At 32.6% G+C, this 69,178-nt stretch overlaps 9 protein-coding genes and 1 long non-coding RNA gene across 17 annotated transcripts; 3 read left to right on the forward strand and 7 right to left on the reverse strand.

The window, feature by feature from the left end:
- Positions 1–17,191: 17,191 nt before the first annotated feature.
- LOC107936803 (GPI mannosyltransferase 1) lies at positions 17,192–21,540 on the forward strand. Its single transcript, XM_016869570.2, has 4 exons — positions 17,192–18,539; positions 18,646–18,828; positions 20,280–20,821; positions 20,933–21,540. The coding sequence occupies exons 1-4, from the start codon at positions 18,269–18,271 to the stop codon at positions 21,236–21,238; spliced, it is 1,302 nt and encodes a 433-aa protein (XP_016725059.2). The 5' UTR covers positions 17,192–18,268; the 3' UTR covers positions 21,239–21,540.
- Positions 21,541–21,708: 168 nt separating this feature from the next.
- On the reverse strand, positions 21,709–22,402 carry LOC121219360 (CST complex subunit STN1). The gene has a single exon (XM_041097401.1). The coding sequence runs from the start codon at positions 22,303–22,305 to the stop codon at positions 21,826–21,828; it is 480 nt and encodes a 159-aa protein (XP_040953335.1). The 5' UTR covers positions 22,306–22,402; the 3' UTR covers positions 21,709–21,825.
- Positions 22,403–23,030: 628 nt separating this feature from the next.
- Positions 23,031–28,161, forward strand: LOC107936809 (protein TIC 40, chloroplastic). 3 transcript variants are annotated; one of them, XM_016869577.2, is made up of 14 exons: positions 23,031–23,350; positions 23,429–23,543; positions 23,884–23,941; positions 24,074–24,091; positions 24,589–24,859; positions 25,097–25,194; positions 25,303–25,366; positions 26,292–26,370; positions 26,479–26,519; positions 26,626–26,671; positions 26,806–26,900; positions 27,397–27,500; positions 27,598–27,645; positions 27,819–28,161. In XM_016869577.2, the coding sequence occupies exons 1-14, from the start codon at positions 23,161–23,163 to the stop codon at positions 27,876–27,878; spliced, it is 1,287 nt and encodes a 428-aa protein (XP_016725066.2). In that variant the 5' UTR covers positions 23,031–23,160; the 3' UTR covers positions 27,879–28,161. The 3 variants fall into 3 exon arrangements, with proteins under 3 accessions (XP_016725066.2, XP_040953337.1, XP_040953336.1); XM_041097403.1 differs by lacking the exon at positions 23,031–23,350 and having other exon boundaries at positions 23,441–23,543; positions 24,074–24,114; XM_041097402.1 differs by lacking the exons at positions 23,031–23,350; positions 23,429–23,543; positions 23,884–23,941; positions 24,074–24,091 and adding an exon at positions 24,121–24,273.
- A 354-nt stretch (positions 28,162–28,515) lies between these two features.
- Positions 28,516–29,389, reverse strand: LOC121219361 (psbQ-like protein 3, chloroplastic). Of its 2 annotated transcripts, none has more exons than XM_041097405.1 (2): positions 29,052–29,389; positions 28,516–28,652 (listed from the first exon to the last, which is right to left on the reverse strand). In XM_041097405.1, the coding sequence occupies exons 1-2, from the start codon at positions 29,193–29,195 to the stop codon at positions 28,557–28,559; spliced, it is 240 nt and encodes a 79-aa protein (XP_040953339.1). In that variant the 5' UTR covers positions 29,196–29,389; the 3' UTR covers positions 28,516–28,556. The 2 variants fall into 2 exon arrangements, with proteins under 2 accessions (XP_040953339.1, XP_040953338.1); XM_041097404.1 differs by having other exon boundaries at positions 28,743–29,353.
- A 1,080-nt stretch (positions 29,390–30,469) lies between these two features.
- LOC121219362 (DNA repair protein RAD4) lies at positions 30,470–35,497 on the forward strand. The gene is made up of 12 exons (XM_041097406.1): positions 30,470–30,624; positions 31,194–31,744; positions 31,823–31,915; positions 32,006–32,098; positions 32,185–32,286; positions 32,594–32,643; positions 32,790–33,539; positions 33,650–33,968; positions 34,041–34,235; positions 34,333–34,482; positions 34,590–34,799; positions 34,875–35,497. Exons 1-12 carry the CDS (start codon positions 30,582–30,584, stop codon positions 35,268–35,270), a joined length of 2,952 nt encoding a protein of 983 aa, XP_040953340.1. The 5' UTR covers positions 30,470–30,581; the 3' UTR covers positions 35,271–35,497.
- A 217-nt stretch (positions 35,498–35,714) lies between these two features.
- Positions 35,715–37,149, reverse strand: LOC121219363 (HMG-Y-related protein A). Its single transcript, XM_041097407.1, has 2 exons — positions 36,995–37,149; positions 35,715–36,519 (listed from the first exon to the last, which is right to left on the reverse strand). The coding sequence occupies exons 1-2, from the start codon at positions 37,043–37,045 to the stop codon at positions 36,031–36,033; spliced, it is 540 nt and encodes a 179-aa protein (XP_040953341.1). The 5' UTR covers positions 37,046–37,149; the 3' UTR covers positions 35,715–36,030.
- Positions 37,150–38,396: 1,247 nt separating this feature from the next.
- LOC121219364 (senescence-associated protein AAF, chlorolplastic) lies at positions 38,397–42,455 on the reverse strand. Its single transcript, XM_041097408.1, has 13 exons — positions 42,277–42,455; positions 41,163–41,522; positions 40,924–41,076; positions 40,735–40,808; positions 40,585–40,661; positions 40,414–40,485; positions 40,259–40,327; positions 40,114–40,160; positions 39,915–40,032; positions 39,757–39,825; positions 39,558–39,661; positions 39,398–39,473; positions 38,397–38,772 (listed from the first exon to the last, which is right to left on the reverse strand). The coding sequence occupies exons 2-13, from the start codon at positions 41,438–41,440 to the stop codon at positions 38,614–38,616; spliced, it is 1,296 nt and encodes a 431-aa protein (XP_040953342.1). The 5' UTR covers positions 41,441–41,522; positions 42,277–42,455; the 3' UTR covers positions 38,397–38,613.
- Positions 42,456–49,581: 7,126 nt separating this feature from the next.
- On the reverse strand, positions 49,582–50,377 carry LOC121219365 (uncharacterized). Its single transcript, XR_005916094.1, has 2 exons — positions 50,059–50,377; positions 49,582–49,791 (listed from the first exon to the last, which is right to left on the reverse strand). It is a non-coding gene; the product is annotated as an uncharacterized lncRNA (long non-coding RNA).
- A 3,150-nt stretch (positions 50,378–53,527) lies between these two features.
- On the reverse strand, positions 53,528–58,224 carry LOC107929780 (two-component response regulator-like APRR1). 5 transcript variants are annotated; one of them, XM_041097412.1, is made up of 10 exons: positions 57,926–58,224; positions 57,435–57,629; positions 57,153–57,270; positions 56,870–56,983; positions 56,399–56,462; positions 56,283–56,316; positions 55,972–56,064; positions 54,273–54,434; positions 54,027–54,160; positions 53,528–53,791 (listed from the first exon to the last, which is right to left on the reverse strand). In XM_041097412.1, the coding sequence occupies exons 4-10, from the start codon at positions 56,893–56,895 to the stop codon at positions 53,786–53,788; spliced, it is 519 nt and encodes a 172-aa protein (XP_040953346.1). In that variant the 5' UTR covers positions 56,896–56,983; positions 57,153–57,270; positions 57,435–57,629; positions 57,926–58,224; the 3' UTR covers positions 53,528–53,785. The 5 variants fall into 5 exon arrangements, with proteins under 5 accessions (XP_040953346.1, XP_040953343.1, XP_040953347.1 ...); XM_041097409.1 differs by having other exon boundaries at positions 55,972–56,097; XM_041097413.1 differs by having other exon boundaries at positions 53,528–53,794; positions 56,399–56,983.
- A 2,533-nt stretch (positions 58,225–60,757) lies between these two features.
- On the reverse strand, positions 60,758–62,537 carry LOC121219366 (gibberellin-regulated protein 5). Its single transcript, XM_041097414.1, has 3 exons — positions 62,380–62,537; positions 62,243–62,273; positions 60,758–61,149 (listed from the first exon to the last, which is right to left on the reverse strand). The coding sequence occupies exons 1-3, from the start codon at positions 62,455–62,457 to the stop codon at positions 60,968–60,970; spliced, it is 291 nt and encodes a 96-aa protein (XP_040953348.1). The 5' UTR covers positions 62,458–62,537; the 3' UTR covers positions 60,758–60,967.
- Between the last annotated feature and the right edge of the window lie 6,641 nt (positions 62,538–69,178).

A 69,178-nucleotide genomic window follows, 5' to 3' on the forward strand; every position in this document is an offset into this window, starting at 1 on the left:
TCTTATTTAAAGTAATTATCATGTAAAAATAATTTGTTTCAAATTTGTAGATATCCGAATTTCAAACATAGTAATGCAGCACATTGTATCTATTATTATATTTAAGTATTTTATTGAATTGATGTTACACTCAATCGATTCACAAATTTAGTAATGAATTTACCAAAAGTTTATTAGATATGATTTGGAAGGTAATTTTGTCTTTTCATGTAAAATTTAAAAAAATAATTGCGCATAATGAAATTTAGACCCAAAACATTATTATTAATATGATCTTTAATCTATTAATTTTACCATTTCAACCCAAGTCATTTTTTATTAAAATCTATTTTAGAATTGGTTACGTACACCTTTGGAATCATATAAAAATTATTTTAGTTCATAAATTTTTGCTTTAAATTGGGCTTTAATAAGCATTTTAGAAGGTACACTGTTTCACAAATAGGTTCTTGTCTAATTGTGGATCACTAGAGACAAACATCAATTCCTAATTAATAGAAAAAATTGTTATTGTTATTTTAAATTCTAATAGAAGTTTTATATTTAAATAAAAAATTGAAATTTAGTTTATATATTTAAAAAAATAGAAATTATTTTTTACCTTTTAAATTTAAAAATCTTAATTCAATTGTTGATATTATTGGTATTTCCAGAAACGAATCATTATAAACTTAATAAATTTTCATATAATAAATAAATTCGATAAAAAAATACTAATAGTGTCATCAACTAAACTAGAATTTTTAAATTTTAAAAATAACATTTAGAGAAAATACCCTAATGTAAATGGTGACTTGAAGTTGAAGGCATAGGGTTGGCAAGGTACGTGGGATTTTGATCACCAGCCATAATCACAACAATCCTCGACGCCATTTCCATTTGTTGGCCACCTTTTTTTGTTTTATCTTCTTCCCCACTTGAATGGGATGGAGATTTTTTATACGAACAAGCTATAATAACTATTGCCATGACAATGAGTCCTAGGACCACCGCTACACCGCCGAAAAGGGCCGGGTTCCAGTGCCAGAATCCAGTTCCGGTAGCTTTTACCACTGTCGCCGTGGAGTTGCTTGATGACCTCATGTATGTATATATCTCTATTTTGATAGGCAAAGTGTGTAATGGAGGGTAATGGGGAGAGAGGTTTTTGGATTTATAGAACCAATTGAGTCCCACAGTGATTTGATTAGGACAAAGGGAAATGTGGATCTCTTTAAGTAAAGTACTAAATTTTGTCCCTAATTTTTTAAAAGAGATGCTTCCTTGGGGTTTACTAATACTAGGGTGGGGGTATCACTTTAAATTTACATTTATTCTAATGATTCCTAACTTAATTAATTGTTTTAATGTATATTAATTAAGTGACATATGTTTTTTTCGGATAAAGTATTTTACGAATTATCATTTTTTTAACCCCTAAAAAACTATTAATTAACCTTATGATGTAAAACGTTTAACCCAATTTGATTTTATGTTTTATTCATCAATTAAATATAACAGTCAAGTTAAGTACTTAGACATGTCACTTCACTTATAATGTATTTTAAATTAATACCATATTATTTAATTAAGTACGTATTATAAAATTAACTGTTTCTATTTCAACTGATTACAAAAATTATGATTTTATCCAATTTTTTTAACCTACAAATCACATTATTTGTGTCATTCTCTCACATTTATTGCATAGTCCCCCACCCATCACTCCATAAGATGAGTTTGCTAAGCAACATCTTCCTAATCCCTTTCAACATTGAAAATGGGACAAATTTTTAATATGCCTTAAAATACAACAATAGGCCAAAAAATACTTGACCTCCTTCACAAGAAACCTCCCTTTTATAGATTCACAATGTCTTTTAATTGTTGCTAATTCAAGTGATATTTTCCCATTGCAAATTTGATCAAACTTTTCAACTTTTTATAGCCATACAATTAGACCCTTTTCGTATCCAATTAGGCTATTTTATGAGGTTAAGTCCCTTAAAAAAAAACCCTTACTACAAATAGTTAAAATTTTTACCTTAGTAAACTAAACTTGGTAATAAAGGTAGCATTACTTTGTTTGCAAAAATCCCAAAAATACCAAAGGAAAACATGTTTTAATTACTTCTTTTTAAGGTTTCAATTTTGAGTGAACATAATTAAAGACATTGACACTCACCTAAAGAGTATTACTCTTATGCTTCATTTGAATGACGGATACGTTTTTATAATTGACTTTTTGCAATCATTGAAATGAAGTCTTGTTTGATAAGAGACATTCGCTTGTGTCTGATGGTGAAAAAGAACAAAGGTTCCATTGCACCTCTCTCTTTGTCTCTCTAACTTTAGTCTTTAATTTTAGATATATTTTATTTTAATTATAGATGTTTAGGTTTATATTATTTTATTAATTAAAAATTTAAAATTCGTAATTATTTAATTATTTTAATATTTGTGACAAATATTATAATTGGGTATAAATTATTTATTTAGTTCTTGTTGTGTGTATTGAGGCAAGTTTCCAAGTGACCTTCGAAGTGTCAATGTTTATCGCCACTATAACTAAATCTGTAATAGACTTATAGTAACTTACTATGTTTAGAGTTGATAATTTTGGAAACAAAATCTTTAAACTTCGAAAGATGCTGATATTATGAAAATATGAAAGTTGGTCTATGAAGATCAATTCATTTGAAGCAACGTATCTTGAATATTAGATTGGATAGATCAAACAATCAGTTTTCTTGAATTATGGATCAGGATAGCACAAATCTCCAACAATCCATTCACTACACCAAAACAGGCTTTTAGCGGCACTTTTTTAGGCCTTTAGTGGCGCTTTTTAGCGCCGCAAATACTTTTAACGGCGCTTTGATAAGCACCGCTAAAGATAGCGCCGCTACCTTTAGTGGCGTTTTCACAAAAAAACGCCGCTAAAGGTGTTGGTCTATAGCGGCGCTTCTATCACAAACGCCGCTGAAGACTAAGAGCTTTAGCGGCGTTTTTAATATAACCGCCGCTATAGATTGGTGTCTTTAGCGGCGTTTTTGTTGAAAGCGCCGCTATAGATCAGGGTCTTTAGCGGCTTTTTTTATATAAGCGCCGCTATAGATCATGGCCTTTAGCGGCGCTTTTCCCAAAAACGCCGCAATAGACCCTGATCTATAGCGGCATTTTTCCCACAAGCGCCGCAATAGACCCTGATCTATAGCGGCGCTTATCCAGAAAACGCCGCTAAATACCCTTTGTCTATATAGCGGCGCTTTTACCAAAAACGCCGCTAAATTTGACAGATTTGTAAATTTTTTTTATATTTTCTGCCATCTTGTAAAAAACAAATCAAAAGAAATCATATCTAAACCAGCCAAAAGTAACAAATCTATGGATTAAACAAATAATATAATAAATATCAATACATATAAACAAATTCGTATTATTCTTACAAAAATGTTAAAAGTTAAAATGATAATTGAAAGTCAAAATTGAAGTATATTTACACGATAGTCTAAGACGGCGGCTGTTGCGACTGCTGAAACATCTTCATCATACTCTGGAGCTGCTGCTGGAGTTCATCGAACTTTTGACGCTGCTCTGCTTCCCTCGCTGCAGCCTCTCCTTCCCTCGCTTTAGCCTCTGCTTCCCTTGCTGTAGCCTGTTCTTCTCTCGCTGCCGCCTCTGCTTCTCTTGCTGCTGCATCTGCTCTAAGCTGCTGCTGGAGTTCTTCATACTTTCGTTGAACCTCAGCTTCTCTCGCTGCTGCATCTGCTTTAAGTTGTAGCTGGAGTTCTTCATATCTTTTTTGAACATCAGCTTCTCTCGATGTTGCCTCCGCTTTAAGTTGTGTAATTTGCTCAGTTGTTGTCGCTTGCATCAGAGCAATCTGGTCTCTTAACCTCTGAACTTCAGCTTCAGCTCGACTCCCCGAAGGCATATACTGTTGCGAGCTAGATCCAAAATATTGGGACGAGTTAACAAAAGATCCTTGGAATCGAACCCGACCATACCTTTCAGGACCCAAAACTTCAGTGATAATCCGGTTATCAATGTCGTCAATATGAACAGAACTATCACTGGATGCAATCGCGTCATACTCTGCCTTTTTATTCTTTAATTTTTCCTAAAAAATAAATCACACATAGATAGGAACGCAATATATATTAATAATAAGAATGCAACATAACTTAACAATATTTACATTATAATAAATGAAATAAATCATTAGAAAGTAAACACTATATAAATAATTAAAACAAGTGAAATTGTATTAAGCAAACGTACCATAATTTCTGCAGCTTCAGGAGTCATAGGGTTTCCATCTTTCTTCCTATGTGTAATGTCAAAAAGTTGAAGTCGTCCAACTTTTTGACCGGACGACAGTTCCTACAATACAATAGTAAAAATATTAATTGATAGAAAGTAATAAATATCTGCCAATATTAAAAGCATTTCAAAATACCTCTGCATGAGCTACACACGCAAAACTTTTCGACCCAGCTGTGTGAGTGAATTTTTGTTGCTGCCTACTCTGTTTTCCAACTTGTTCGCAATCCTACATTATGAAATTATTAGTACGTTAATTAGGAAATACTATACACCAAAATAATTACAAAATTTTATAAGTTACACATACCTCTCCTTTCTTCGAAGTCTAAAATCTAACGACCTCTTCCCACTGGTACCTCAGCATTCCCGGCGGGACATTTTGTAATCTCTCGTCGAGTGTTGTTTTTGTTTTAAAATATTCTTTCTTTAAAGTGCTCTTATGGTCTCTCCATCTTTTTCCCAATGCCTTCTTTACATAAGCATCGGAGACCTCTAGAGCAAATCTCGCCTACAAAAAATACAACTTAAGAAAGTAAATGTAAACGAAACTTAAACCCAAGTATTATAAATGACATACACGTTTTGTTACCTTAATGTTATCGAGAGCTTGGTTCTTGTTACTCTCGGGCACTTTATGCCATGACTCGAAGTTAATTGGTAACATATTTGCATTCCGTGCTAGAATGCCCATGTATCCTGCTAAAAGGCGGGCTTCTGATCCAACAGGCTGACCAAAGCTATTACTGGATACTTGGACACGCTCGACTGGATCTAGGTCGTATAAATCGCTCAGTACTGTACGTCCGCGAACTCTCCGCGTCTCACCAATTTCATCTGAAAAATAAAAGTATTGTAATATACGAAATTTAAAAAAAATAAACAAGAAGTTAGCACACATGAAAATTAAATGTTAAATTACTTTGAACTTCTATATGTTCCTCAGGTGTAACCGGAACATTCGAAGATCCAATTGCAATCTGTTGTTCAGTGCTGTTTGTTTCCGCCGAGTTTGGAGTACCTTGAACAATGCGGTGCGATCACACTTTTCTTCTAGGCATTTTATCTGCAATACAAATAAATTAGTTGAAAACTTAGTATACAATTACAACAATAACATCATTCGTAAATATAATTAGATAATCGTAAAAGCTGACTACATTATAATTCGTAAATATCTTCATCCGTATCCTGGCGGACCCATTGAAATTGTGTACTAGTACTAGGGATGTTTTCGTTTAAGTTCTGTTCTGGAAATGGTAAAGTTTGTGTTCTGTCGTCAATGTCATCTCTACTTCCACTGCCCATGTCAAACAAGTCTCTAGGGATGTTACGGAGTACAACGTACCAACCCTCATCAGTTGGATCTTTTGAGTAAAAAACTTGTTTGACTTGAGAAGGAAATACATACGGCTCATCAATCAATTGTTGTCCTGTGTGAATCAATCGAGCGAAGTTTACCATTGTGAAACTAAATTGATCTTGCTTGATTCCACGTGCAGTATTAACATCGGCCTAATCACTTCGAAATAAGACAACTTTCCATTTGCCGTAGTAATCCAACTCAATTATGTCAGTAAGAAGTCCAAAATATTCCACATTTCCCTCCACAGGATTATTGTCCCTAGCAGTAGCATAACTTGTAATTGAGGAATTAACAACTATTCCACAATTTTGCGTTCTCCTCAATCTCTCGCGATATTTTGTATGAAATCTGAATCCGTTTATGAGAAATGCACTATATCTTTTAACCACCCGATTTGGACCTTGGGAAAGCCATTTAACTTCGTCGGTGACGTTCTTCCCATTCCAAACCTATTGAATGGAAAGTAAACTGAGTAATTAAAAATGTTTTGAACAAATATTATTATTTGTCGGTGAAAGCTCCAATTACATACCGTTTGACTTAACCATTCATGAAAAGATTCTGTAAACAACTTATTGATATCTCGATGTTGTGTTCTTCGGGAGCGCGAACGAGATCTCAATATTTGTTTGTACTCACTATGTTACAAATATGTTAAGTTTGTTAGACTATAAACAATTTTGAAATGATAAATATTTATCAAATTTCTAGAACTTACTTGCGTAAAGGTTCCATTGATTCGGGGTGAAACAGAACATATCGATGTGCTTGTACCCACGATAAATCATCTAATTCTGCAATTTCAACTTTACCGATTGGTTCTCCAAAACTTTGGAACAAATAATCGTCGGCAAAGTTACGATCTGTGAGTCCAGCATTTCTATTTGGTCTGTTCAACCTTGTTTCAACATATTCCAAATATCTTGAACAGAAGGTCATACATTCCTCTGCCAAGTAGCCTTCAGCAATCGATCCTTCTGGATAACGCTTGTTGCGGCAATAAGACTTTAATTTTGATAGGAACCTAAACACAATATACAACATTGTCAAAAGTTGTAACTAAAGGCACATGGGTGAATGAAGGAAAATTTACAAAATTATAATTAACACATTTCTATGGGATACATCCATCGATAGAAAACGGGTCCGCCAAGAATTGCTTCATGCGGGAGATGGATTATTAAGTGACCCATAATAGTGAAGAAGGAAGGTGGGAAGATTTTCTCCATGTTACATAGAGTTAAAGAGGCTCGATCCTGTACCTTCTGAAGTTCTTGAACATCCAAAACTTTGCCACAAATGGCTTTCATTATATTGGATAGTTCAATTATACAAGACGTCACCTTCTTCGCAATACAACATCGTAGAGCAACTGGCAGTAAATCTTGCATCAAGATGTGATAGTCATGTGACTTTAGCGAATATAGTCTTCGATCTTTAACACTAACACATCGAGATATATTTGATGCATACGCATCTGGAACCTTTATATCCTTCAACACCATGCAGAACACTTCTTTCTTTGTCTTCGACATTGAGAAAATTGAAGGCGGCAACCGATATTTACCATTCGAAAGTGGATTCGGATGAAGATCAGGTCGAATTCCCATCTGAACTAAATCAAGTCGACTCTGAAGATTGTCTTTTAATTTTTCGTCTACATTCAAAATTGTACAGACAATGTTCTCGCAGACATTTTTCTCAATATGCATAACATCAAGATTGTGTCGTAAAAGGTGGTGCTCCCAATAAGGTAACTCAAAAAAAATACTTCTTTTTTTCCACAAGTCCGCCTCATTAGGATCGTCCTCTTCATCGGAGTTATCATCAGCTTCATCATTTGATCTTCTATTTCTTTGCGTGTTTGCCGGTTGATTCATCTTCCCATAATTGAAATTCATATCTTCCAACATTAACAAGATTTCAGATCCACTTGTCTGCGAAGGAGCTTCTCTGAACTCTTCAGTACCGTCAAATGCCGAACTCTGAAATCTAAATCTATGATTTTCGGTAACCACCGACGATGCCCCATGTAAGAGAACTTCTTCCCATTGTATAACTATTGCGAACATGTTTGTGCAGCACAACAGGGGCACGCATAACGACCCTTGGTACTCCAACTGGATAAATTGGCATAAGCGGGGAAGTCATTAATGGTCCACATCAAAGCTGCACGTAAATTAAAGTTCTCCTTTCTCAGCACATCGTATGTCTCGACACCAGCCCATAATTGTTTTAGCTCTTCAATAAGTGGCTGTAAATAAATGTCGATATCATTCCCGGGCCCTTTCTCTCCAGGGATAATCATAGATAAGATAAGGGAAGATTGCTTCATGCAAATCCACGGAGGCAGATTGTAAGGAACAAGCACTACTGGCCATGTACTGTATGCAGTACTCATGATCTTGTAAGGATTAAATCCATCAGATGCTAGGCCAAGCCTGACACTCCTCGGATCGCTTGCAAAGCTTGGAAATTTATTGTCAAATGATTTTCAAGCTAAAGAATCTGCCGGATGCCTTAATAGTCAATCATCGGTTCGTCCTTCATGGTGCCACGTCATTGACTCCGCTGTCTTCGACGACATGAAAAGCCTTTGAAGCCTTGGTATCAGCGGAAAATACCGTAAAATCTTGACCGGCTTCTTTCTTGGCTATGCATCATTTTCATCGTCGTTCTCATCTTCTGTGTTTCTATTCATCCAACGGGATTCGCCGCATACATGACAGCACTGTTGGTTTCCCCGATCGCCCCAGTACAACATGCAATCATTCGGGCAACTATGGATTTTGTTGTACCCAAGACCTAAGTCTTTTATCATTTTCTTCATATATTTGTATGACTGAGGGATTTTTGCAAACGGAAATATTTCTCTCAAAAACTCTAACAGCATTGTCAATGAGTTCCCGGTCCACCCTCCCAAACATTTTAACTGGAAAAGACGAATGCAGAACGACATTTTTGAAAATTTCGATCCCTCATATAGTTCTTCGTTCATCTCATTAAGTAGCGCGTGGAACTTTGCCGCTTCTCTATTCGGCTCTTCATGATGTTGGTTTCTTCCGGGTTCGGTAAAAGCATTTCCACCGAGATTACAATCATCAGATGGCACAAAGTCGGGTAGGAACGACTGTAAACCATGATTGTGAATATTAAATGCTTCCCGCAACATCCCTTCCATGTCATCCCCTCTAACAGACTGATGGTAGGCAGTACTATCATAAGATACATCCATCCTTGAAGAGGAAGTACTAGGCGGGCATTCTCCATGAAAAAAACCATTGTTTATAACCACGAACAAACCCATCAACAATTAGATGATCGTATACAACTTCACGATAATGCCAGTTTATGTTGACACACTTCTTACACGGGCAAAGAATCATGTTCTCTTGGCTTGCATATTGAAATGCAAAATTTAGAAAAGTTTGTACTCCATTTCGGTAACCGTCGCTTACCCTTGACAAATTCATCCAAGACCGGTCAATTTCTTATTTCTTGAAGCCTAATCTTCACAATAAATTGCACGGGTTTAGGATTTAGGAATAAGTATAGTTAAGCTATGTAAGTTATGTATTATGTAAGTTATTTATTACCCAAATTATGTAAGTTGTGTATTATGAAAATTATGCTATGTAAGTTATGTAAGAAGTTATTTATGTAAGTTATTTATTATGAAAATTAAGTAAGTTATGTAATTTACGAATAATTAAAAATATGTAAGTTATGTAAGTTGTAAGTTATGTATAATATTAATTAACTAAGTTATGTCATTTATGTATCATATTAATGTAAGTTATGTAATTTATGTATATTAACTAATTAATTTATGTAAGTTATGTATAATATTAATTAATTAAGTTATGTCATTTATGTATAATATTAATGTAAGTTATGTATAATATTAATTAATTAAGTTATGTCATCTATGTATAATATTAATGTAAGTTATGTATAATATTAATTAATTAAGTTATGTCCCTTACAATAAGAGACAAATATTGATTTTATAATATAAACATTGGATAAACAATTTTGTTTAAAAAAAAGATTGGATAAACATTATTTTATAATATAATATTAATTTTAGATACAAATATAATATTAATTTTAGTTACAAATATAATACAAATAGTATTTTATAAGGTAAATAAGCATTTTGCATGCAACTTGACTAAGAAATTAGTAGCAAATAGGGAATTGAGTTTGTATAAAAAACGTGGACCGTCTCTCTATTAGGTAGTTGTCAATGGCATTTTAACTCCAACCATCTCACATTCTTACAGAATTGAATGTTTGTTTTAAATTCTCAACCCATCAAAATAAAAATTAAAGAGAAATTTTGAATTGAACTTTATATACAAAATAGAATACAATATATTACCTCCTTTTCTTTCTACCATTTAATCAAATGAAAGTTATGGTTAATCTCTTCTTTTCCTTATCTTTCCTCATTTTAGATAATCTAATAAAAGAATATAGTTTAATCCAAACGTAAAATTAAAAATTAAACATTATTGGGAGGAACAGTAACAAACCTTAAAATAATTAATTTTCATGGATAATCAAATAGACATAAAAGCATAAATTGATTTCAAAGAATATGAAATGTAAATATCCAATAGTAAAAAATAACTTCATAATTATTAAATGTCAATATAGTCTACTTACAAAGAAAAATAACTCAAGATAATTTAATATATAACATTATTTCTTAAAATTGATCATCCTAATTGAGTTATACTCTTCAATTTTTTATTAAACCGAAGCCATCAATAAGAGAATTGGTTGAAAATTGTTGAGCTGTATCCTTATCAATTTTTTATACTGGCTTTGGTAGTTTCGATTAAGGGTTGTATTTGCTCTCCCTCCTCCTTTTTACTTGCGATCTGGTGTGTTTTTTTTACTGAGGTTGCTGGTAGTGGATTTGGTTATGATGATGTTCGGGTTGACTGGGGTTTTGGGTGTGAGGTTGACGGTAGCTGCAAGCTGAAGTAGTGATCTGGACTCTGATTTAGTGAATAGTGTGATGGTAGGGCTGGAGTAGAGGTTGCAGCAGTTGGCGCTGGTGAAGATGGGAGAAGGAGTTGTCCTTGGCAGTGGTGGTTGGCGACTTTGACTCCATCAACAGGCTCAAGGTCATATGGACCAAATATTGTAAAATATATTTTCAGAATTATATAAATCTAACATTAATGGTCAAAGCCAAAAAAATATATATGTATTTAGCATAAAAAATAAAAGGATCATACATTACCCAAATAGTGAAAATGGATCCAAATTCAATCAAAGTCCTCTAATTAATTTGTCCAAATCAACATTGATTCAGAATTTAGAATTTTCTTTTCATTTGAAAAATTAAACTCAATAATTGGTAGACTTAAATAAAATTCAGTGTCTACACTACTCAATAATTATCAGCTAACAAAGTGATGAATTCAACTACAGTAATTTTGGTTAACATCAGTTTTGGATTTCATTCATGGACTCATTAAGTTAATAATAATCATAATAATTAAAGTAAGAAAGTGATGAACATTTGCTTTAACTAATAAATTTAGCAAATTAAATATACATACCTCTTAAAGTTCACAATGAAGTAAAGGCTGCAAGGAAGTAGAGGCTGCAAGTTCCTGGGATTGCTTCACGATTGAATTTCCAGCAGTTTATCAATTGATCAAAAAGTCTACTTTCTGCTGCAGTTGACTAAGAAAACATTATACAGGGTCATCTATACAGAGATGAGCCAAGCAACAATAAGGGAAATAACATATATAAAGAGAAAGCAGCAGTTTAAAATATACAATATGCATATAATTTTTTATGACAAAACATGCAGACATAAATTTTAAATTTCAAAATATACATATATTCATACCTAACACTAATCTCATTTAACTCGAATTCATACCCAACACTCATCTCATTTAACTCGAATAACATAGATGGCAAATACGTCAGTAAGACTAACCAAAACCAAAACATGTAAAGGGATAGTGAAAGTGAATCTATTGAGCTCTCCCCTAAGCCAATGTTACAAAAATGAATTGCCATTGATCCAAACCCAAAATGCACAAAAAAATACGGGAAAGGGGAAGTCCATCGATACCAGAAAATAATGTTGTTCGGCTATCAAAAAGGGATTGAGCAATTGGGAAATTGGGGAAAATACTTTGGGGAAGAATAACTTGGGGGAAATTGGGGGAAAAGAAGTTGGGAAATTGGGGAAATGAAATCGTGGAAATTTGACTTGGGGGAACACTAAAGGAAATTCCCAAATTCCCAAACCCTTGACACACAAAAACGCCGAAATTCCCCGAATTCCCAAACAAACAGGCCAAAGGTTGGTGATTGAATTTATTATTTAAACCCCAGTTTCCCAAATTACACTTAACCTAAACCTTAAATCAAGATACAACGATTTAAAAGACAAAAAGCTTACCTTTTTCACCACAAATTCTGCAACTTTGATAGTATCCTGTCAAGATTGGCTCAACTGTTGCTTCGTTTCACCCGATTTATGAGTTCTCCTCTCCCTTTTTTCCTTTGTATTTTCTCTTTCGATATTATAGCTTTCGTTTTCTCCTCTCTGATTCTGTTTCTGTTTGTGTTCTGCCTTACAGAAAATGATAAGTAAAAACACGCGGAACAGAAACGGCGTCGTTTTGCCAAAATTTTAAGACACCATTCCGGCGTTTGTTAGGAAAACGCCACTATTTCTTGTATATTTCCGGCGTTTCCAAAAAACGCCACTACAAATTGAAGTTATACTCTGAAACGGCGCCGTTTAATAAAGCTTTAATGCATATTTCAAACTATTTTTTAACTTATTAAACTTAATTCTATTTAAAATAATATTTAAATGACAAAAACATTAATATAATTGATATCAATTGGTACTTTAATTTGATTTTTTAAAACATTATTTAAAGAAATTAATCTAAACTAACCTAATTAAAATCCTTATCCGACCCCCTAAAACCCTAAACCATTAATTCTAAACCACTAACCCTTAACCCGTAACTCGTAAAACTTAAACCCCTAACCCTATATCCCAAACCTTAAATCCATATATACCCCCTAATCCTTAAAATAGCACGGCCATCAGAAATAATCCCTAAATCTTTAATAATCATATATAAAATAGTTATAATTGATTAAACAATAATTAATAGTAATAAAAACTTTTAATAATTTGTAATATTACCTTTATAATATTTATTTTTTGTATAAAGTTTGAAATTTATAATATTTAATTTTATTGATAAATAAATAAATTTAAACTATATACTCATAATTTCAATATATTAAATTTATTATATATTATATATTTTAGAAATATATATATAAGAACATATTTGATAAAACTAAATTAATCTAATAACTTAAACTCTAACATAACCGTTGAAACCCTAAACCCGGTCCAAATCCATAACCCCATAACCCCTTACCCCTAAATCCCCTAACCCCTAAAGCATAACCCTTAAACCCTAAATCCCCCTAACACCTAAACCTTAAAATTTTCAATTCCACAAACAAACGGTGACGGGATAACAAAATTGTAGACATATTGATAATTATCGATTAATCGCCATGCATAAAGTGATCATGATCTACCTATTATAATATTCAATATATTAAATTTATTATTGAATATCTATTTTACAAATATATAAGAACGTATATATTGATCACCATAAAAAATAATAAAAAAACAAATCTAATTAATTAAACCCTAACACATGACCGTTGAAATTAACCCTAAATCTCAAACCCCAAAACCTCTAACCCCTAAATTAATCTTAAATCCCCAATTACCTTAAATCTATACCCCGTACTCATTAAAATACCGTCCATAAAAAATTCCCTAAATCTTTAATATATATAATCATAATTAAATTAAATATAGACAATAATTATTGTTAAAATATATATAAATTAGTCGAACAATATATACGTACTACCAAAATTAATTTATTACTCTTATAAAAAGTTAATTCTATTTTTAATTTACTCTTTACATTAATACAACAATTTAAGTTTTACTATATTTTATTTTATTCATAATTTAATATATTTTCTCTCGTAAAGTAGTTTAAATCAACTGTTATAAATAGTTAGCTGTTACATATATACGACTTCTCTTTAATAAAAACTTTTTTTATTAATCAATATTATTTGTTAATTATAATTTAAATGTAAATTGTCCCACTATATATATAATAAATAGAACAAAATATTAATTATTTCAACTTATAATATTTTTGTTACTATTAGCGGCGCTTCGGCAAAAACACCGCTAAAGGTTAATACATTCGCGGCGCTTAGATACAAACGCCGCTGAATACAGGAGAATTAGCGGCGCATATATAAAAACGCCGCTAAAGACCCGAGCATTAGCGGCGCATAGGCGAAAACGCCGCTATAGACCCGGAGCATTAGCGGCGCTTAGACGAAAACGCCGCTAAAGACTCGGAGCATTACCGGCTTAGACGAAAGCGCCGCTAAAGACTCGGAGCATTAGCGGCGCTTAGACGAAAACACCGCTATAGACAAAAACGCCGCTATAGACCCGAGCATTAGTGGCGCTTAGACAAAAACGCCGCTATAGACCCGAGCATTAGCGGCGCTTAGACAAAAACGCCGCTAAATGTTTAAAAAATCGCAAAAACGACGCCGTTCGTCTTAGGTTTTTTGTGGCGCTTTATATAAAACGCCGTTAATTCCTATTTTTAGCGGCGCTTCCGTATAAACGCCGCTGATGCTCTACCTTTAGCGGCGCTTTGGCTAAATCGCCGCTAATGCTCTATTTTTTGTGGCGCTTTTGTTCCAACGCCGCAAAAAGTGCCGCTAAAAGCATATTCTGGTGTAGTGATTTAATATTGGTCTAAAATCTTATTTATGATATTTATTTAGAAAGTTTTAATTTTTAATTTCAAACCCTCCTTCTATTTTTACTTTAAATAAAAAAATTATCTATCAATGTTTGTGAATTCGACCATACTTGCTACTATAAATAAAAATTATATTTTTTAGTTGGACACCCATCAATATATCTTTCCATGTACACTTCCTTTTCTTCTTCTTTTTTGGGTAATAAAGTTGGGATGAAACCTCCACCATTGTTTTCTTTGACCTCTAGCCATCGGGATGATTTTTTAATTAATGTCAATTTCCCATATATGTTTCTCTTTATTCCTTGGACCACGACACCAAAGGTGTGCTGCCACAGAGCATACGGCCGAGAGATGAAGTAATCCGAGCTCGAGGGGGTAAGTTGAAGGTCTTTAGTGAAAATTGTACGTGGGAAAAACCGCCGATGGAGTGGTACAGAGTTGATACGGATCGAACCATGTTTGATTTATAACTACTTTTACTAATAATTTAGAGTTAAATATAAAATTAGTATCTAAATTTATCCACTTTTCTCATATTGATATTTATAGTTTTTCTTATCCCAAATTAATGCTTGAACATTTTTTTTCGTCAACTAAATCGATACATGAGTTTAACGCTATTAAAATTAGGACACATGACACGTGACGTAAATCACATCACGATGCCATAATCTAAAAAAATTTTAAAATCACTAAAAAAATATTTTTAAAATTATTTCTTTTTTTTCTCTTTCTTTTTCCAGGTAATGTTTCTCTTTCCCTATTTCCTTTTTGTTTTCTTTCTTTTTCATGGTGATGTTTCTTCTTCCCAATTTCCTTTTCTCTTCTTTTCCCTGTGACCTTTCTTTTTCCCAATTTCATTTTCTTTTTTTCTCTGCTAAACATGTTTGCTTTCAATAGTTTCTTTTTAGCTTCTAGCTTATGGGTTTTTTTTATATATATTTTTTGAGTATTGGGTTCATTTTTTTTTGGATTTTCACGTTCAATTTTTTTCTCTTTTTTTAAATTTTCTCTTTTGTTTTCTGAGAAAATATGAGAAAGAAAGAAAAAAAAATGATAATTAGATTAGGGTTTGTAAACTATTAAGACATAACCAAGTTCTCTACACACATTTTTGAATACATTAAGCTCTTTAGCCGCTTTTGTTATTGGCATATGAAAATATTGTGAAATAATTTTTGCATTATTGAAATGTTTAGCCTTCTTCTCCTTCATTAATCTTTGGTCTTCACAGTGTCTGCCATTGTTAACTTTCAAAAGCTTTTGATTTTCTGGTTTAAATAATGTTTCCACTTCATTCCAAAAACCATTCTCTACAAAAAAAAAGATTTATATATAAACATATATAATTTTTTTCAAAAAGAAACATATAAATTATAAAGTAAACTAAAATATTATTCATCAACGGAATAGTATTGTAAGAGCTCATGTCTTGCACGAGAAACTCATCGTCCACCATTAAATTATAAAATAAACCAAAAAAATTAAATCGAAAGTTAAATCATGATTGAGGATATAACAAAAATGAAGTTAAAATTTAAGAGGTGAGGGTTGGTTGATTGTGGTGATTGGATGACGTGAAAGTGAGGAAAAAATTGGGAGGGGGTTGACAAAAGAAAGATGAAAGAAGGGTAAAAGCAGGCCCAGGAAAAAAAATAAAAAAAAAAAAGAAAAATAAGTATAAGAGGACATCACATGGCGACGCACGATTGGCTAACACTGCCACGTTAGCAAAAAATTAACGGCGTTAGATTTGGGTGCTAATTTAATTGACAGGAAAAAAGTTCGAGTATCAATCTAAACAAAAAAAAACCATAAATATCAATTTAGGAGAAATGAACAAATTTGAATATTAATTTTATATTTAACCTAATAATTTATTAACTTAATAAGTATATTATAATTTTTTATATACAAATTTTAATCTTTTTCTCATTTTACTATGTGCTTCACTTCATTATTATAATTTTATTATAATTTTTAATTTAATTATAGATTTGATAATTTATGTATTCATATTTTATTTATATATTTTATTGTATCATAATTACATTTGCGATATTTTTATTTATATATTTTTTTCGATCGTATTTTAATCCTTATTTGAGTAAATTATATTTAAGGTCATTAAATTATTAGTAAGTTTATGTTTTGGTCACTCAACTTTAAAAAGTTATAAAATGATCACTGAACTATTTCAATAATTGAGTGACAATTTTGTAACTTTTTAAAGCTGAGTAACCAAAACATAAACTTATTAATCGTCAGTGACCTTGGGTGTAGTTTACCCTTGTTATTCTTTGTTCCATCTAAAATTTGTGGCTAATGTAATAAAAAGCCCTTAAACTATTACACTTCATTTAAACAAGCTCTTATGCAATTTTTGTAATTAAATAAGCCCTAAACTATATTTTTACTCGTGAAAAACCTTAATTTTAATATTAAAATAAAAATATTTTGAAATTTTAAACTAATTTTCATTTTATGTGGATGTGAATTTGATAGAATAACTTATTAAATAAAAATAAAATAATACTCTTCGAAAGAAAAACAAAATAATATTTCAAAATTTCTTAAAAGTGCATGTATATATAAAACACTTAATCACGTATTTGAAAATTTTGATTACTCTTTTAAATTTTATGTTGATGTTAAAAATGCATAGAATTTCTATTGAATCAACAACAAAATTTTGATTACTCTTAATCAAAGTCGAGAGCTTTTCTTCGTCGTATCTGGCCAAATGCACCATCTCATCTCTTCTCAAGTCATCTCTATTTCTTCTTCTTCTTCTTCTTCTTCTACTGTTAACTAGTCACGTCAATAGCTCGAATCGTAAAGTATTCGTATCAGATGCTTTGGACGTAGAATCTACCATGGTTTAGTGATAAAACAATGCGATTGTTGCTCTTGTAGTCGAGTTCGAACCGATGGTCGTTGCATTTGGGAGGTTGGGTTGACAATTGAAAATGGTAGTTCATTGTGACATTTCCACAAACAGTTGGGTTGCAATATTTGTTTCTAGTTTTGGGGACATAAGATTAGAAGCTGCAATTTGGCGACACAACAATGGCAGCCATGAGGACATAGATTAGAAGCTGTGGTTTGGATTTTGGCAAGGTAAAATCTAGTTGGGGAGAGATTGAAAGGTAGGGAATGAGACAAAAGAGGTTGATGGTAGAATGAAACAAATCACTATCTTTAAAAACAAAGATGGTTGGGATGGAAAAAAAGAAGTAAAAACATATTGGGCTATTTACACAAAATGTAAAAATATTGGGCCATTTATTAAAAAATAGATAAGGAAGGATGAAAAGAAAAAGTCACACAATTTTCATTTTTCAATCATGTCAATGACTGATTTGTTATTTTCTAAAAATCGAGTGACTGAATTAAAATTAGAGTGACTATTTTATTAAGTGTATCAAAGTTAAGTGAGTGTTGATCTAATTTTCCTAAATATTCTAAATATTATTGATTTTGAAGATTAGCAAGTAGTACGATCGCCATAACCATCCTGGTTATCCCTTTCTCACTCTCCCTATTGAAATGGATCTAAAATTTTTCACTTCATTCCCTTTGTTCTCCATTGATTCATAGCTAGTTTACTCCCCCAATTAAACTATTTTTTTTCTCTTTTCTTTTCTTTTTTTACTTTGATTTGGGTCTACTTTTCCTCTCAAATTCCTCATTTTCAGCCATGATTTCACTTAAACCTCGTTCGATTCTTCTCATATCAGCCATTTTCCGTGTGGGTTTAATCCTATTTGGTGAATGGCAAGATACCCATGTGGAAGTTCGATACACAGATGTGGATTATCTCGTCTTCTCCGATGCTGCTTCTTTAATGGCTTCCGGTCAATCTCCTTATAAAAGAACCACTTATCGTTATTCACCTTTACTTGCTTTCTTATTAATCCCCAATTCTTTTACTTCTCGTTGTTGGGGCAAATTTCTCTTCTCAGCTTCAGGTATTTTTTATTATTAATTTTCAGTTTAAATTTTTACCCATTTTTTAGAATTAAGTTTCCGCTAAAACCCATGGTCTTGATCCTCATTTTGTTCCTCAATTTGCAGATTTGTTCGTTGGTTTGTTTATTCGTATCATATTGAAGCAACGCAAGGTGCCTGATGATCTATGCACGTATTCCATGTTGATTTGGCTTTTCAATCCATTTACCTTCACAATTGGAACTCGAGGAAACTGTGAACCTATTGTTTGTGCTATGATTTTGTGGATTATTATCTGTCTTAATAATGGTATATTTATTTTGCTTTTGATGCTTTATGTATTAGTTTCCTATAAAATGCTTCTAAAAATTGGGTCCTGTCATCAATGGTGCCTTTGCATTGTAGAAAAGATAGCTCTTAGGTAAAAGACTTTACCTTTATTGGTTGCTTGTTAGTGTATTTGGGATAGCTATACTCAGGTTAGTCCGACTTCGAGCTCTTTGGGAAGTTTGGTGTTTGAAAAAGATGATATTTTTATTTGAATTATGTGTCTCTACTGGGTAAAGTACCACAAAACCCCCTGATGAGTATAATGCTCAAAGTATATACAAGGCAGGCTGGAGCCTAAGAAAGAAGAGAAGGTTGGCCTACCAGAAGCCATAACCAGTAGCATTCTTTCAACTGGTAGGTTTGTATACTGCTAATTTAGCATGTTCGAATAGGCTATAATTCAATTCCAATCTAACTTATTACCTTTGTTCAATTGACAGGTAGCTTTCTGCAATTTAACATTTGTGTCTTGGAAAGGCAGAGCTGTAAGTCATCTCCCATCCTTTTTCTTCTTCCATGTTTGGGTTTCTTTTGTTTTTGGTACAATGTAAATGCATTTGTTCATTGAATTTGCTTATACAATATCTTCATAAGGGTGAGTTTTTAAAAATTTACTTCGATAAGTACCGGACTGGAATTACTGTTTTTATAAGTAACTACTGTCAGAGACTAGGTTAAATGTTGACATCAGGTGAAGCTAAAGCAGATGTCTGAAAATGCATAATATGTATAAAGTGGAATTCTTCTTTTACAAAGTGAGATTGAGTGGTTTAATCAGTCCGTATGTGTGCTTTTGTATCGAGTGGAATTCTTCTTCTACCATTGTTGATAAATGAGATAGTGGAAGGTGCTTTTGTATGTGTGCACTGTGCAGTAAGGTTCTGTCCACTCTGTACTTTATATCAGTAATGCTCCATTGTTTAGTTTACAGCCTTTATACCAGTTCCTTCTTGTGTTATCTTTAGCAATTCTAGATTAAGGTTACTTCAAATGTTTGCTTATACCATGATTATTATTACAGATCTTTGGAGTCCTAGATTTTGGTCGGGATGCTTGGGTACATCGAGAGGACTGGATCCGCAATGGAATGATATTTTTTTTGAATTATGTCTCTAAAATGCAATCCAGGGTATAGTACAGGGGGTTTTGTGGTACTTTTACTGTCTCCAATGCAACCTACTCTGTAATTTCAGTTGTGGGAAGAATTTACTGAGATAATATTTGTATTGGACTGCCTGCTTGATTTCAATTGAGAAAGTTTCGAGTTGGGGTATTGAAAGGGAAAGCTTTTATTTTGGTAGTTTTCTTATATGTTGTTTCTTTATATGAAATGCAAGTACTATGTTTGATTGTTGATGATTCAGCACTATGTTAAGACAACTTGCTTTATATCTGTCGGATTTATTGATTTTCATCTTTGTTTTTCCTAGGTAATGTAGTACAAGCTGCGTTTTGGTACGGTCTTATAGTTCACTTCAGAATTTATCCTATAATCTATGCGCTTCCTATCATCATTTTTCTCGATCCATGCTTTTTTCGATCTGGAACAAAACCATTGCTTAGTGATTGGACTTCCGATCAAGGGAAAGCTCGTCAAATCAATTCAGAATTGACTGATAAATGCGTTGTGAGTGATGCATTGAAAAGCACATTCACGAGGTCAAGGATTTTGTTTGGTCTCATTTCCGGGACTGTTTTCCTCTTATGTACTGGTTTCTTCTTCCGGTTATACGGATGGGAATTTCTACATGAGGCATTGCTATACCATCTTACTCGCACGGATCCAAGACATAATTTTTCCATCTATTTCTACCATATCTATCTTAACTATGAACGCGAGCTTTCGGTTCTTGAAAAGCTCATCTCCTTTTTGCCTCAGTTTATAGTGCAGCTAGTCCTCATTTTATGCTTCGCAAAGGATCTTGTATTCTGCTTCTTTGTACAGACAGTGGCATTTGTAGCATTCAATAAGGTACGGTACGCGAATTTAACTTCCCTAACTTCATTTTATTGACATTGTCGTTTTTTTTTGTCGATTTGAATCTGCATTTGTGTATTTGTTCTCGATTTACTTCTTGAACAGGTAATCACGGCACAGTACTTCGTCTGGTTCTTTTGTCTCTTGCCTCTTATTTTGCCATGGAGCAATATGAAGCTTAAATGGAAAGGCCTATGTTGCATTCTTTTGTGGATGGGAGCTCAAACCCATTGGTTATTATGGGGTTACCTGCTCGAGTTTAAAGGCAAAAACGTCTTTCTACAGCTCTGGATGGCGAGTTTATTGTTCCTGGCTGCTAATACTTTCATATTGATCGTGCTTATTCGGCACCATAACTACGGTCCTGTATTTAGACAACATACAGACTTGAAGACAACAAAGACAACATGAAAAAAGTGCGAGTGACTGGAGAGCTTAGATTTCATAACTTTCTTGTAGCATAGCTTGTAAAAACCATCACTGGAGCATCAAATTGAACCATCACTGGAGTATCAAATTGAACATATCCCAATTCCATTTTTTGCATATTTTTGGTGTTTTGAAGGGTTTTCATGTACTATTTTCCTTAACAGAAATTGTTGATCAAGTTCTTGCTTAATTAGTAGTACATTTGCTTACTAATAACACTATGCTAAATTTTGTATTATACTTTTATTTCAAGGAATACATACAATTATGCAAATTTTGGATGACATGGTGAAATGCTGGTTGAGCCAATTGAAATGGATCAGATTTGCTGGGTTAAGAACTTGTTGGGTTGGATGAAAAGTTATATTGAATTTGATTTAGATGTTTTAAAGTTTTGATTTTTTTAATCTTGCAGATAGAGAACACAATATCACATTATTGGAAGATATCTATCAAATACAGAAATATTGACTGTAATAATAAGATTCATCAAAATCAAATCGACCAGTCTAATTCACTGTCTACAAAACTGCCTAATTCAATTAATTTGCTTTTAATCTTGGCCGGAGCTAACCGAAGTAACACCGGCGACCCAAACTAATACAATCAAGGCGATGCAAAGTCTCAGCATCAGGATCCCTTTCAATAACAACATCAGAAACAGTGACCTGCAAATCACCTCTATAGCTACTAACCCTCCCACGAACTCTAGCCACTTTCCCAAACTGGATATCATCGGCGAAGCATTTAGCCAAATCAGAAATAACCCGAAGCGTAGCGGGTTGACGGGAAGCGAAGAAAGGGGAAGTGAGGTGGTTAAGCCAGAGAATGCAAGTAATAGAATGGGTGCCGTCGTCGAGGGTGAATCTAAGGAATTTGTTGGGTCTATAGTCACGGGAAGTGACTACACCGAGGATTTCGATGCGTGAGATTCGTTTGCCGTTGAGGTAGAAAATGGAGGGGTTATTGGGCCAAGGAGTGATGGAGTGGAGGCTGAAACCTAGGAGCTTTACATGGATGTGTAGCAGTGATGGTGGTTGTTGATCCATGGCAAGAAAAAATAAAAGGGATTTTTGTGGATTGTGGAATATATTTTCAGCAGGGTTTAATTATAGGGTTAAAAGTTGGGAGTGAGGTTACGTTTGTAAATTGATTTTTTTAATTTTATTGTTTTTATTAAATAGTTATATTGAATGATGGATTTTTATCAACTTTATACTTTTTTGAGCTTTTGAATTTTTAAATACTTAATCTTAAATTTAAATACAATAAAAAGATTATAAATATAATTTGATCTAAAATAATTTAGATGAAATATTAAAACACCAATTTGTCATTAAAAAGTGATATGTTTATACATATAAATTGTTTTTAATTAAATTGGTCTCAATAATTATTTATTTTTTCGAAATGTCAATCTAATAAAATAATAATTAGATGTTTAGAATTATACTAATCAATTGAATTGAATTGATTGGGAATGAAAATTAATTAAGGTTTTGGTGTAAAATTAGGATTGGATTGATTGTCTCATGAATCGGTTGAATACACTGAATCAATTGGATTGACGATTGATCTATTTTTTTTTACATTTTTAATAATTTATTCAATTGAATTAGATATATCGATCTGACTGAAAATTAACAATCTAACTCATTTGATCATCGATTCAATTTTGAAACTGTGGCCACTCGAAGCTAGGGATAGCAAGATCCCACTCCGAGACCAGTTATCCAAACAAACAAACACCACCTAAAGTAACAAAATTTGAGTTTAGGGTATGAATATAAAACATATAACATTTTCCGGCGTCGTTTATCCCATTGTGTTCTTCGTCCCCCCTTTCTCACTCTCCTCACACTCTCCAGCTCCCATTTATTTCAATTGGGGTTTTGTTAAATTCAATGGAAAATATGAATATGGCATTAGTTTCATCCTCTTCTTCACCTCCAAAGCTTAATCTTTTACCGTACAATAACGCTCTGAAAACCCCTACCAAAATCTTCACTTTTCCATCTTCCAAGATTACCCCTCGCCGTTCCCGAATCTCCAGCTCCGCCCACTCTACTCCTCCACGACGTCTTCCCCAAATTGGTATTTTTCTAATTTTCCCTCTTTTTTTGTTTCTTTCTTATGGTAAAAATTTGATCTTTTTTTTTGGGGTTAATGCAGTTTTCAGAAAATCTATAGACGAAAGGTTTGCGAGCATTTCTTCTTCAAGTAATCAACAAACTTCATCAGTTGGAGTTAACCCTTATCCAACTGTGCCACCGCCGTCCTCTCAAATGTAAATTTTTGTTAATTTCTGCTTTTGAAAATGGAAAAAAAAAATGTACTTTACATTTTGGACTTAAAAAAAGTAGTAGTCTTTATGAGGATTGTTTGTTTCATTTTAGTCATTTATCCATTTTTAATCATTTTCATGGATAATGGAATGCTATATTGTTTTTCTCGTATATGAAACTACCATATTTGAATTTATATCAAACTTTAACAGTTAAACTAATTTTTATTGAAATAATGATAATCTATTTACTTGTACTTGAAAGCTAAGAGAAAGTAATGATAAGTCGAATATATTTGCGGTTGTGTTTATGTTTTGTGAACATAATGTTTGTATTTCACAGAGGGTCGCCGCTTTTCTGGATTGGAGTAGGTGTTGGGCTCTCAGCACTCTTTACATGGGTGAGCATAATCCCCTTTTTTTTCCCCTTTCCGAGTGGTACTTTTAATGTTATTTTATTAATAATGGAAATGTGTGTGTGTGCTCGCGCTTTTCTTTTGTATATATCATAATGAAGTTAATTGAAATGACAGGTAGCTTCAAGCTTAAAGGTGAGGGTTTTTTCTCATATGAGGTATGGTTGTATCGTTTTGCCTATAAGTTGTATAATCAAGTCTTATGTTATAGTTTTGGAAGTAGAATTGCGTATGAAGCAATGAAAATTGGCATGGTGGTTGTTGTCGAGAACAAAGTTGTTTTTAAATTATGGATTCAAGATGTAGAATACAATCCGGTAAGTAAAGAGCTAGTTGTATAAGTTGTGACTTAAATTTTGTGTTATGGCTTGACTCTAAGAGCCCTTCAATGGCGTGATACATAAATTTTGTGCTATAGTAAGTTTCTTGGCTGTCATAAATATAATGAGAGCCTATCACGGTTTGTTACATATCTCTTTCATGGCCTTCGAGTTGTTACTAAGTCGTGCCTTGATATCTCTTTATGTGCTTAAGATGATGCAAATGGCTTAAACTTTGACACTCAATGGAGCAGGTTGTTGAATAGCTCTTTTATTTCATTGATTTATGATATCTAACTTTCGGTTATTCAGAAATATGCAATGCAGCAAGCTTTCAAAACTATGATGGGCCAAATGAATACACAAAATAACCAATTTGCCAATGCTGCTTTTCCTTCGGGATCCCCGTTTCCTTTTCCAACACCTCCGTCAACAGGACCTGTCACATCCCCTTCTCCATCTTCTGCTCAAAAAACTAGCATTACGGTTGATGTACCTGCAACAAAAGTTGAAGCAGCCCCGGTGATTGATCCATCAACCAAAGGAAAAAGTGAAACAGAAAAAGCAGAACCAAAGAAATATGGTAAAATAGAACTTTTATTGTTGCCACATGATATTGTATAATGTGCAACTCTTCCCTTTTTGCGGTAAAATGGAACATTATATGGTCCATTCGTGTACATGAAACAATCATAAAGCTAACAAAACTGAGGTCTAGTATCAACGAAATTTTCTACTTCAAATAAATCACCCAATTCATTCTAATTGCTAATGTTTTTCTTGAGATTGTTTTGAGACTGATTCAAAGTTCTGTTTGCAGCTTTTGTAGATGTTTCTCCAGAAGAAACTGTGCAGAAGAGTTCTTTTGAAGATGTGGCTGAGACAAGTTCATCAAACAATGCTCAAATTCCCAAGGATGTAAGTTTTTTATTAAGCTCTTGCTATGAGACTGTCGTAGTTTTGATTAATTTCTGTAATTTCAAAGCATCTATTGTGGAAAATTAAAATTTTGAATGATGTCTGAAGGTCTCTGATAATGGAGCTGCATCAAAGCAGGATACCGGTGCTTTTGGTGGTTATCAGTCAACTGGTATGTAAGGAGCCAATTGTAACTCTGATCAAATGATAATTTGAAATGAAAGTATGATGCATTTTGGTTTGTAGTCGTCGTAATAACAGTCTACAAGGTAGGATGAAGAACAGGGAGATTTTTGGGTCAATCACAACACTTTTATCTCTTGTTGTTTTCCCATTTTCTAAAAGGGTTAAATCACTTTTTGGGGCTTAAACTTGGCAACTATTTCATTTTAGGGTGTGGACTTGTTTTTTGTCCAAATTAGGCCCTAAACTTGGCAATTGTTTTCACACTGGGGCCTGAACTCTTTTTGCCCAAGTTAGACCCTAAACTTGACAATTATTTTCACATTGGGGCTTGAACTTTTATTTGTCCAAGTTAGTCCTTGATATTTCCTTGAAAACCCTAAAGTTCAAGTTCCAATGTGAGAACAATTGTCAAGTTCAGGCCCCAATATGGAAACAATTGCCATGTTCAAGGACTAACTTGGACAAAAAAAGTTTAGGTCCCAATGTGGGAACAATTGCCAAGTTTAGGGCCTTCCTTGGACCCCCAAAAAAAAGTTCAGGTCTCAATATGAGAATAGTTGCCAAGTTCAGGCCCCGAACAGTTATTTAACCATTTCTAAAAATTTTACTAGGACTATGGAGGTAACATGATGACTTGAGCATAAAGGGAAAAATGTGTTTTCTCAACATGTTACAGATCAATAAATTTTATAACAATGGGGGATAAAATAAATTGAGTTATGCTATGTATGATAAAATAAAAGAAACATTAATAGTAGGCACCGAGCAGTGTAGGATTAAGTAACTGCTTAAAGCTACTTGATTGTGTTATGCATATAATTTAATAATGCATGTGCATATTTTGGGAGTGCTTTCTAGTTTCTTTGTACTCTCTCCGTAATATTTGATAAAGCATTTTGTTACATTTGCAGGAAAAGCAGGTCCGGGTTTATCTGTGGATGCTTTAGAGAAAATGTTGGAAGATCCAACGGTGCAGAAGATGGTTTATCCGTAATATAAGCCTCTTTTCCTTGACATTTTCTTTTTCTTTTTTTTATTGCAACCTGTGCTATTTATTACTCTTTAAGGAAATATAATCATTTATTTATTCATATACAGATATTTGCCAGAAGAAATGAGGAACCCCGAGACATTTAAATGTAAGTCCATGCTAATGGATTTGGTGCCTGTATGCTTGTTATATTAAAGGATAGAATTTTAGTATGTACATATCAATTGTCTTTCTGTTACGCATACCTTTTGCAGGGATGCTACAAAATCCTCAATACCGTCAACAACTGCAAGACATGCTGTAAGCTTTGTTCCGACTTCTGCATTTGATTATTTTTTATCAGCTTGTCTTTCTCTTGATTTAGAGTTATAAGAATTGCCTTCAAAAGAATCCGTTCACATGCTTATATGCATGTCTGATTTTTTTTTAATTAGAAATAATATGGGTGGAAGTTCCGAATGGGACAATAGGATGATGGATTCCTTGAAAAACTTTGATCTCAACAGTCCTGAGGTGAAGCAGCAATTCGGTAAGTGAACCATTTATTGTTCAAATGCTTGAAGATAATGTATTAATTGCTCGGCATATGTTATAACTTTTTTTATTCTTTATATGCGAGATATATATAGTTATTAGAGGTAAAAGTACCATAGAGCCCCATACTAGGAGTTAGGTTGTATTTTGCTCTTGCACAAAAAATGGGCAAATTAGTTCTTTTATGTTAGTTCAAAGAGCAAATTGGTTCTTTTTGTTAAAAGTTTCATCCATTTGTACTGTTAAAAACTGTGATACATGACGTGTCATGTGTACTTCGTGCTGACGTACAATGTCCAGTTTTTAACATTAGAAATGGATGAAAATTTTAATACAAGGACTAGTTTATTCTTTGATCTAACCTACAGAGATTAATTTGCCCATTTTTTGAGTAGAGGGGACAAAATACTAGTTTCACTGTTATTCTCTCATGCTCAAATATGGTCTATTACTTGAATAGAAGTTTTAATCTCTTCCTTTCCAATTTGCAGACCAGATTGGCCTTACACCTGAAGAAGTAATATCCAAAATCATGGCCAATCCTGAAGTTGCTATGGCATTTCAAAATCCTAGAGTTCAAGCAGCTATCATGGATGTATGTTATCTGTGGTTTATTATTGATGAATTGTTAATAATCTTGGTCGATGGCATTTCGTTAGAATTAACGTCTTTTCTATTTGCTGCTTTTATAGTGTTCACAAAACCCACTGAGCATTGCAAAATACCAAAATGACAAGGAGGTAATCTAGGCCTTTTTATTCACATTTTATGTTGTCCATGTTTATAAGAAGTTCCAATTAATTTGAGCATTGCAAAAATATCATATTATTATTTAGTCTTTGCTGCCATTTTCTGGTTCTTGATTGTATCTCTCGATATATTTCGTTTTATAAGATATGTTTACGTATTTCAGGTTATGGATGTATTCAACAAAATATCGGAACTCTTCCCCGGAGTGACAGGGCCACCTTGATTTCGGTTGTTCATCGAAGTTACTATTTCCGGAGCATAATGTGCACATTATATTTCTGATGGTCGAGGTGATCAGATCCTAGGGTATAGGAGGAGTCCAAGACCGAACGTTTAGTTTTAGAAGGAACAAATATCGAATGGGGTTATTCTGATTATTCACCCTTTACTGTAATTTATCGGTTTTGATTACCTGTAGTTGTAGTTGAATGTTTACATTCACAACTGGGTTTATACAGAAAAAGAACTGTACATGTTGCCCTTCATAAATAAAGTTAGTTTCTACATATGGCTAGCACATTGCCTCGTAGGATATTATCATTTAAAGATACTTGCATCCTCACGAACATGAAAAAAAAGCTTGAATTATAAAAAATACTAAAATACTATAAAGGTTAATTTTTATACTTTAATTTAGTTACTTTTACTCGAACTTTAAAATTTTAATAATTAATTAACTTAAGCTCAGTTATTTTTAGAATTTTATGTGTTTGTTATTTTCATATCATTTGCGTTTAAATTGAAATTTTAAATTTTAAAAAGTATTATTCTATTAGAGAATATAGATTTAAATGTTACCATTTGCGTTAAAATTAAGGTTTCAAAATTTGAAAAAGTACTTGTATTAAAATTGATCAAAATAAAGAAAAGGGACTAAGAACACAATTTAACCTAAACTTGATCATAGTTCTGACAAAATTTCATTGAGAGCCAAAACAATCTTATCGTAACACTGCAAAACTTTAGATTCATCTTCATCCCTTGCTGCATAATCCAACTGCAAAATTTTCAAAAAACCAATCAAAATCAAAATCAAAAGGATTAAAATAGAAAAAGAAAATTTACAATGGGAAAAACACAATTTTACCTTACTAACACTATTAAAAAGATTAAAATACAATTTCCTAAGATTTTGCCTTTCATTTCCAGGTTTCGCTTGAATAATAGTATAAATATCTTGTTTCAACAATGACGAACTCTTCCTTAATTCCTTTTGAGCTTCACGCCATGCTTTTAATTCAATCAAGTCCTTCACTTGTAATAAACCCTTTGCATGATTTTGAATCCCATTTTTTGCTTCTTCAATTGTTTGGTCTGGTGCCACCATTCTTAAGTCAAGTCCACAAGCAATATTATTTAAAGAAGAAGAAAAAGAAGCAGCCATTGTTGTTATTACCAAGATTCCAACCCTTCTGTTCTTGTAGACAAGCTTTTTTTCATACATTTCATTGCTGTGTTTCATCATCAGGGTGGGTTTTCCATGGCTGGTGAGTAAGGTTTGTGAAGTGTATGGAACTAGAACTGGTCTTAATGCTATCATTTCTTCAAACTATACCTGCAAATATATACATAAATGTACATACATATATATATGTATATATGTATATATATTTGCAGATGAGAGCTTTAAGTTATGGATTTGTAAAGGCAAAAATGGGGAAAAGTGAAATGGGAAGAAGCAATAGTTGTAGGGAAGACGGTGGAGGTGACTCTCTTATCCTTTCATGCTGTTGTTTTTGGGTAAATTGCACAAGAGATCATTAAATTATTAGTAAGATTACATTTTGATTACTTAACTTTGAAAAGTTACAAAGTGATCACTGTAAAATAATTTTCAAAAAAAAAAAAACCTTAACAACAGTCTAATAATTTAAATGAAAACTTTTAAATAATTTATCGAACATTTTATAATTTTTTAAAATTGAATGGCTAAAATGTAAATTTATTAATAATTTAGTTTAACTATTTTGTTTTTAGAAGTTTAACGCGCTTACTTCAAAAAGTTATTAATCCAATTCTTAAAGTATTCATATAGTATCGTTTCAATAGCTTTACCATTAACTCAAGAATTAAAGTATATTTAAATCATGTGAGTTAAGTTATAAACACATGTAAATTTGCTTAATTTTGATGCCTTGGAAAAGAAATAGATGATAGAAAATACAAGGACCCTAATAGATATAATATTGTTACTTTAAAAATTCATTTAGACTTTATTTTTTATTTTATAATTTGAATAATTGTTTAGAGACATTTGGTTTAATATTTATGTTGACAGTAATTAGAATTTTTTAAAATATTCAGGTTAAATTGAGACAAATAGTTAATTTAATATTTTAAAAATAATAATAATTTTAGGGAAGAGTGTAAAACTTAAAGTAGTTTTAAGTAATTTTATAATTATTTATATGGTTAATATGTTAATAATCTAACTATTATATTTCATAGTCGATTATGCATGTCAAATTTAATGTAAATTTAAAATTTCTAATCATTTATTTTATGTAAAAAAATTCAATAGTTAAATATATAGTAATATATGAAGTATTTAAATCAATATGATAGAGATATCGAATTGGTTTGAAAATTTACATGATAATCATATAAATAATTACAGAAATGTGTAAAATTATTTTTGTTTTTACGCCTATAAATGACTCTCTTCATATTTTTATAATTACATTTAAATATTTTTTTACAAATAAATTAATTTCGGATTAAGTGGGGTGAGATTTATCGAGCGGAACCGATTTTCAATCCGATTCGTCTAATTGCGTCCGTATAGTACAGTAAATACACCTGCACGTAGCATATCACCCAAAACCCCCTAAAGACAAAACCCTGTCGACAGGTTTTTTCGCGGGACTCCTCTTTTCCCTATTCTCTTCTGTTTTTATCTTTTTAAATTCTCAATACAAGAAAAAAAATGAGAAACAGAGACAAGTCTAAAAGCCAAACCCAATCTTCTGGTAAAAATTTATTCTTTATTCTTTTTCAATTTTATTTATATAAAAATTTCAAGCTTCTTATGGTCACTTATTTGGGTATTTGTTAGTTTTCCCAAATTTTTTTTTTAAAAAAAGACCCATCTTTTGGTTATCATAAAATGTTTCATGTTGTTATACAAATTAAGATGGGAAATGGGTTTACTTTTGTAGGGAGGTAACTGAGTTTAAAGCGTTTTTTTGAATTTTACTGTTGTTTAGGAAAGGTAGAGAATTTAGATGTATTGAAATGTTTATGGTGATTGGAAACGAAAATTAGGGACCTTTTAGTTTAATTAATTTATTATTAGCTGTTTATTTCTGGTGCTAGTTTGTCAATAAAAATATTGGGAAATTAGAATTTTTGAGCTTAATGAGTGTTATCATTTGATACATTTGTAGTGAGTTTTATTAAAAGGAAGGCTGCATGTGAATCAGTCAATTCATGATGCTGGTTTGTTCAATTATATGTATGTGTATGTAAATGTATATGTATATGTTTATTTTGGGTCATAGAGGGTTGATGGAAACTAAAGAAGAGTTTTTGAATATAGGAACACTTGCTAGGAAATCACAGGAGGGAGTGAACAAATTTCTAAGACGATCCAGTAGACTCAGCTCTTCAGGGAAGAAGGAACAAGATGGATTTTCCCTGGAAAACGATCTAAAAACAAATGATCAAGAAGTTGTACATACAATGGATGTGTGCAATGCTTCAACGGTTGAAGGTTGTCATAGAGATGCCATAGAAAATTCTCAAGCAAAGGAACAAGAAGTTGTACATTCAATGGATGTGTGCAATGCTTCAACGGTTGAAGATTGTCATAGAGATGCCATAGAAAATTCTCAAGCAAAGGAACAAGAAGTTGTACATTCAATGGATGCACACAATGCTTCACCGGGTGATGATTGTCATAAAGATACTCTTCTCGATGATAGTGAAGAAATGAATGATTCAGATTGGGAAGATGGTCCGATTCTTAAATCAGATCCTGTAGACCGTTCTCCAAATGAACGGATGAAGGGGTTAACTATTGAATTTGATGAACCATCAGGTTCAACTGGAGGACGGAAGCCTGTTCGTCGAGCATCTGCTGAAGACAAGGTGAATTGCGTTTCTTGTAATGACTTATTAGATGACAGTTCTATTTTGAACTCAAAATATTTCTGCTTTTCCTTATAGGAATTGGCTGAACTTGTCCATAAGGTTCATTTGCTTTGTTTACTTGCGAGGGGCAGATTAATAGACAATGCCTGTGATGATTCTCTTATTCAGGTTGATTTTTCTATGTCTTGTATTATGCCCCCGAGACGATTGTGTGCGTAACAGATTACTATTTCTAAAAATATCTGATCACCTTTACAGGCTTCTTTACTTTCTCTTCTACCTACACACTTATTGAAGATATCGGAAGTCTCGAATATCACTGCAAACGCTTTGACTCCTCTCGTTACTTGGGTACGTGTGTTTTGAGTTGTGTCTAGAGATTACTTATGTAATTCGCTATTTATGTGATTTAGTTGAGACTGATATACAACTCGCAGTTCCATGATAACTTTCATGTGAGGAACTTAGCTCGTGCGGAAAGATCATTTCGTACTGCTTTGGCTACAGCTCTTGAAACTCATGAGGGAACTCCAGAAGAGGTAGTTTCATGATATCTTGTACTATAATCCAAGAGATGACATGGGTTGAATTTCTTTATTATTTGTCATTGTAGGTAAGAAAGTGTGAATTAAGAGTTACCTATCTGGGGATCTTGTTGGTTTTGTTGTATGTTATAGTGTCTCGTTTTATTTATGTATGATGGAACTGAATTGCCTGATGATATTAACTTTGTTTCTGGAGATACTATAGACTGGCCAATTTATGATAGATCTATGTGCTACATGTCACATGAGTGACCCTTACGTGAGCTATGTTGACTAGTACTCACAGGTTGTTTTCTTGTAGATTGCAGCTTTATCGGTGGCATTATTTAGAGCTTTGAAGTTTACGGCACGGTATGATGTCACTATCAAACTTTGTTGTTTTATTTAGCTCAAATGCGTCTCTTTGGTCTTAGATGGTGTGTTCTTTTCTATGTTGTCGTGCAGTCATTTGTAAAGTTGTTTCAAGTGATGGTTTTTTTTCGTCCGAACTCTTTCAGGTTTGTGTCCATTTTGGATGTTACCTCCTTAAAACCCAAGGCTGATACATATGAACCTTCAAACCAAGTGGCAGAAAGAGTGAGTGGAGGGATATTCAGTACTTCAACACTAATGGTGGATAACCTAAAAAGAGCTTCTATTGCTCCATCTCCAGTTCAAACATCCCCATGCAACGAGAAAGATGATCATGGCATAAGTTCACGCAAAAGTAAAGGTGGCTGCTCAACGAGCAACGTTGCTCAATCCAGGGACTCTACTTCTTTTAAAGAATCGACTGATGGAAAATCAACCTGTCAGGTGCAACCGGATACATCTCGACAATGTGTTCCTAAAAATTCTCAAGGCTTGAAGAGGAAAGGGGATCTCGAGTTTGAGATGCAGTTGGCAATGGCTATTTCTGCTACTAGTGTTGAGACTCATGAAAACATTCACGACTCATCCGATGGTAATAACTCATTAGAAGCATCTATTCCTATGAAAAGATGGAAAAGGATCGAAAGAGTAGAATCTGCTTCTTGTTTCCAAGGATTTTCTACTGCACTTGGGTCAAGAAAAGTAGGATCACCATTGTTTTGGGCAGAAGTGTACTGTGATGGGGAGAACTTGACCGGGAAATGGGTGCATGTTGATGCTGTGAATGCGATTATAGATGGAGAACAGAAAGTAGAAGACGCAGCTGCTGCATGCAAAACATCGTTGAGATATGTAGTTGCTTTTGCAGGTCATGGTGCTAAAGATGTGACCCGCAGGTTTCAATTCTTTGCCGATCACATGTGTTTGTTTTTAACATTCGTATGATGTATGTGACATTTTTAAGAGATCCAGTTTTGAACATTCTTATGATGCATTTATCGTACAGGTATTGCATGAAGTGGTACAAAATAGCACCGAAACGAGTTAATTCAACTTGGTGGGATTCCGTATTAGCACCTTTGAGGCAGTTAGAGTCAGGAGGAATGGGGGGTACGATTAAAGTATCTGAACATCCAGGTGAAAATAGTAGTTTGGACCGTGTTATCTTACCCGAGAAGTCGGGTCAAGAAGCTTCCAAAGAGTATGGTAGTAAGATCGAAGTTGAATCTTCTGTGAAGGGCTCTTTTGTTGCCACCAGGAACTCTCTTGAAGATATGGAACTGGAAACTCGGGCATTAACCGAGCCCCTTCCCACTAATCAGCAGGTATGGTGATCAGTTGGTCCAATCAATGCAATTCTTGATCTTTCTTTTTTAACTTTTGTCCGATTTTTACAGGCCTATAAAAACCATGCATTGTATGCACTTGAAAGGTGGCTTACAAAGTATCAGATTTTACATCCAAAAGGTCCAATTCTCGGTTTCTGCTCCGGTCATCCGGTATATCCTCGCTCTTGTGTGCAAACTCTCAAGACACGAGAAAGATGGTTGCGCGAAGGACTGCAGATCAAAGGCACCGAGACTCCCGTAAAGGTCTGAATCTATGGTTGTAACTGCCCCTACGTAAACTTTCTGATAGTTTAATTTTGTTATTTCAGTTAAATCACAATTCGCAATTGATTGTCCTCAGGTATTGGAACAATCTACAAAACTAAAGAAAGCTCGAGTTTCCGAAGATGTTTGTGATGAAATTGATTCTAAAGAAACTATTGAACTTTACGGGAAGTGGCAGCTCGAGCCACTTCTTCTCCCTCGTGCTGTTAATGGAATTGTGCCAAAGGTGATTGCTAACTGCTATATTTCCGTGATCGGTTTTCTAGGGTGCTTGGATATGTAACGTGAAGCTTTCCTCTTGTTCTAACAATGGATCTTGTTGTTTGATTCTAGAACGAGCGTGGACAAGTTGATGTATGGTCCGAGAAGTGCCTTCCACCAGGGACTGTTCACATAAGGTTGCCAAGGGTATTTGTTGTTGCCAAGAGGCTGGAAATTGATTATGCACCGGCTATGGTTGGTTTCGAGTTTAGAAATGGTCGTGCTGTTCCCGTCTATGATGGAATTGTGGTCTGTACAGAGTTCAAGGATGCAATATTAGAGGTAACCACATCAAACTTCCTAAATTCCAAACTCGATCCCCAACTAAAAGTTCTGCTTGCTCCCTTTTTCCCTTAGGCCTATGCCGAAGAAGAAGAAAGAAGAGCGGCCGAAGAGAAGAAACAAACCGAAGCACAAGCTATCTCAAGATGGTATCAACTTCTCTCATCAGTCATAACCAGACAAAAGTTGAACAGCTATTACCGAGGCAGTTCGTCATCACAACCATCCAGAAACATCCAAGATAAAAATATTGAGACCAAAACTCCAGTTCAAAGCAGCAAGGACAATAAGCAACCTACAGCCCATCGGAAAGCAAATAACCAAGATACCACGCATACCACTTCATTGGTAGCACTAGAGGTAGGCCACGAACACGTCTTTTTAACCAAAAACGAAAGTTTCGACGCAGAGAACTCAATTCGAACAAAGCGATGCGAGTGTGGATTTTCTATCCAGGTGGAAGAATTATAGCATGTTGGGTTTCACATACAAGTCGACCAGGAAGTTCCCTATTTTGACAACCTTAAAAAACCCGGTATCACTTTCTTATACCGGACCAATTATGTACTTCGAATGTAGAAATTAGAAATTCCACTTTGAAAACTTTAATTGTTTCCTTTAGCTAAGCTGTTGTAAATAAATCATGCAAGGTTTTGGTAGAATTAAAGTATAGCAAAAGTATCATGAAAATTCCTATACGAAAAGTTCAATTATATTTTGTTTTCTTTGTTAAAAAATAGACAAATCAATCTCTAATTTAAAAACAATCTAATTTTATTAAAAATTTCATCAATTTTTACTATAAAAAATCAATCAATCTCATAGATACCTACCTAGTATGATCAGTTCAGTTTGAAATTTTGACCCAGATGAAAGAAAGAACCACTCACAATCAGTGATTGTTACTAATCAATGGAACGTGGGCCAAAAAGGATGTTTTTGCTCTTTATTGACAAAGACGACCAGATATAACAGGATCAATAAACCAAGACCAGGACTTCGGTCAAAAGCCAACATGTACAAGGTTTCGAAGACAAAAGTTGAAACAACCCAACAACACTAATCATCATTAAACACTAATCATCACATCATCATCATCATCATCCTCAATAACAAGTGGAACAAACTACAATTAATCCTACAACACACACACAATAGACAAAGCTAACAAGCACCATGCAAAGTTCTAAATAGTCAAACAGTAATCACCACTCATAAAAACACACTCTTCTTAATGTCCAACACTCACTTCAGTCAATGGTGAAGTCTTCACCTTAGGAGGGCGACCCCGAGGCCTTCCGGAACCGGTCGAAATTAATGTTGAATTCCCGGTTATTCCACCTTCCGGTCGAGCCATTTTCCGTGGCCTACCGCGTGGTTTCCCGGTCCCCGGTTTTGAAGAAGTAATGGGAGCATTGGGGTCTTTTGGAGGTCGACCTCTAGGCCTAGCAGGGGTTAAAACCACACCTGGTGGTAATGGAACCTTGGGTTTAGGTGGCCTACCACGACCACGTTTAGGTGGTGCATTAGGGTCAGCTTTCATGTAATTGTTTTTCAAGAAGACAAGTTCCCCTGTTTGTTTCATACCATTAAGGTGGTGTGAAAGGAGAGTAGTGTGACCAGCAGGCAAATCTCCATACTTGGATTCAATGTATTTGGATATTGATGTCTTGTTAGAACCATTCTTGTCGTTCAATGCTTCAATGGCGTTCATAATCAGCTGCATGAACAAAAAAAACATTAAGATTTATATCAGTTTTAAGATACAAAGCTCACCATTTTATGCTAAAAAAAAATCAAAATTTCAAAGTAAAACTACAAATTAAAAAACACAACAAAACACATTTTTTTAACACAAGAAATCAGAAAAATAATCAGTGAAAAACAAAGAAATTCATGCAAAGAAAATGAATATATATTAAATATGACAGTTTATAAACAAAAAAAAAGTATAGTAATCTAAAGTTAGTAAAAGAAGAACAAATAAGGACCAAAATAGATCAAAATCTAACAAATTTGGCGGTTGTATAAAAACGGGTTTCTTTCATTTTTCTTTAAAAAAACAGAGAGTAAACTTTCATCAAATTAAAAAAAAACACTAAAAAAACGAAAATTAAAGATAATTTTTTTTATCATGGTTAAAAATTTAAGAAACAAAATATAAAAAACTGTTGAGTGAGAGTAGATGTATGTACCTGTGGGTATGAAGGAAGTGAAGGAGGCTTATTGACCTCTTCAGTAGCCATTAATTTTGCTGCCTTTGCAATTTGCACCTCAAAAAACCCCAAAAAAATCAAAGAAAAAAGGGAAAAAAAAAAAGACGATAATTCCTTCAACGAAGCTTCAAAATTTTAGAAATTTTTCAGAGAGAACAAAAAATAAAGATAAAGATTTGAGCTTTACTACTCTTTCATCACTTTGCCAAAATAAATAAGTAAAGTTGTAATTTTTTATTTTTGGAAAGAAATGAACGGATAGGATTTGTTTGATAGATGATGATCGAACGGTTTAAAAATGATGTCGTTTTGCAAGTTGGTTTTTAATATTTTTAACAACAAAGTGGAGGGAAAAAATGAAAAAATTTCTAAAATTGGTCTGTGTTTTAAGTTAAAAAGTTGGTAAAATTATCTGAGAATTAATAGTTAAATTGTATTTTATATTTTTTATTCAAAAAATAGATAAATTAATTTTTGCAAGTTAAATTAAAAAATAAATTAATTATTTTGTTAAAATCTTTATTTATTTATAGTTTTCTACTATTAAAAAGTTAATTCTCATACTTCAGTATAAGGTATATATGGCACGTCATTTGTCACTGTATGGCTACTTTGTTAGTCACACTAGTTTTTAACCGTACAAATGAATAAAATTTTTAACAGAAACAATCAATTTTTTCTTTGATCTGACGTACATAGACTGCATTATCCATTTTTATGTAAAGAGAGCAAATTGTAATTTAACTCTTAGCACATTTTTACCTTAAAAAGTTTAATTATTTATTTTAAATTAAATTATTTTTAATCTTCGAAATAAACACTAGTTGGAGTGAAATTAAATGGAAAAAGAATATAATTAGAAATTAGAAAAGAGATGGTGATTAATTGGGGGAAAAAAAGAAAATTGCGGTAGATAATAAATATGAAAATAATATAATAAAAACGATATGACATCTATATAACATATTTAATGATAGTTTTAAATTTATATATTTTATCATATGAAATATAATACTCATTAAAATTGATTCTTTTTAGATTGAATTAAAGAGAGGAGATTTGAATGTAATAAAATTATATGTAATTATTATTTAGGAAGTAAAAGAATTCGAGCTCGATTTGATAATATCAAGTTGAATTTGAACTCAAGTAGCTTAAGCACTCGATTTGAACGGCTCTCAAACTTATTGAGCCTTTCATTTTTAAAACTAAAGTTTCAAAATTGAATAATCATTCACAAGCCCTAAATTTCTAAGCTCAGTTACAACCCCATAAGAGGCTCAATACCTTTTACATAGCAGGATCTTTATAAGCTCTCCAATAGCATTACCTTATTCTGAAATTCGACAAACTCAACTTCAAATTTAATCGAAATTCAATATAAAGAAGATAAATGAGATTTTCATTAAGAAAAAGAAGTCTGTTCTTACATAAACTTCCAACACAAATTATAATGGTTTTTACTTCTTCAGGAAGTAATGAAATCTAACATCAAACATCATATGGATCCATCACTTGCCTGCAATTAGTTAAAAACCGTATGTGTAGATATCTACAGTATGAATTTCCACTTTCTTTTTAAAATTATTTCTTCTTAATTAGTTATCTTCATCATCTCCATCTATGTCCTCCGATGGCTTCATATTCATCATAAACCTCCAGCTATCCCCTTCTTCTATTTCCCATTGTTTCTTTAGTTCGTAAATCGCTTTCGATGCTGCCGCCGCAATCGCCGGGTTGTCGTCTTCTGCCAGCCTCTACATCGAAGAAGAAGAAAACAGTAACAATTTTGTTTTTTGGGAAAACTTTTAAAATTGATATAATAGCAACTTTAATCCCTCAATATTTATAAATTATAGCAATTTAGTCTCAATTCTAAAAAAAAAAATTTAACTTTCAACATTTCCAGATTGTGTAATTCGATTTTTTTTTTATAATTTTGTTTTTCTTTGTAATATTGAAGGTTAATTTTAAAAGAATGAAAACAATATGAAATTTATCATATTAGATTTTTGGTTGTTTCCATTTTTTTATATATTCAATCAAATTTAGTTGATAATTTTGTTTTTTTTTAGCTTTTTAGGTGAAAGGGTCACAAAATAAAGCAAAACAGCAAAAAAATCAAATTATACACATGTAAATGTTTAGATTTTTTTTAAAACCAAGATTAAATTGACGCAATGTATAAATGTTGGGTAAAATTGATATTATGTCAATTTTAAAAGCTGCTACCGTTAGCAGGCTGGTGACAAGAAAAGACAAAATTGAATAGTGGAGTGACAATTTTGTAGCTTTTCATTGTTGGGTAACTAAAAATGAAATTTACTGATAGTTGCCTAAGTACTAGTGTAATTTACCCTTAAAAAATAAGCCAAAAGGTACCTGTAATGCGCCCATGCCGGCGTTTCCGAGTGTCCACATAGATGGAGCCGCTGCTAGTGCATTAGCCAATGCTTGTCTGTACCAATACGAAAGGTGAAGAAGATTACATAACATGGGAAAGCACCAAACATTCCCTAAATAAAAAATTATAAGGGCGTACCTCGTATTGACATCGGGGGAACGTGAACACTCTTGCAACAACGATACACTGCTCTTACCATCCATGGCATCGAGATCTATAAGTGTCATTAGTAACAACTCGAGCTGATCCAGAAAGGAAAGAGCGAGTAAATAAACAAATGATAAAGCTTTGCTCAAATCACCAGACGAGGAAATACGAATACGAATTAGTTTTGGACCTCTTCGGGGTCGGTGTAGTCGATTCCATCGGCTTCGGAAAGTGCGGATGCTATACTCCAGTAAGCTTCCTATATGTCACGAACATAAATGGTTTTCGATGTTGCGAAAATGCAACTAGTAAAGGAAACAATAGGAAAAGAGCAATTCACAAAAGGACCTGAATAGCACTAATGCGATCGGTAGACACTTCACCATTAAAGAAATCGAGAGTCTTCCCGTTTTTCTCGAGCATCAAGTCATTAGCTGATAGTGAACCTTTTTCCCATCGCAATGGGCTGGATAAGACATACACAAACAAAAAAGGGTCAAAATTTAACACTTTAACGCTCAATAATCATTCGATGCAGGGAACTTACAATTTGTACCCCTTGCTCACCATCATGTCATGAATGTTTTTCACAAACTGCACACAACCAACAAACGCATACAAATGTAGAATAGATTACATTCTTCGTCGCAAATACAGGATTTCAGATATAATCCTATAAGATCGAACCTCACCTCCAAAGCCATTAGAGCATCCTCCATAGCACGTTGCTTAGCACGGAAATCGGCATGGCGCAGATCAGCCTGGATGGAAACACACCTCATATATTTTATTGCTATAAGTGGAATACTATATTTTTCGAGACATTAAGATACAATTTGAAAAGTACCTCTAATGCACCGTCACTCCAATGTTTATCAGCGGCCTTTTTCAATCTAGATTCGGCCTTGGCTTTTAAGATCTAAAAAGATACAAGGTTCTTTACAACATTAGATCCAAGGATACAGTGATATCCGTCTTAATTCCACGAAAAAGGAATTTACTAACTAAATACACATACAGTGGCAATATGGTGAAGACGTTCGGCCTTTTTCTTCACACCTCGGTCAATTTTTTCTGTATCTTCTCTTGCCCTAGCTACATAGCATAGTCCGTCTTGGTTAAAATGTTAGCTAAATGCATTTCGTGCACTAATTCATTAAGAGCTTACCATCGAGTTTAAGAAATCCTGACCCGAGAATAGCGACATCCTGACGAGCACGAGCATCCAACCTCATTATTCCACTGAAGAAAACAGGACAATAGCACAACAATAAGCTACCGTATGACCACAAATATTATACCGACATATGATTATCATGCCAAACTATTTCAACAGATATTAGGGATTGCTTAATACCGAGAAAGCAAAACAATGTCGTTACGAGCCCTTTCATTTACAAACTTTGCATCATTACAAGCGAATCTACAAGCTTCAGCCAAGCCGGGACTTGAATGTATGGTTCTCCCATGCATGCTTGAATGACCGACTTCGTCTTCGGCAATCTGTGCACTGGCTCGAAACAGTACCATACAATAAGTTCAAGATGAACTCGAAAAAGCATCACTATGTTCAAGCATCGAGAATTATGATCTTACCTAGATGCATCCGAGCAATCAGTTTCAGACTTTTGAGTTCTTGAGGACAAGCATATCAAGGAAGATCCTCGAGTGACACCGAAACCACCAGTTTTTTCATATATGTTTCCCAAACGTTCGTTTGGAAACCTCAACTTCGCCATCAAAAGACCTGTATTTCTCAGTCTCCGACGATCAAACCCTCGAGTTATAGGATAGATTTTACCACGATGGTTAATGTTACCAATAGTCTTAGTCACAACTGACCCATTTGGGACCTTGCTTGAAGTAAATGCCATGGAAGGGATCAACAATGAAAATAAGCCCACCACCAATGAAACACCCTTTGAACAGCTCAATGCTCTAGGCAAAACACAAAATCTAAATCAAGGCCACACAAAAATAATCTTTAAATAGTCTATTCAGCATTAGCTCAATTGACACCATTGGTATTGTAATAATCATGAAGATATAGATTCAAGGTGCTTAAATGCAAAGTACCATAAATGCACTTGTACTAGTACTCAGATTGCATTTTGTCTTCTCTACTAAAAACATGAACAAATTATTCCACGTTTGTTCAATCAAAGAGTAAACTAACCCTTCTGTTAAAACTTCCGTCCATTTCTATTGTTAAAAATTGTTCCATGCCAATACAAGATGCACATTATACGTCACGTTTCACTTTATGTTATTCCGTCAATCGTGTAAAAATTAATTTACTATTTGATCTAATTTGTCATTTTTTAAGTAGAAGGGACAAAATACAATATAACTATTAGGGCCTTTATGTTACTTGTACCGGGAATACTGTAATTTTACCATTTGGCAAATGTCCCAACAGCTCAAGACGAAGATTGAATGAAGCAATCAATAGATCAGAAACAATTAATTTTAATTCTCTAATAATTCGGTTCCAACTATTGTCATCAAGCAATAAAAACACACAAACACATAGAGAAGCCTACAAATTCACTGCAAAAATGAACTTTGTTTTACCAAAAAGGGTAGAAAATTATAAAACAATGAAAACCCACCAAGAAAAAAAGTATAAAACAGCCATAAATGGACTAAAATGAACTAAACATAAACAATCAAACCAAGAATACAAAGAAAAAAAAGGGTTAATACTGACCTGTTGAAAGCAAACTGATTTTCACAGGTTGAAACAAAGAGAGAGACGAGCGACGCACAAAAGTTGGGTTTAAATGTGCGAGAGAGATGAGCAAATGGGCAAGGGAATTGGGAAGTGAAATGGTAACCACAAGTAAAGCATGTGGCCCCAAAAGATCCAACGATTGCAGCTACTGTAAGATCTTAAAGGAAAAGGACAAATTGTTTATGGTCTTTTTCTGACAATTATTATAGCCTTAGCCAGATGTTATGGATATTGGGTTGCTGGAGCTGCCATTATTAATTTTTTCAATTTTTAACACTGCTTTTTTTTGGGTCAAATTATTTAGCTTTGTTGGTCCAAATGAGAGCATGTTTATCCACTGTGGATAAAACACTGTTTCTCTGGCCACCGTTTTTTTTTTCTTCTTCTTATCCTTCTTCTGCACTATTTTTTTTTCCGATTAAAATGTGTTTTTTGTAATTTGGTAGTGGCAAATTTAAAATCCAGTTCATCTTTACCTAGATTTTTTTTCATCCTATCCCCTCTAACTAAAGTATTATCTTGTAAGCAGAAAATTTTGAAGTAGATACTCCTACTATTAAAAATCGAGATAAATAGATTGTTTAATTTTTTTAATGGTTTGTATTTAATACATTATAACTAGACTTAAATAAGCATTTACTTTTTAATTTGAGTAAATTATACTTGTAGTCACCTAACTACTAGAAAGTTTATTTTTTCATCACTCAACTATTTGATTATTTCTTTTTTGGTCATCAACTGTTCAATTACTAACGAAAGGATAACTTGGTAGTTTTTAAAATTGACATAATTAGAATTTTAACCTTCAATATTTATACATGTGTCACTTTAGTATTGATTCTTAAAAGTTTAATTCAATAATTATACATTATATAATTTGATCTTTTTTTTGTAATTTTGTTTTTATTTGTAACATTGAGAGTTAATTTTAAAAAGTTTGATTCACAATTATGGTTTCCACACATGCCATTAGCATATCTTAGAATTGCACCTGATGAGATTTGAGAAAGGATAACTCATCATTTTTACTGAGTTGTAGAATTGATTAGCTTTAGAATTTGTTATTTCAACTAACCAACTTTGTCCTCTTTATCACCAACTTATGTATAAATCTGCTACCTTTGCTATTGAACAAAACAGACTGCTTAATTGAAATTGAAGCTATCTCCTTTGGTTTTGTTGTATTATTCTTATTATACTTGGTTTCTAACATGGTATCAGAGCCATGTTTCTTTTCCGTTGTTGCAACTATCTTTATGGAAATAGATCTGTCACCTTCTAATATTGTGAATCCTCTTACTCAAAGTTCTACCATTGTTGATCTAAACTCACCGGAGAGTAAAACTTTTTCCACCAAACGCATTAATATTGTTATTGATGACACAAACTATTTACTTTGGAAGCAACAAGTTCTTTTAACACTGAAAAATCATAAGCTTCAACGCTATATTGATTGTTCATATCTTTCGCCAACTCAATATCTCACCAACGATGACGGGACCACATCAGAGAATCCAGAATTTGAGTTGTATGAACAACAAGACAACACTTTTGGCCTCTTGGTTATTATCATCAGTTAGAGCTGGTATTCTTCCTCACCTGATTGGCTACGATTCTGCCCGTGATATATGGAATGTTCTTGATTAGTTGTTCAACAGCAAATCTATAGCTAAGTTGATGCACTACTGCCTGTTGCTCCATTCTCAACGAAATGAGAACTACCCATGAAGTATTTTTTTATGAATATAAATATGGTCAGTGACAACCTAGCTAGTTGTGGTGAAACAATCTCTAAAAGAGAGCATATTACGACCATCATTAATGGCCTTTTTCCTAAGTACGATTCTGTGGTCACTGTGATAACTGTTTCTCTTCAAACACCTTGCGACCTACATACTATCACAATGATTCTCCTCGATGCAAAAACTCGACGACTAGCTCTACTGACCGAAGTTAGTGCTTCTGCTAATATTGCTACAATTCTGTCTCCTCCGCCTTTTCAACCTTTTGAAGACTCTCATGACCTACCTCAATATCGTCCACCTTCTAATGTGTCTTTCTGGGGACGGGGTAGAACTCGCTTTGGTTTATCACGACCACAATGCCAACTATGTGGAAAGTTTGGTCATCTAGCAGACCGTTGCTACTTTCGATTTGACATGACCTACAAAACACCTTCTCCCAAGCCTTTCCCTATTGTACCAACACCATTTTTTGGACAACCTCAGGTTCATAACAGTGTTTATAGTGGACCTCCCATTCAAGGGTCATCTAATTTTGGCCATCACAATCTAGGCTTTAGTTATCCCTATTCAATCAACTTAACAATTAGACCTAACAACCCTAGCCCATATGCTATAAGTCCCACATTTGGCCCACAACTGTTTGGCCCTTTCGCTCTGTCTCACCTTAACTTTCAAGGAAATCACACAATTACCGTCAATTCTGTTACCGGTAGCTCCATCGATGCTTTATCTAATACTTTAATATGCCTCGCCACTCCAGCTGTAGTTGGCGATAATGCCTGATACCCTGGCTCTTGGGCAACAAATCACTTGACTTTTGATGTTGCTTAGCTTGACCATAGTGTTTCGTGTAAAGGCTCAGGTAAAATTATTCTTGGTAATGGTTCCCCTGTTTCTATTATGCGAATTAGACAATCATCCTTCTTCACTAATCCCAGACGATTACACTTGCTTGGCTTATTGCATGTTCCTGTTATTACTAAAAATTTACTCTCTATGTCAAAGTTTGCTAAGGACTACAACGTTGTGTTCGAGTTTTATCCCAAGCAATGTCATATTCGTGATCTAGTAACTCAATAAATTCTGTTTCACGGTCTAAGTGGGGCGGTCTCTATCGATTATGTTTACCTACTACTAGGCAACCTATTTCTTCTTCAATTTCTAGTGTCTTTTGTAATAGTGCTACTATTAGTGTCCCACAACATGTATGGCATCAATGATTGGGTCATCCGTCATCTGATATCTTAATCAATACCTTGAGTCATTGTAACGTTCCTTCCATCAAGAATAAATAGGACACCCTTTGCACTGCATGTCAACTTGCCATATCCCATTGACTTCTATTTACTGTTTCCCTTACATTTAGGGGTGAGCAAAACTCGATTCGATTCGAAAAAATCAAAAAAAAAATCGAATTTCGAGTTAAACGAATCGAGTTATTCGAGTTAATCGAGTTATTCGAATCAACTCGAATATTTTTTTCGAATTTCGAGTTCGAATCGAGTTGAGTTTTCGAATTCGAATAATTCGAATATCAAACTATAATATTTTACATTTTTACCACAAACTCCCAAACCTTTTTACTTTTCCCTCAAAACTTTTACTCCTTCCTACTCTACCCCCAAAACTTTTACTCCTCTCCCCTCCCAACCCCCAAATCTACCCAAAATCTATTTCCCACCAAAATTTTACTCTCCCATTTATTTTTTCTCAAAATTTTACTCCCAAAAACCCTCAAAACCTTTTATTTTCCCCCAAAATTTTTACTCCCTCCCACTTTTCCCCTAAAACTTTTATTTCATTCCCATCCCACCTTCCATCTATCCCAAACCCTCCCCCTCCAATTTTTTTTTAATATTTTCCTTCCAAAATTTTACTTCACCCTATTTACTTTCCCTCAAACTTTTATTCCCCAAAACTTTTTATTTTTCCCCAAAACTTTTACTTTTCACCCTTTACTCTCAAATAAAAAAATCAAAATTATCCAAAAAAAATCACTAAACATAAATAGTAATAATTTTATTTATATCTACTATTTATATTATTAAATTAAATTTCACATTTTATATTATTTATATTATTGAATTATTTAGTCATATTGAATATTTATATTAAAATTGAATTATTAATTATGCCATAAAATATTCGTGTTAAAATTTTATATTGGTATCAATTTCACATTTTATTTTTAAAATAACTTTTATTAAAAAATCATATTTTTACATTTAATATATTTTTTAATTCTAAAATACATAGTGACAAAAATCTGAAGATGATTGAAACAACTAAGCAAGCAAAGAAGCTAACCAATATATAAAAAATTAATAAATAAATTATGAAGTGATGAAAGTTAATAAAAAATTTGATTAAGGTGGACAAATTTTATTACGATGGGTGACAATGGTTACAAGGACCCAAAATTATTTTTTAAAATTTAACTCGAACAAATATATTCGATTCGATTCGATTCGATTTGAATTTCATCTCACTCGATTCGATTCGAGAAAACTTCAAATAAAGTTAGGATGATAAAATGAGATTCGAAAACTCGATTAACTCGAAAATTTTTTATTCGATTCGATTCGATTTGATCGAATGCTTACCCTACTTACATTTTATTCTACTCTGTTAGAACTTGTGGCTGCTGATTTATAAGGACTTGCTCTCGTTTGTTCTAATGGTTTCAATTACTATGTAACTTTTGTTTATGCCTATACAAGGTACACACGGATTTACTTCCTAAGAAAAAGTCTAAAAGCCAAGCTTGCATTTATGGAATTTTATAAATTTGTTGAACACCAACTTGGATCTAAGCTCAAAGTCTTGCAAATTTATGGTGGTAGTGAATTCAGTACCTATCTTCTGTATCTTAAAGAGCATAGTATTTAGCCTTCCTTGTCCGCACACCTCTGAACAGAACAATTTGGTGGAGCGCAAACATCGTCAAGTTGTGAAGGTTGGTTTATCTATACTTGCTCATGCTCAAATACCTTTATCCTATTAGAATGATGCATTTTCTACAGTTGTGTTCTTTATTAATCGACTCATTACTAAAGCTCTTAAACGTGCTTCGCCTTATGAGTCATTATTTTACGTGAAGCATGATTATAACTTTATCCGTATATTCGGATGTCTCTGTTTCCCATTCTTGAGGCCTTATCATGCTCACAACCTGTAATTTCGTTCTGCTCCATGTGTGTTCTTGGGATACTCTCCAAAACACAAGGGATATCACTGTCAAGATGTCATCGGTCGTGTATATGTTTCATGGCATGTTCGATTTGAGGAACATGTATTTTCCTTTAGTCAACCATAGTCCCCATTCCTACTCAAAACACACTCCCTTATTGACTCCATCCTCAAACCACACATTCCCCCGCTTACTATAATTACTACATCATCTCAACTATTCCCTACACCTTCACTTTGTCCAAATATAGACACTAATGGTTCCACCACATCGAATTACTCTACTACTCCCTTTTTGCCTTTTAACTCACTAGATTCACCACCTTCGATACCTTCCAACTCACCTCTCCTACCCTCTCACCCTCCACAAAACACTCATCCCATGGTGACTGGAGGGAAAGTTAGAATCTTTAAACTAAAATCATTTCTGACAGAAGCTTTAAGTGTTCTAGAAGACCCCATAAATATATATGAAGCTATGAAATTTCCTGAGTGGCGTCATGCTATTGAGAAGGAGCTATATGCTCTCTCGAAAAACCAAACATGATCTCTCTCAACTCTTCCACCATCTTAACAGGCAGTAGGGTGCAAATGGCTTTTCAGAGTAAAACGAAACCCAGATGGTTCAGTTGCTCGTTACAAGGTCCTATTGGTTGCTAAAGGATGTTCACAAAAGATATGTAATGATTATTCTGAAACATACAGCCCTCTAGTTCACTCTTGCACAATTTGAACAGTACTTGCATTTGCTATGAAGGAAGGTTGGTCTCTACGCCAAGTTGACATTAATAATGCTTTTTTTAAACGAGGACTTACAAGAGGAGATATACGTGACACAACATCCCGGGTTCGAAATTATTTCTAATAAAGGACAACCTCTTATGTGTCGTTTGAATAAAGCATTGTATGGCCTTCAAAAAGCCCCTCGAGCATGGTTTGATAAATTACGTCGGTACCTCACTAGTCAACTCTGCTTTGTTTCTTCATAGGCTGACAACTCATTACATATTCATAACATATCTACAGCACAAACAATACTAATGATATATGTTGATGACACCATTGTTACTAGGTCATGTGCCACTGAAATTGGTGAAGTAATTTCTCATCTGCACCATCAATTTTCTTTAAAAGATCTGGGATTGACTCAATTTTTTCTTGGCATGAAAATTACACAACTCCACAAAGGTGTATTACTTAGTCAAAAGAAATATATTAGTGACTTATTGCACAGGTTATCCATGGATAATGCATCTTCGGTACTTACTCCTATGGTTGTCACTCCCAAACTTACTGCTACTGATGGACACTCTTTCACCGATGTTCACCTATATCGACAAGCTGTTGGTGCACTTCAATATATCTGTTTTGCTCGACCTGATATTACATATATCGTAAATAAAGTTAGTCAGTTCATGAATTCATCACAGGATATCCATTGGAAAGCTGCCAAACGAATACTCCGATATCTCAAAGGCACAATCACTCATGGACTTTACTTTTACACATCTGGGGTCATTAGTTTAGAGTGCTTTGTTGATGCAGGTTGGGCATCATGTTGTGAGGATTGACGATCCACTTCTGGTTATTTCATTTTTCTAGGGGAAATCTAGTAAGTTGGTGTTCCAAGAAGCAACAAGTAGTCTCTCGCTCGACATTTGAAGCAAAATATCGTAGCTTGGCAAATTTTGTCTCCAAACTTGTGTGGGTGCAGCAACTTCTACACGAATTGAGAGTTATGCTAGATGGAAAACCTACTGTTTGGTGTGATAACACCTCCACCATTTCAATGGCTGCCAATCCTACCCATCATGCTCGTCTCAAACATGTGGAAATTGATCTTCACTTTGTTAGAGAGAAAGTCTCAAACGGTCAGCTGGTTGTTAACTTCCTTAAGAACAACGAGCTGATATTTTGACAAAACCTCTTCCTCCTTTTGTGTTTAGTCAAATCTGTAAGGAACTTGGAGTTATAGATCCGAATGAAATCCTCAGTTAATTTTCTGAAGAAGAAAGAACCAGAAGAATGTTAGCATATTCTAGAATTGCTCCTGATAAGATTTGAAAAAGGATGACTCGTCATTTTTGCTGAGTTGTAGAATTGATTAACTGTAGAATTTGTTATTTAAGCTAACCAACTTTGTCCTCTTTATCACCAACTTATGTATAAACCTACTACCCTTACTATTAAACAAAACAAACTGCTTAATTGAAATTGAAGCTTTTTCCTTTGATTTTGCTGTATTATTCTTATTATCCTTGGCTTCTAATTCATACAAATCTAATAAAATTTTTTATAGTAAATGTAGAGCCCAATTTTAACCCGAGCCTAAATAAATAAAACAAAATAAAATAAAAACAAATAATAAAAATACCAAAACAGTCCAAGTCCATTTACATTGGCCCAATAGGGCCCAAATCTTTATACACCTAACCCTAGAGCCCAAATGGCCCAACAACCTAAATTGTTTTCAGCAAAAAAAGAGAAACCCTAACAGTAAGCCGCCGCCGCCTCCCCACGTGCGCCTCCATACGCTAGTTGGCTAATGGCCTTGTACCTGCAAAACGAATGAACGAGAAGAATCTATCAGTGTAAAAAAAAAGAGAAAAGAGAAAAAATAGAAAAAAGAGAGGATATTTTCGGGCTATAAAAAGGGCCCCGATTCCTATATTTTATTTTTACGAACGAATCAAAAAAAATCAGAGAAAAATCAATACAAATACAAAACATTTTCGAATGTAGTTCTTTACTTTTTCTTCGTTAGATTCATTTTTTTTTATTTTTTAAAAGACACAAAGAAAATAAAATAAAGGCAAAAACATACCTTTAAATTTCGATTTTTGCTCCGCCGGGGAAGAAGGTTCGTTGATTCCGATGAAAATCGGTATTTTTTGGGTTCGGGGTGTCAAATCGTCCAAGAAATAGATTTTTTCGCTTTTTAGGCCACCGTCGTCGGCGACTGGCGGCCACCACGGTGGACCGACGACCTAAGTTGGCCGAAGAAGGGATCGGCTTCAGAGAAAAGGGAAATAGGGTTTGGTTTTTTTTGGTTTAAAGGCTTAAATAATTTTTTTTAAAAAAAATTAACTTAAATAGCATTATCAAAACGGCGTTGTTTCATTAGGCTCCCCAGACGCCCAAAACGGCGTCGTTTTGAGGACTGATCTACTACCTGACCCGAACCGAACCGCCTAGGATTCGTGTGTTTTTGGACGAAGGGGCTATTTGCGACCTTAGTCCTTCCGCTTTTGAGGCTTGGTTATGATTGGATCCTATCCTATTTTCTTTATTTTTAATTTGGCCACGAACTTTCATTTTTTTTAATTTGGTCCTTAGACCGTTTTAAAAGGGAAAACACCTAAAATGGTGTCGTTTTGGGAAAGGGGAATAATTTCCCCAATGACCCCTCCTTCTTCAAGCGCATTAATTTTCAGTCCTATTTCGATTTAATCATTAAATTTATTACGAATTTTGCCTCCAATTTCATTTTGATTTCAATATAGTTCTTTGGTTAATTTACTTTATTATTTGCCTATTAATTTGTCTATTGTTCTTCATTCTTCTTTAAGTTAATATTATTTTTATTTTTATATCCATTATTTATTTATTTATTTTATATATCTAATCTTTTACTAATTTATTTTTATTTCTTTTATAATCCTCAAATTCAGTCTTATGTATGTTTTATTTACGTATTTATTATCTTATTTTTATAATGTTATTACTATTATTATTATCATTTTCATCATTATTTTTTTAACTGTTTTATTTAATATTTTATTTATTTATTTATTTACTTACTCTCAATTTTTAATTTATCTTATATTAGTTTTTATTTTATCATTTTTTTGGCTTGTTTATTTTATTTTATTTTTCCGTTATTAGTGTTATTTTATTCCATTATTAGTTTATTTGCTTTTTTTTAAACACTTTCAAATTTTAGACTTATTATTATGGTTAATATTGTGGTTATTCATTGTATTATTTATTTTATTCTTTTTGATTGTTAATATTAGCATGAAAATTATGTATGTTATATTATTATTGTTATTGTATGTGCAACGATTTGCTTATTAATACACTCGTTGTAATCATTCGATAGTTTAATATTTTATTCACGTATCACTTTAAACATTACATTAATTTTCGTCCAAATTCAAAAAAAAGAAGATTTTTAAAAAACGAAGATAATATTTTGTATTTTTGGAATTCGAGAAATCGATCCCTAACTTACGGGGTTTCGATTTTCCGATAAATCCGAATACACGAACCACTTTTCAAAAAAATACATTTTTAAAATAATCTCGGGATTAATAAAAGACCATGTTCTAACTTAGGGAATATGGTCTTTTCTAAAACCGAGATAATCGAATATCTTTCAAATAAGTAAATTTTTTGGTATTTAATATCGTATCGGAAATTTAAGACATTGTGTCATAACTTACGGGACATAATTCTCTTTCACGATTAACGCGTAATATGCTCATTTCTCGAAAATTTTTAATGTTTTAACAAAGGATTGTATTTTTAAAATCTTTTTAAATTCTCAATTCTCGACACTAAGACGTTAATTAAATCGATTATGTACCAATTTTGGGCGTGACGAGGGTGCTAATCCTTTCTCGCATGTAACCGACTCCCAAATCCATTTTTCTCAAATTTCGTAGACCAAAATCATTGTTTTAATAAAATCAAAATGTTTTATTAAAACGATCGAATTGTAAGGTGATCCGATCACACCTCAAAAAATGTTGGTGGTGACTTCTATTTTCGTTTTTAAAAAGTCGACCCTTTTTTTTAAAAAATGATTTCGACAGTAAATTTCAAAGAATTTTTTTAATATTTGAGCCTATCTTATTTTAAAAGTAATTAATTTATAATGTCATTTTCTATTTAACCTTACTTGGATGGAAACTTTATTGCTTTTGAATGATGGTATAATTGGTTTATAGATGACAAATGACATTAATACGTGTGTCCAATTTATTCGATAAGGTTATATTGATTTTTAACCTACTATTTATTTGCATTGATAGATGAAAAGAAATACAAATGAATGAATGCTATTTTTGGGGTTGAGATTCAACCCTCAATTGTTTTCTTTTTCTTTCTCAAAGAATTTGATGGATCTATAAGGCGAGAGTGCTTCGAAATGCATGAATAAGCATAAGTTATGGTCACCAAAGGGCGAACGCATGGTTCCATGTTACTGAAAAGCAAGCTTATGGCAAGGCTTGGATTAAGGTACCAGCTAGCCCATGGAGTCATGTGCTTGCAATTTACCAACCACTATAAATCTGTCGATAGAGTCCAAAAATAAAATTGATTTCAACCCTCAATAGCTATAACAGTATACAAATATATATAATGCATATATATATAAATAAAAACATCACTCCAATCTTTCTCAACTTTAAAATTGAGCAAATTGATCTCTCTAAGAAAATCAAAACAATTTAATCTCTGTCAATTTCGAAAGTGGGCAACTAGTAACAATTAATTATGAAATTATTGTTTTCCATCAACCGCATATGATTTTATTAAATTTAATATAATAAATTTAGATCTCAAAGTTTATACATGCTGTCAATTTCACTACACCAAAATATACTTTTAGCGACGTTTTTTTAGGCCTTTAGCGGCGTTTTGAGAAGCGCCGGAAAAAATGCCGCTAAAGAACGCGTCGCTATCTTTAGCGGCGCTTTTTCCATAAATGTCGCTAAAAACCATGACCTTTAGCGGCGCTCTTCCCACAAACGCCGCTACAGACCACAACCTTTAGCGGCGCTTTTTCCACAAACGCCGCTAAATACCACGACATTTAGCGACGCTTTACCCGCAAACGCCACTAAAAACCACGACCTTTAGCGACACTTTTCCCACAAATGCCGCTAAATAACAAACCTTTAGCGGCGCTTCTAGCAAAAACGCCACTAAAAACCTAATCTTTAAAAAAAAATTTATTTTAATCAAATAATATTTATTTTTATGATAACTATTATATTATGTTTTATTTTTTAAATTTGAACTTTAAATATACTTTTAAGGATAAATAAAAAATATTATTTAAATCAAATTTGCTATGAAATTTTTAACTTTAAAAATAAATATAAAAATTAATAAATTTAGTTTTAGAATTTAAAATAATAAATTAATAACACAATTAAAATCCAAAAGTTAGAACTCAAGTTGTCATAAATATTAAAGTAAAACTAAAAATTTAGAATCAAAACTAAAATAATCAATGGAAAGATAGCTCAAATGTAGGTTTTTGCTACAAGTTACACAGACAATAACGAAAAATTAAACACCACACATAAAATTTATCAAACTAGTTAAGAAATACATGGTGCAACCATGCAATATAAATACAATAGAATCATAGGGTAAATTTGCATAAATATCTTCAGAGTACCAAAAACAATTTGTCACAAAATTATATAACATGATAAAAAAAAAAAGAACAGGTAGCAGACAAGCTATTTGTTACTTTTTGTTTTGCTTCCAAGGCTTCCTCAGCTGCCTTCATCTTGGCAACAGGATCATCTTCATCATCCCTACTTAAGAAAACAAAGAACCTATTGTTAAACAATTTAGAACTTGAAAAAGAAAAGAACCATGTTAGTCGGACTTAGGTATAAGTGTTAGGTGTCAGTATAAAGACATGTAGATATGGGTATGAAGGCATGTCTGAGATGAGTATGTTCAATTTTACTCTCATGACTATTAAGTGCCATGGATCTAATTTTTATTATAGAAGAACAAAGGAAAGAAAAAAGAAGGGCAACAAACCTCACGTCGCCTTCTCCACATGTGTGTCCACAAGTTCAACAATTCATTGGTTCGTAAAGGCTTGACAAGATAGTCAGCAGCACCAAGCCTCAGGCACTTAACAACAATAGAGACCTCATCCTGGGCCGACATCACTTGTCATAAAGAAGAAAGAAATGTATATAAATGATCAGACCATGAACACCAGAAGGAAAATTCACTATGATGAAAGTTCGACGTCTGAAGAAAGGTACAAGACAAACTTACTAATAACAGGAATGCGCCGCAGTTCATTATTCCGCATAATATACTTTAGCAACTTCATTCCTTTTGTCATTGGGAGGTCGACTTTAGTAAGTATTATATCAATGTTAGGTCCCTCAGCATTCAGTGCATCAATGACCTGTCTAGCAGACTTTACTGTAGTCACTGTGAATAAAAAGTAACACGGAATCATAAAGCTGACACATCACTTCACAAAATTAACATATGAGAAGTGTCATAAAACTATTATGCACTCTTAAATGCAATATACAATCATCGAAGTAAGACAAGTAGTTGAGTTACTCAAAAATATTGAAGCTACCTAAATGTCATCCATGTGAATTTCAGTCTACTTCTACTCTTATTATCTATAAGTAAGGCTCTATGATATAACATAACCCTATACCAAACACACATAAGTTAACACTTCCCAAACTTCTCATTAACTGATGATTGCTGGCAAGTGAATTCATTTCTTATCCTTCTTTCTTTTCTTATCAACACTCTACAAAAAATTCTCACAGCTATCGTTGTTTATTTACGAGGCAAAGCATGAGAACAAGGAACTAGAAGACAACCAGATAAGGATGTTAAACGTATACCCCAAATATCCTTTTTATCAAGTTTCTCAAATTAAGCTCCCATGGAGCAAAGCAAGTCGAAATAAAAGACTAGATTCAGTAAGCAAAAGTAGCATAATCAGATAATAACATAATGAACTTATAGAAGAGAATAATATATATACACACAAATAATCATTTACAGCTGACAGAATCAACTTCTTTTACATATCATTTATTTTTTTCCAGACTATAATAGCATATTTTCAACTGTACTTTAACCTTCAGATTCCTAAATGAAAATTCAACCAGTACCATTAGTTGCACTTCAACAGCCATTTAAATCACACAATTCAAACAAAACAAAACAAAAACAAATAATTTAACAAAAAACTCAACAGATACAAAACATAAAATTTGACTCCAAATACCCAATAACGAACAAGAACAACAACAATAAAATCAGCATAAATAAATAAACATATTCTACACTCAATAAGATATGAGGAAAAAAAGTAAACATATTAATAAAAGCTCAGTATACCCTGATAAGAACATTTCAAAAGAAGTGAAAAAACTTCCTCACAGCTCTTGGTATCATTATCACATAGCAAAATCCTCACTTTGCTCCTATCTATAAACCCATTTCCTACTCCTGCTTTAAGCTCTTTATTCAAATTCAGTTCTTGTAGACATTAAGGTTGTGGTGGCAATCAAAATTCAAACTACATTTTCATATTATTACATCGCAATAAAGGAGTGCTTAACTAAATAACTGGAAGGAATTCTAGCATGCAATTAAACCAAATTCATAACATTAACAGTCCCTAAAGTCATATTGCAAATTTGCAAACAAACATGATTTACGGCAATACGCGTATTTACACAACAAAAAAAGAAGAGAAAAAAGATTTTTTTAAAACCAAAGACAGAAAAAGAAGGGAAACAAAGAAAAACAAAGGCAATACAGACATTAACAATGCAAGAAAATACATAACTATATAGACATATAGAAAGGTTATAGCTAATCTAATAATGTAAGTTAAGCAAAGTTAAGCAAAGTCAAGCAAGTCCACCACAGATTAAATATAAAAATAAAAATAAATAAATTAAGTTCCGAATCTGGAAAGGGAAGACTTTACCTTGACATGTGGATTCTAAGAGAACATTCACAGATTCCTCACCAGTCCACCACCTATCGAAATCAACCACAAGTCGTGCGGTCCCTAAATTTTCTGGCAGTATGGGAAAGAAGGGAAGTTGGTTTTCTGCAATTAAAAAAATTTTCTTTGCTGCTCATAGCAATTTGGTGTGACGTTTTATCCCTAAATTTACTGCTCATAGCAATTCGATTCATACTTTAAACTTTACTATGTATATTTGTAAAGTTGATAATCACATTCATTCATACTTTGCTGCTCATAGCAAGCACCTGCTACAAGAAAACACATACCTAGTTTGATTGGTGCCAACTTTTCGGCAGCCTCCTGTAAATGTATAAGACAAAGGTTGAAACTTGTAAGAATTTAAATCCCAAAAATGTAACTAGTTATACAGCAAGTTTACAACCTCTTCAAGTATTGCAAGAGCAGAACAAGCAGCCCCTTGTACCAGCTTGTTAGTATCCAATATTCTTTGCAGGAAAGCCATAAGAACCATGTCAAATTGCTCATAGCCTTTTTTATTACCACTATCCCGAATGGATGAAACATGAGAATTCTCAACATAAAATCCAAAGCCAAAGAAACCGATAAAAGAAGTTTATCGGCAGTATGTACCAAGAACAACAAATGATTGGTATATGATGCAAACACATAAACTATAGTCGGTCAAAGGGGTTATTAATTATTCATTACTAAATTAGAAAAAGGTATCAACCACACAGCATTTAAAAGGGGAATTAGAGATGCCACAATCTGCACACATAAACATATTTAACAACAATGATCAATTTAGGAGCATAACATGATTTAACAAAAACAGATGAATGTTTTATATGCATCATTCCATAATCTGTCTCAAAAACTAAACGAGTACTACCTCGGACAAACGAGGATAAAGACCATTGATGCAACCTCTAGCGATTACACCAAGAACCAAAACAACAGCTTCCTTGTCCCTCTAGGCTTCATCACCAGTAGCAGATAAGTTTGCCTGCAAAAATCCGATGAGTCTACATATTTTAGCTAAATATATTTTATTGAAAATCTGGAACAAATTTCAACTTAAATTTTAATATATTTTATTGTTGCACACTGTCTCCAAATAACTTTTAATTTACCCTGATTTAAAATTTAAAAAAAACTGAAAATATAAAACCTGCCTTTCACTAAAAACATCCCAAAAAGGAGTGGAGGCTTGGGTAATATATGCCTTCAACACCACAGCAGAGAACAGTAACCTTGTTAGGCAAAACTAGTTGACTGTTGTTAGTTTTTGATCTGCATCAAAGGTTTTACAATCATTAGAAACATTGAGGTGAAGAATAAAGAATCAGCCAGAATCCTTAAATAATTTTCAAATACACATAGATATATTTTATAAAACAAGTAAATCATACACACTGACATAGACAACTACTGATTCCAAAATAGAACAGACTTACTTATTTTTTGGCTGCCACTTCTCTGAATCTGATAATTCAAAGTTAAACTTCACTTTGAAAGTAGGGCAGTAATAATCAGTGGCCCCCAGAACCTGGAGAGGCAAATATGATTTGATTGGGGAAATAAAAAATTTGATGGCTGGAAATTTTGCCGCACTCTGCACGCACCCAAACTTTACAACCATCACACAGCACCTAACTCAGTGTAGATAAGGAAGCAATAAATTAGTAAAAAATAAAGCTCAAACTGCACCAACCTAACTAATCGAGTAAAGAAAAGAGTTACAACGTGATCAAGCGAATTCTAGGGTTTTCTTTAAGTAACTCAATCTAATTCTATTAAACAAATACATTAAATCTAACGTCAAGTTTTGCATAATTCTAGGGTTTTCTTTAAGTGACCATACGAATCAATACAAATGTAACCTAAAAAACCATCGAATTGGCATTCGTAAGGAAAATTATATAGCGAAAGCCCAAAAATAAAAAACCTGGCAGAGTTCTCGAAAAACAGAGTCAGCGTTGGCTTCGGTCAAGGACTGCAGCAAGAACCGAACATGGCTTGAGAGTGTGGAGGAAAGCTCGAGCATGGTGAGTGAAGATAGATCGCGAGTGTTTTTCAATGGTCAACGCTAGTAAGAAGATAAAAAGCGGAATGGATTAGGGATATGATAGGCTTTGAAGATTAGGGATGTTGAGAGAACTGTCGAGAGAAAAAAAGTGAGCGCTGAACGTCTGAGAGAGAGAGAGAGTCTGGGTGGACGTCTGAATTGAAACAGAAGCCAATTTTAGGGGGGAAAATGAAATTATTTCAGTTTGAACCAAATGATACCATTTTACTATGCTAAAATTTTTTTATTTTATTTTTTATAAATTGATTTTTTGAGGCGTTTTTTTATAAAAACGCCGCTATTGCTTATGCAAAAAATTATTTCATTTTACTATGCTAAAAAAATTTTATTTTGTTTTTCTATAAATTGATTTTTTTGCGGCGTTTTTATAAAAACGCCGCTAAATGTTTTGCTATATAAAATGGCTATTTTTAAAGTAAAATTATTTTTTGTGGCGTTTTTTATAAAAACGCTGCTAAATGTTTTGCTATATGAAATGCGCTATTTTTTTAAAGTAAAATTATTTTACTATCAAATAATCTCTCACATATCAAATTTCTATTAAAGATTGAGACGTCAATTATGATTTTATATTGTTTATTTCTGATCTAATCTCCATTTTATTAGAGATATTTCTTCCTAACTAAAATATAATTATTTTGCTAGATATGTTCGATGTGGAATGATTTTAGTTTTTGTATTTTATTTTTATTTGTTATAATTTGGTCCTATATATCTAAAATAGATAGTTACCTATATGTACCAATTTGTTACATTTTTTTTATTAAATTTTTTAAACCTAATATTTAAATATATCAAATGGTTTAAATTAAATATTTTTTAGTCATAAACACCGCTAATGTTACATTTTTCGGCGTTTACAGAAGAAACGGCACTAATAAATTAAATTATTGTAATGAAACGACACTGTTTTGAAAAATTCTAAATCATATTAGTGGCGTTTTGGCTATAAATGCCGCCAAAGCTCGCATATTTTACAATTTTTTATATTCAATTATTATATATTGCATATCAATTTTAAACTAATAATCTTTACAATTTATTATTTCTCTTTTACAATTATATAAGAACTTATTTAATATATAAATTAAAAATACTAATTAATCTAAACTTTAAACCTTAACTCGACCCCGAATCTCTAAACCCTAAATCACTAACTCTTAACCACAAAACCCAAACCCCAAACCACTAACATTATTTAATATAGAAATTAAAAAATACTAATTAATCTAAATCATAAACCCTAACCTGACCCTAAATCCCTAGCCCCTAAACATTATTTAATATATAAATTAAAACACACTAATTAATCTAACCCTTAATCCCTAACCTTTAACCCCTAACCCTAAATCCCTAACTCTTAATCTCTAACCCTTAACCCCTAACCCATAAACCTTAAATCACAACCCTTAAATCAGAATCCCTAATCTATAATCCCTAATTCCATAATTTATAAACCTTAAAATTGCAACTCTTAAACCAGCCCTAAATCCTAAATTAACCATATATACCCTAAACCATATATATTAAACCCTAAACTACAATGATAATTAAATTAAATATTTTAAAATTAATTTTATCGTATCTTTTACAATTATATTTGAAAGTATTTAATATATAAATTAAAAATCAATCAATCATGTACATAAAAAATTTTAAAATTATTTTAAATAATCGTATTTTAATTTCTCCATTTTTAACAAATATTTTTCTATGTTTTTTATTTCAAATTATTTTTACGTGTCATTATTTCAAATTTATCCATTTTTAACAAATATTCAATTAAAAATAAATTAAATAGTAAATAGCAGATAAAATGTTTTTGCGGCGCTTTTTAAAAAATACCGCTAAAGCCCTGAGCATTAGCGGCGCATTTTCAGAAACGCCGCTAAAGATTTGAGCATTAGCGGCGCATTTTCAGAAACGCCGCTAAAGATCTGAGCATTAGCGTCGCTTTCTCAGAAATGCCGCTAAGGCTCTGAGCGTTAGCGACGCTTTCTCATAAATGCCACTAAAGATCTAAGCTTTAGTGGCACTTTCTCAAAAACGCCGCTAAAGATCTAAGCTTTAGCGGCACTTTCTCAAAAACGTCGCTAAAGATCTGAGAATTAGCGGCGCTTCTCTCAAAAACGCCGCTAAAGTATGAGCATTAGAGGCGTTTTTTTAAAAAACACTGCTAAAGATCTGAAAGGTACAAAATCGTTGGGCTTAGACTTTTTGCGGCGTTTTTTGAAAAAATGCCGCTAACGCTAATTTTTAGCGGCGCTTTCCTAGAAACGCCGCTAATGCTCAATTTTTAGTGGTGTTTTATGTCCAAACGCCGCTAAAAACACCGCTAAAAGCCTGTTTTGGTGTAGTGTTTGGTTCTAATTTAACAAAATTTTCTTACAACATTAGTGTAAATGTTGAGATTGGATTTATTGAATGTATTAGAATTAATGTCAAAATAATAAAATATGTAAATATCAAAGGTTAAATTTGTTATTATATCAATCAAAATTATGTACAATTGATGGAAGACATTAATGTCGTACTTAATTGTCCTTAATTGCTCACTTTCGGAATCGACAGAGATTAAGTTGCTCCAATATTTTTTAAAAGAGACCATGCTCAGTTTCGAAATTGAAAAGCACTGAAAAATATTTTTACCCTAGAAAAATATGAGTATTTAAAGAAAAAAAAAACAAAATCTAAATAATATGATGCCCCTTCCCCAATTCAAAAAATTGAAAGAAAAATACAGTGATAGGGCCAAAAACTTCCAATAGATGGATAAGATTCACCTTTTTAGGAATCTATACCCTAGACTAAAAATACAATGAAACATCATATAATTCTTAATTAAAGTAACCTTATTTAAGACAACAATAATAGAAAAAAATTAAGAAAAATGGGAAATTGTCAAGGGCATTTGGGACCTCCGTCTTTGGTCTTCCAATTGTTATAACAAGGGCAAACTTGCTTGTTGCCATAAGTACCAGGCGGCACGCATAGGCATTTAGAACAGCATTTTAAACAAAAGAACATGCATGGCTTCTTATGCGACGTCGCCGAGCATCGGTAACTGCATCTTGGCTTGCAATCTATCCATCCATGCATACGTAATTTCATCGCATCAAATGGATAAAACTTATACCAAAGTCAATTTTGTATTTTAAATACATCGTATTCAATATTTATATCTTTTTGTTAGTGTAATCCTTATTCTTACTTTTAGTTAAATTTGATTATTAAATTAAATCGTTTTTAATGCTAAAATATTAATTTTTTTTAACAATGTTTGCTTGGGCAGTCTACTTACGTCTTGCATACCATGTTAATAAATAATTTAATAATTATAAAAATATTTAAAAATAAAAATTCAAGCTTCCATGTTGAAAAAAAGTAACCTTTTAGTTAATATTTTGTTAAAAAATAATAATTCTTTTTGAAAGATTAATAGTCAACTTCATTTCTTTTTAAAAGGTATTGTTATGCCTTAAGTTATCAATCTTTTTCTTTTTATGATACTAGTTAAATGGTAAGTATCATGATTTTTTACCCGTTTGAATAAGCATATATAAGATAATAATCGTTTGAATAAAAGATTGACATTTTAAGTTAACCCTAGATGTGAAATGATTCTTATAGAAAAATCTTTGAAGTATTATCTGTCAAGAGTCGATAAACCTCTTAATAGATCGATATTATCTTCAGTTCAAGTGCTTGTGGTTACATGAAGAGATGTCAAATTCAATAGTGTGAAAACCCGAATGAACATTTATACTTGGTAGGATTTGAACTCATACACTTATATGGACATTATTGGGCATACACGCTACAATTTAACAAACCCTACTAAGGGTAAATGTGCGCATTTTCTTTATAAGCACATAGATGCCCAACAATACTATATAAGGGCATGGATTCAAGTCCTCCTAACGTAAATATTTATATTTCCATGAACCACGTACAATCCAACCCCACAAGATGCTACCGTTTAATTTATTTAACCTACCACCTTATCAGACAAGAAGAATTTGAAGACAAAACTCAGACGACATTTCCAAATTTTCTATAAAAGAAATCGATCTCTTCTCAACAATAATATACGAGAATTCAAAGTTTTCTCCACAAGCAAAGCTTCTAGAGTATATGTGCATAGGAAATTGGAGGGAAAGAATATATATGGTTTACCTGAAGGACGAAGCTTAGCACTACCAGAAGCCTGCAAAGAAATATCAAATTAATGAAATGAAAAAGAAAAAAAATAGTAATTAATGAGCAAATTGGAAAATAAAATGTAGAAACGAAATTTCCTCCTCGGTACGTACCTCAGTCATATGGGATAGAGTAATTAAAAGAAGCATAGAAAATAGAAGAATCAATGAACTTCGTGAAGAATCTGCCATTTCTTCTTCTTCCTCAAATACCCTATTTAAAATCTTAAAAAGAAACTCTTATAATGGAAGGAAAATGAAGAAGAAGAATGCTGATATTTATAGGCAAAAAATGTAAATATAAAAAAGTTTAATCACGAATTTCATCCCTTTATTTTATAAGAACTAAAAAATTAATTATTTTACTATAATTTGTCAGAATTCGATTCTCACGTTTTACAGAAACTAAAAAGTTATCCAAATTTCTAGTCCTCTCTCATGTGCTTACAGACAATTAGATTAATTTTTTAAAAATTTTCATAAAATGAAAGGATTAAAGTAAAAAGTAACTTTTTAATTTTTATAAACTAAAGGTATGAAATTGATAATTAAATAAAAAAGAGAAATTACATTGTTTATGGCGTTAAGTATGGGGTATCTTTCACATGGGGATTTCATCAAAGCGATATCAGCGGCGTGGCTTTCGTATATTGTTTTTGTTGTTACAAACAGAAACTAATAGTTTTTTTCTTTGTTTTCCAACTTGACTTATGTTTTTTTCCCATAAAGTGGTTGAAGGTTTACACATTTGGTTACCTACTAGCTCGTACTAAGAGTGGTATTGCGTTTTGTTCCGTTTTCTTAAAAAATAAATAAATTAATTTTTATATTTTAAATCTAAGAGTAAATTAATTATTTTATTAAAGGTTTATCCATTTTTATTATTAAAAATTAGTTTATTTATGTCAGCATGATGTACACGTGATAGATCATATATTACTGTCTAATTATTTCGTCAATTACACTAATTTTTAACAATATAAATAAATAAAATTTTAATAAAAGTGACATACATAAATTAATTTACCCATTTCTTAAAACTATATAGAAGTAGGTGTTAGTTTTACTCATAGATTTGGATATATTTATAGATTTATCGTTAGCTACGAACTTTCTCTCGTATAAAGAAATATGATAGAAAAATAATTATAGATTTATCTCTTCTAGTTCCTCACGTCATAGATTTATCCATTCATTGGGGGCCCAATATCACGGGATGATCCAACAAGTTTTGATTAAATAGGAATTTTGACTAAAAATAGTAATAACAATATTAAGAAAAGTATTTGATATTTTATCACTAAAACTTTTAAATTTTATAAATAATATTTAAAATATCGTATATAGAACTGTTCATGAAAAATTTGTGAGGGTTTGAAAAAAAATATTAGACTCGAAAAAAGACTTGAAAAAGAATTAGGTCGGTTTAAAAAGTTCGACTTGGACTTGAACGTCCAAGGCTTGAGCTCGACCTAATTTCGCATGTTTATAATATATTATATTATGTTATATATTATATAATTTATAACACTTAAACTAAATTTATAGTAATATATAATACTAAAATGTTAATATTAAAAAAATGTTAAGATGCCTACATATAAAATTTTAATAAATGAAGAATATATAAATTTATTAAATATTAAATAAAAAATATAAATATTTTTTAAAAAATTAAAAAAATATAAGCAAACCTAAAATGAGCTTTAGTTAACTATTTATAAATATGAACGAGCTTGCTAAAAATTTAGGCCTGTATTTCAAGTCGAATTGAGCTTGGACAAGTATAAAGTGTGTAAATATCATGCTTTAAGCTTGACCCGACCTAATCTATGAGCAACTTTAAATATCATGCTTTAAGCTTGACCCGACCTAATCTATGAGCAACTCTAGCGACTTACATTTCATTTAAAATGTTAATATTTGAAATCTACTTATGGAGTTAAAATATTCTATTTGTATGATATCAAATGTTAACCTAATTATTATATAAATGATCTATCTAATATTTATGATTCTTATTAAGTTAGTGCCACCTTCAGCTGGGCAATTTATCAAAAATGCTTTATTTTTACAAAAGAATATAAATTATTTTGAGGATAATTTTATCTTTTTTATATAAAATTTAGAAAAATGTTAGTATATGATGAAATCCAAACCCAAAATATTATAATTTTTCATATCTCAAATTTATCATTTCGACTAAAACGAATGTTAGAGTAACTGATTAAGTCAGTTAACGTATTAGTTGTTAGTTAGCTGACAATTAGGTTAGCTGTTGATAGCAGACTTTGTTATCGAGTATAAAAGCAATAGCAACTACTATACATATTAGATGAATTCAATGATCATCTTTGATTCTTAAAATATTTGTTATTTTCATTCTTTGTATTAGTTTAACATGGTATCAGAGCTTCATTTTCTTCTAGAGTTAATTCTTTGAGTGCATGTGGTTTTCATGGCTCTTCTATCTAGTCTGTTTGTTGTTTAGTCTGCTACACCATGATGGCTTCCAACCTTGGTGATGGGGTCTTTGACAATTGGTTCTTTTCCACCAAGAAGATCATTATTCTTCTTGATGACAATAATTACCTGCGTGGCATTAAGACTTATAAGTTTAAACACTTTCTTAATTCTCGTATTGTTCCTCCTCCTCAACTAATTCCAAATGCAAATGGTGTGCCTGAGGAGAATCTTGAATTTGCTCTATTTGAGCAACAGGATAGCGATCTTGTCTCATGGCTCTTATCATCGGTGAGTCAATGGGTTCTTCCACATCTTAATGGTACGGGTACTAGTGCTCAAATCTGTGCTAACTTGTATGATAGTATGACTACCTCTTGATTGATGTTTTATAGAAGGGCCTTGCACTCTCAGTGCAAGGGTGATCTTTCAATGAAAGAATTCTTAATGAGAGTCAAGGGTTATTGTGACAATCTTTCTAGTTGCGGAAAAGTTATTAGTGAGCATAAACATGTCACTACAATTCTTAATGGGTTGTCGCCAGAGGATGAATATGTTATTTCAGTCATAATAGCAAGTCAGATACCCTACAATATTTAGGGTGTCACCACCATGCTTCTTGATGCTAAAACACGCCAACAAGCTACAATAGTTGAGGCTACTAGTTCAACTAATATGACCACTCATCAACAACACATGAAGTCTTTGTTCACTTCCTGCTGATCATAAGGCCATAGGCTGCAAGTGGCTGTTTAAGGTGAAAAAGAAAGTTGATGGGACTGTAGAAAGGTATAAAGCATGACTGGTAGCTAAAGGGTTTTCTCAACATGTTGGATCTGATTTTCGAGACACCTTTAATCCATTGGTTAGAGGAACAACCATTCAGACTGTACTTGCTATTATTGTCATGAATGGATGGTCGTTAAGGTAAACTAATGTCAATAATGCATTCCTCAATGGGAATTTGATTGAGGAGATATATATACATATATATATATATATATATATATATATAGATCAACCACTTGGGTTTGAAGTGCCAGGTAGCAATGGAGAGAGGCGGCTGTTTTACCAAACTAACCCCCAAAAAAAATATATTTGCAAAAATAATCCAAGTTCAAAAACAATCACCAAAATAACCTAAAATGAACAATACCCACTCTTTTTTTGCACCAATGATTGCCTAATCATTATGTCAGACTTAAAAAAATTATTTTTTTGTGTTTTGGCCTGTCAATGGCCGGAACCCATGTATTTTTTTAAAAAAAATTGTATAATACTGATATACGAAAAAGAAAAAAAAGAAAAAAAAATTATTTTTGGGTGCTGGCTTGTCAGTAGCCGGCACCCAACAGTAAAAAAAAAATTTACTTTTTTTTTAAATTTTTTTGTATATTTATATCTGACTCTGACACGAAAAAAAAAGAAATTTTTTTTAATTTATACTGGGTGCCGGCCATTGACAGGCCAGCACCCAAATTTTTTTTTAATTTTTTTCATATATTTATATCTGACTCTGACACGAAATTTTTTTTTTTAAATTTGTACTGGGTGCCGCCATTGACAGGCCAGCACCAAAATTTTTTTTAAATTTTTTTCGTATATTTATATCTGACTCTGACACGAAAAAAAAAGAATTTTTTTTAAATTTGTACTAGGTGCCGCCCATTGACAGGCCAGCACCCAAAAATGTTTTTTTTTTTAAATTTTTTTTGTATATTTATATTTAACTCTGACACGAAAAAAAAGAATTTTTTTTAAATTTGTACTGGGTGCCGACCATTGATAGGCCAGCACCCAAAATTTTTTTTTTTTAATTTTTTTCGTATATTTATATCTAACTCTCACACAAAAAAAAGAATTTTTTTTAAAATTTGTACTGTGTGCAGGCCATTGACAGGGCAGCACCCAAAAAATTTTTTTTTAATTTTTTTTGTATATTTATATCTGACTCTGACATGAATTTTTTTTTAAATTGTATTGGGTACCGGCCATTGACAGGCCAGCACCCAAAATTTTTTTAAATTTTTTTCGTATATTTATATCTGACTCTGACACAAAAAAAGAATTTTTTTTAAATTTGTACTGGGTGCCGGCCATTGATAGGCCAACACCCAAAAAAATTTTTTAAAATTTTTTTCGTATATTTATATCTGACTCTGACACGAAAAAAAAAGAAATTTTTTTTTAAAATTGTACTGGGTGTCGGCCATTGACAAGCCAGCACCCATTTTTTTTTTTCGTATATTTATATCTGACTCTGACACGAAAAAAAAAGTAATTTTTTTTACTGTTGGGTGACGGCCATTGACAGGCCAGCACCCAAATTTTTTTTTTCTTTTTTTTTCTTTTTCGTATATCAGTATTATACAATTTTTTTTGAAAAAAATACATGGGTTCCGGCCATTGACAGGCCAAAACCCAAAAAAATAATTTTTTTAAGTCTGACACAATGATTAGACAATCATTGGTGCAAAAAAAGAGTGGGCACTGTTCATTTTAGGTTATTTTGGTGATTATTTTTGAACTTGAGTTATTTTTGTAAATATAATTTATTTTTGGGTTAGTTTGGTAAAACAGCCGACAGAGGCTTGTTTGCAGGTAGCAATGGACATGGATGATCAAAATTGGCAAGCAGCGGCGGAGCGGGGGTGGCAGCGTGCCGGCCCTAAAATAGAATTTTTTTTATATGTTTTTTTTATCATTTATAAAATTTTAAATTAATAATAGTAAAATTACATTTTGATTCTCAAAAAATGATAAAAATTTGATTTAATCTTTTAAAAATTATAAATATAGACTATTAAAATAATAAAATTATATTTTTACGTACAATTTAATTGTGACCCCTCAAATTTTTTTTTCTCATTCCTATCATTTTTGACAAGAATAATTGTAGAACATCAGGATAAAGGGTGAATCTGGAGCAATCTAGTGCAGTTTTTAGTGCTAATGTCCTTATGGTGGTTAGAGCCATCTTGGAAGTATCATTGAGCTATAGTGAAGGGCATGATAATGGTTAGGCCTGCAAGCTCCGATGGAAAATATTCCGTTAAGATTGGATATCTTGTGCTACGAAAGGAAAGAATGGTACAGGGGATTGTTAATTAGGATTCAAAACTTTGGAAGCTTATTTGGTGTATGCAGCTCCCTCCTAAAATTAAGAATTTTTTTGTCTCCTATCTCTAGAATTAGTGAACTTACATCTGATTGACTTGAGTTTGTTGTTGGGCAGTGAACTTGTTGACACATAATGAAGCTGCTATCTGGGTGTCTATTTCTACTCCTAGGATGATGTGTCCTTTTAATTGGGTTCATCATATCTCCCATTCATCTTCAATAAAGATGGCTTACCTGCGCCACACCTGGACTGAGGTTTGGGAGTGATGCTACGTTGGTCTAGAGATTTGAGTTTTTTTTTTATATCATCTCTTTCTTTAATTATACACGTGTCTTTTCATTCTTTTTGCTCTTCTAGATCTGCATGCTTTGTAGTTAGCATTTGTGCACTGCTGTCTGGGACTTTGTATTTTAGTTTCTTCATAAATGAATTTTTACTTGGCAAAAACCATTATTAAAAGTTTTTACTTAAAAAAAGAACTATTCCAATGTTTTTTTTTTATTTTAATTACCATTACCATTAACGAATAGAAAAACATAACTTAAATCTAATTTGATTTGACAATCAATTTTAGAGATCGAAGAAGAAAGTTATTTGAATTTTAGTTCAAAGATTTATAACATTTAAAGTTATTTCATAAAAAAAAATTAAATTGTAAGAGAAGAAGAAAGAAAGCTTTTACTTAGTACAAATAAAGAAGGCCATACAATCAGTGGCGAATCCAGAAATATGACTTGAGGGGGGTAAACTTATATTAGCATTGTCGACTACATATTTTTTTACTCTTAATTTTCATGTATAATTTTTCAATAATTAAAATATATATTTATATATTTATGATTTGAAATATGAATAAAATTAACCTTTTAACCTTAATAATTATATTGTGCTTCTAATTTCTAATAAGTAATACCAACATCTCAAAATCCAAAAACTAGTATGGTCTTCTATCATTTGCGGAAAAAGAAACCAAAATTAAAATATAATTTTACATATGGAAATAATATGATCTAAAATACAAGTAAATAAAATAGAGAAATCATATTTTTTTTAGGACAAAATTTAAATTTTTAAGGGATTTAATGTAATAAAGTTCATCTTAAAAAAGATGCCATGTAAATTTCTAATACAATATCAGCTTTAAACAGCTTAATGAATTAAATTGAAAATTTTGGATTAGGTCAATGAATATTTTATAACTTTTTAAATTAAGTGACCAAAATATAAATTTTTTAATAGTTTAATGACCATGAATATAATTTGCCCTAAAGATAAAGTACTGTTTCTAGAACTTGAAGAGCATTAACGTATACGCTGACGTCTAGTTGA

Source organism: Gossypium hirsutum, chromosome D07, assembly GCF_007990345.1.
Source record: "Gossypium hirsutum isolate 1008001.06 chromosome D07, Gossypium_hirsutum_v2.1, whole genome shotgun sequence".
NCBI lineage: Eukaryota > Viridiplantae > Streptophyta > Magnoliopsida > Malvales > Malvaceae > Gossypium > Gossypium hirsutum.

Excerpts from the sequence above, each read along its gene's own strand:
- LOC121219364 (XM_041097408.1), bottom strand. The coding sequence starts at position 41,440 with ATGGCATTTACTTCAAGCAAGGTCCCAAATGGGTCAGTTGTGACTAAG. Across the intron at positions 41,077-41,162 it reads GATTGCTCGGATGCATCTAG|TGCACAGATTGCCGAAGACG; the intron begins GTAAGATCATAA and ends GTTTCGAGCCAG. Across the intron at positions 40,809-40,923 it reads GACATTGTTTTGCTTTCTCG|TGGAATAATGAGGTTGGATG; the intron begins GTATTAAGCAAT and ends TGTTTTCTTCAG.
- LOC107929780 (XM_041097409.1), bottom strand. The coding sequence starts at position 56,895 with ATGGTCTTTATCCTCGTTTGTCCGAG. Across the intron at positions 56,317-56,398 it reads CTCTTGCAATACTTGAAGAG|GAGGCTGCCGAAAAGTTGGC; the intron begins GTTGTAAACTTG and ends ATACATTTACAG. Across the intron at positions 56,098-56,282 it reads GTTGGCACCAATCAAACTAG|AAAACCAACTTCCCTTCTTT; the intron begins GTATGTGTTTTC and ends TTTTAATTGCAG.
- LOC121219366 (XM_041097414.1), bottom strand. The coding sequence starts at position 62,457 with ATGGCAGATTCTTCACGAAGTTCATTGATTCTTCTATTTTCTATGCTT. Across the intron at positions 62,274-62,379 it reads CTCTATCCCATATGACTGAG|GCTTCTGGTAGTGCTAAGCT; the intron begins GTACGTACCGAG and ends ATTTCTTTGCAG. Across the intron at positions 61,150-62,242 it reads TGCTAAGCTTCGTCCTTCAG|ATTGCAAGCCAAGATGCAGT; the intron begins GTAAACCATATA and ends ATGGATGGATAG.
- LOC121219363 (XM_041097407.1), bottom strand. The coding sequence starts at position 37,045 with ATGGCTACTGAAGAGGTCAATAAGCCTCCTTCACTTCCTTCATACCCA. Across the intron at positions 36,520-36,994 it reads CACTTCCTTCATACCCACAG|CTGATTATGAACGCCATTGA; the intron begins GTACATACATCT and ends TTGTTCATGCAG.
- LOC121219360 (XM_041097401.1), bottom strand. The coding sequence starts at position 22,305 with ATGGATCAACAACCACCATCACTGCTACACATCCATGTAAAGCTCCTA.
- LOC121219362 (XM_041097406.1), top strand. The coding sequence starts at position 30,582 with ATGAGAAACAGAGACAAGTCTAAAAGCCAAACCCAATCTTCTG. Across the intron at positions 30,625-31,193 it reads AAGCCAAACCCAATCTTCTG|GAACACTTGCTAGGAAATCA; the intron begins GTAAAAATTTAT and ends TTTTGAATATAG. Across the intron at positions 34,800-34,874 it reads TCAAGGATGCAATATTAGAG|GCCTATGCCGAAGAAGAAGA; the intron begins GTAACCACATCA and ends TTTTTCCCTTAG.
- LOC107936809 (XM_016869577.2), top strand. The coding sequence starts at position 23,161 with ATGGAAAATATGAATATGGCATTAGTTTCATCCTCTTCTTCACCTCCA. Across the intron at positions 23,544-23,883 it reads CCACCGCCGTCCTCTCAAAT|AGGGTCGCCGCTTTTCTGGA; the intron begins GTAAATTTTTGT and ends TGTATTTCACAG. Across the intron at positions 24,860-25,096 it reads AGCAGAACCAAAGAAATATG|CTTTTGTAGATGTTTCTCCA; the intron begins GTAAAATAGAAC and ends TTCTGTTTGCAG.
- LOC107936803 (XM_016869570.2), top strand. The coding sequence starts at position 18,269 with ATGATTTCACTTAAACCTCGTTCGATTCTTCTCATATCAGCCATTTTC. Across the intron at positions 18,829-20,279 it reads TATTATCTGTCTTAATAATG|GTAATGTAGTACAAGCTGCG; the intron begins GTATATTTATTT and ends TGTTTTTCCTAG. Across the intron at positions 20,822-20,932 it reads CATTTGTAGCATTCAATAAG|GTAATCACGGCACAGTACTT; the intron begins GTACGGTACGCG and ends CTTCTTGAACAG.
- LOC121219361 (XM_041097404.1), bottom strand. The coding sequence starts at position 29,195 with ATGATAGCATTAAGACCAGTTCTAGTTCCATACACTTCACAAACCTTA. Across the intron at positions 28,653-28,742 it reads TTTTTAATAGTGTTAGTAAG|TTGGATTATGCAGCAAGGGA; the intron begins GTAAAATTGTGT and ends AAAATTTTGCAG.